The 63,393-nt window shown below is 38.7% G+C and overlaps 2 protein-coding genes and 1 long non-coding RNA gene across 5 annotated transcripts; 2 read left to right on the forward strand and 1 right to left on the reverse strand.

Annotated features, from left to right (window-relative positions):
• The first annotated feature begins 6,617 nt into the window (after positions 1–6,617).
• LOC118822906 (prostate stem cell antigen-like) lies at positions 6,618–7,974 on the forward strand. Its single transcript, XM_036592236.1, has 4 exons — positions 6,618–6,621; positions 7,110–7,247; positions 7,473–7,574; positions 7,753–7,974. Exons 1-4 carry the CDS (start codon positions 6,618–6,620, stop codon positions 7,953–7,955), a joined length of 447 nt encoding a protein of 148 aa, XP_036448129.1. The 3' UTR covers positions 7,956–7,974.
• A 10,209-nt stretch (positions 7,975–18,183) lies between these two features.
• LOC118823064 lies at positions 18,184–27,213 on the reverse strand. The gene is made up of 4 exons (XR_005008494.1): positions 27,103–27,213; positions 26,355–26,441; positions 19,248–19,328; positions 18,184–18,373 (listed from the first exon to the last, which is right to left on the reverse strand). It is a non-coding gene; the product is annotated as an uncharacterized LOC118823064 (long non-coding RNA).
• A 144-nt stretch (positions 27,214–27,357) lies between these two features.
• On the forward strand, positions 27,358–42,289 carry LOC118823056 (ly-6/neurotoxin-like protein 1). Of its 3 annotated transcripts, XM_036592436.1 has the most exons (7): positions 27,358–27,629; positions 28,771–28,919; positions 40,259–40,348; positions 40,696–40,800; positions 41,273–41,419; positions 41,661–41,771; positions 41,950–42,289. In XM_036592436.1, exons 4-7 carry the CDS (start codon positions 40,779–40,781, stop codon positions 42,150–42,152), a joined length of 483 nt encoding a protein of 160 aa, XP_036448329.1. In that variant the 5' UTR covers positions 27,358–27,629; positions 28,771–28,919; positions 40,259–40,348; positions 40,696–40,778; the 3' UTR covers positions 42,153–42,289. The 3 variants fall into 3 exon arrangements, with proteins under 3 accessions (XP_036448329.1, XP_036448327.1, XP_036448328.1); XM_036592434.1 differs by lacking the exon at positions 27,358–27,629 and having other exon boundaries at positions 28,126–28,919; XM_036592435.1 differs by lacking the exons at positions 27,358–27,629; positions 28,771–28,919 and adding an exon at positions 32,707–32,850 and having other exon boundaries at positions 39,353–40,348.
• The last annotated feature ends 21,104 nt before the right edge of the window (positions 42,290–63,393 follow it).

Consider the following 63,393-nt stretch of genomic DNA (forward strand, 5'->3'; position numbering starts at 1 on the left):
GTTATATGGCACTGTTGAAGCTGCCGTATGAGGTTTTTACTGTCCAGAAAGGAAAAGTTTCTGATGAGGTTCAGTCTGATGCTATTTCTGGAAGTAGGAAGAAAAGGGAACTGGCACAATTTCATAATCTGGAGTCCTATCATTGGAGGATAAGTCTAGGAGAGAAGGATTATTTCCATGGTATGGTGTGACATTTTCGGCAGATCACATTGATAATATTACCTATACCCTACAGGGTTTTGCAAGCAAAACTATAAGAGGGTTTGAATACTTGTCAAATACACAAAAGAGTCACAGACTGACGTTGCTGAAACATGACATGGCTCTTGATTATCTTTTGGCCAAACAAGGGGGCCTATGTGTGGCTCTGAACTGGTAATGCTTGTTATACTTTGATTCCTGAGAGTACTGATAAGATGACTAGTGTCATAGATGCATTGAAGCATATAAGGGAGGTGTTTGGCGCAGCGGAAGGAGCTGGATGGTCTGCGAATGCTTGGTTGCAGGAGAAATTAGGAACATTAAGAGCAGTGTTGGTTCAGATTATGGTAGCAGTTCTTATATCATTGAGAGTGATGTTCTGTTTCTGTACATGGTTGTTAACCTTTGCAAAGGCAATGATATTGAGAGGGGTTGGAGTTGTGATGCCTGGAGATCAAGTTCAGATGCCATTATTACATAGGACTGACACAGACGATGACGAAGAAGTGGTGATAGAAGGAGAACTGATGGAGAAATATCCATTTTGAATATCTATTCTTATTATAATCTTAACATTTATTTCTTTTACTATTTGGGTATTTAGTAATTTCTTACTATAGAGTGAGATGATAGCAGGGAGAAATGAAAAAGGGGATTTATAACTTGGAATGATGTGAAAGTATGATACTGTGAATTTCACATTTACTTATAAGGTGTTAATCCATATGTGATGTTTCAATTTGCATCTGTTGTTTTTGAAAAGATACTGGTTGGTGGTTTTCTTTCTTTCCTTCAAGAGCGATGCTGGGGGAAGACCACTGTAAGGGTGATTGGATCTTCGGGGACCCTGATGTGCATGGACACTAAGATAGGACTGAAGGACTTTGAACAAGGACACTGTCAACACATCATCGACACTACACAGAGAGTCGATGCTGCTGAGGAGCTGCAGTGTGATACATTTTTATGTCTTTATATATATTTGTATAGTATTGGATTTAGTATATTATATGGTAAGGGGTGATATTGATAGAGGACATTTATAAGGAAGTGATAATCTTAGTAAGACATACTGTGTGGATTGAGTGTATGAGTAGTACTTAAATTTATGACACTTTCTTTGGGGGGTTTAAATTGATTGAAGACTGATGTTTTCTGTTATGGGGTGAGTACATTGGGACCTCAGATGTTTTTTTCTTTTTTCAGATGCATAGGGATATGGGTGTTAGGCAGGGAAAGGTCCATTGGAAGGTCCGATGGGTCGACCAGCCTGAATGTGGACATTGTTTTGATTTTATTTTCTGAGGTTTCCATATGTATTTGCTTAAGTCATATCCATATACAATTTGTCAGAATACCTCTTTTAAAATAGTCTGGAGTACTCTATGTGGTCGCCTAAGGCAGAGGGGCCGTGAGAGAATTTTTCCTGTCTAGACTGTTTGAAGGACATTTCAGGAATGATAGTTGCCGGACAGTTTTTTTCGCTCTCACACTCCAGAAAGCTGTTGCATTGCTAAGGTTATGCTGTAGGAAGCATGTGTAGGAAGAACTGTTATTTAGTTACAACTACAAATATGTATAGGCTACTTTTTTGTTTGTCGAGACTTTGAGGAAGTCTCGAAAGGGGGGAATGAAGTATATTTAAAAAGGAACTTTTTGATAGAAGAAGGTAAAAACACTCTTAACATTGAGTATAAGCTGATGTCTGAAGTTCCAAGTATCTAGGAGTTCTCTGTGTGCTCTGTTTGTGCAGGGGATAGGAATGTTTGAACCAGGGGGCCCCTCAATTTAAAGGTCCATTGGGAGAAGGCCTCTCACTTTCTCCCTTCTTCTCTTGGTTCCACATAGATGAGATCATTTTAAAAAGAACCATATGTTCTGTCTCCTGCTGTAATGCTGTTTTACTTTGTAATAAATATTTTACTAGCAACACAGTGTCACAGGAGTTGTTCTTCACAACATCTACACATCATCGCCACTTAATAAACAACAACAGGTAGAGCTGTTGTTGCCATCAGTCATTTGTGGACTTGGGCGGCCACTGTAGTTCTGAGGAGCAGCTCCTCCCCTTCCCCTGCACACTAGTTAGCAATTAGCGCCAGTGTATATAGGCACGGCAGCACGCTCTGTGTTTGAGCTGGTCTTTTCACTTCTATTGGCTTATACTGCAGGGCTTTGTTGCTGGGGGATGTTTTGCCTCAAGGTGGTTGCTGAATGCAGGTGTCCTTTTCTCCCTTTCCCGGTTGGCCATGTCGTTGAAGAATGCATCCAGTGTCCAAAGGTACTTTTATTCATTGTTCTCATATGGATGTAGTGCATTTTTGGGTATAACTTTTAAGTAGGAGACTTAAAAAGTATGTGATTAGGTTCTGGTGCAGAGCATGGTCATCTACTACTCCAGACAAGTGATGTGGTCGTAGAGCCTGTTCATTCTTGCTGTCACTGGTAACTTCAGCTTAAAGGTATGTGCACTTCTTAGTGGTGGGATTAAGGTTTCTTCTTTTATTCCACCTTATAATGTGAGTTTTTAGTGTTTATTTTGATTTAAGTGTGTTTTAATTAGGTTCTCCGTTGGAGCGCCGCCATTTGGCCGGCCTAGGTGGCGTCCCACATGCCAAGCATAAAGAGCCTTTTATTGAAGCCGCTGCTGTTTTGTTTTGCCTAGACCAGACCATTTGGGTCACTTTTTCTATATGATTTATTTTCTTTATTTATTTAGTTACTATTTTGATGTTTGAAGTCTTGTTAATTTTCAGTTTATTTTGTTGGTTTATATTGTTAGCTTGTTCTTTATTTTTTTGTTTTGAAAATTAGTGGTTGCTGTTTCTTGCCACCACTAAGTCAATTTGTTGTCTTTATTTACTTTCTTCTGCTGGTTTGATGATTGTTTCTTTCTTTCGATTATGGTTGTATCAGGTATATTGGCTGTAGTGTAAGTGATCTTAAGTGCAGGGTTTGGGCAGTATATAATCTGCCTGCTATTAATTTTGTTTTCTTCTCTTTAGAGCATCTCAGTGCATGTGGTGTCTCTCCTGTTGACTGGTCACCCTCTTGGAGTTTTCCTCTCTCCTTCACCCCTTTTGCACCTAGCTTGCAGTGTTGAAGTCACTATTGTTGAGGTTCAGTAACCTGTGTGTGCGTGTATGTCGTGTGGAGTTTTGGTGTACAGTCTCGGGTGTGTGGAACCAGGTGCTATAAACCTGCACAGCCAGTATACCTAACTGTTCTTTTTCCTTCTCCTTTTTTTCATTTTGTTTCAGTAGTACGTGGAGGACGAGGCCCCAGCTTGAGTGTTTTGATATTCTTTTATATCTATATATAGATTTTAAAATGATGTATTAATAAAGTTGTAACGGTTTTATTGTTGACTGACATGTATTCTCTTTTTAAATACCTAGTAAACATTGTGAATTGAACTCTGTGAATTGAAATTCACGTCTCTTTTAACTTTCGAAACGTACCTGTGTGCTTGTGGGTTTCACTTGCATTAAACTTCCTGGGGTGAAATTCCCTAGGTGGCGTAGTCGAGTCCTTAAATCAATTTAATACCTAAGCAAGGGCCACATCACCAGCGGGGCTCTGTATTTACTGTGTTGATTTTGAGGTTTGCTTTGGATCATAATCCTGGTGGAAACCAAACTATGGCCCAGTTTAAGCTTCCTGGCTGAGGCCGTCAGGTTATGATGTTATTTCTGAGAAACGTAAGTAAACAAAGAATCATCAATGCCTGGGAATTCTGGTGGCTCAGTTTGTGGTATGTAGAATAGACTGTAAACAAGTTTTGTTGTAGTTAGCCTAGCTACATTACATGCTAGCTAGCATGAATAACGTTACTGACTTTGGATTCTGTTTAATGTTGGATGAACCGGTTTGTGACATGTAATGGGGAATTTCTCATAACACTGGAGCTGCCTCTGAAATATCTCTGTTTGGAGGGCCATGTAGCCCTAACGCTTCACCCCACCCCTCTCAAGAAAAATCAAGACCCCAAACGGCATGAACGGCAAAACGGAGGGGTAGGGCTAAGTGATAGGGGAAAATGGGATTGACCATAAATCTACGTTCATGCAGACTAGAATGTTCTGTGTTTGTAATGCATCCAGCACACTGGTAATGCCTCTATGAAGAGTTCTTCAGGTTGGAAATGTTTTGCTTTGGTCTTGTGTGAAAAGTGGAGAAATACAACAGAAGTACAACCAGAACAGCTGTTAATGCCACCAGATGCAAAACGACTAGGCTAGCAGTGATAGCTGGGGGTCACAGACCATTAGCATTTGCCTGTTTAGCTTAAAAAAAACGGACTGCTTTAGTCCATGTACATTTCAAGCTGCATGTCACACAGTTCCAAGTTTTATTTCATATAAAAAAATCCTGTAATGATGTGGAATGAAAGTGTCAGTATAGCCCCAATTTCACAAGACCTCAAAAGTCCAGAAATGAAGGCAGCCTTTTCCATACTGTAAGCTCAGCTCATAGAAGTAGGATAGATGTTGCAATTGATATGAATCCAGTTTTTTTTTTTATCATGACGGTGTGGTGGTTCATTTTACTGAACACAAAACAAGAACTTCCCAATACTGTCACTAAAGCATTTCAGAACAAAAGTTTGGATTTGGATGTTGACTGCAGACACATCAACATACAAAGCCTGACTAAACTAAACTGAAACACAAGACACAGGGATCAGAACAACAACTGACAGGGATAACAGCAGAGTTGAGGACACTGATGACTGGAACAGGGAAGAGGCCCGAGTGAGCGAAGCCAAGACACATTTTAACAGTTTTAAAGAGTATAGGAGATTCTGAAAAGCCCCCAAGAAGCCACACCCCCTTAAATATATCTGACCCAGCCCTGCTTTCACCACATTTCAAACTCTCACATTCACCAACAATGAGGCTGCAAGTCACCCAGCTGCTCGCCTGCGTGCTTTTCCCAAAAGGTATGGAAATAAACTCACAGTACAGTGAGAAAACTTTAGATGCATTTAATTCATTTTAATGAATTAAGTTTTTAATTAGTTTAGCCTCTACAGTGTATTATTAATGAGTCTCTTACATTGGATCTTCTGATCGGTTTGATATTTTTATAGCTGTTATTCATAGTTAAAGTGTGAGGATGTCAGTGAATGAGGCTTGAATGCCTCTTGATGGAATTTTAAGGTAATTTATGAAACACTGTCCACGTTTTGTGGTAAAACTGAGCAAAACTGTGAGCAGTTCATACTGGAGGTTCATTAACTGTGTCTCTATGCACTGAATCTGTTTCTCATGCTGGATTCTCTCTGTCCTCCAGCGCTGACACTGAAATGTTATCACTGTATGCCAGGGGTGTCTGGACAATGCACAGACACCCAGACAGACTGTCCAGATCAGTGCGCCAGCACGACCACTGCTGTGTTCGTAGGTAGGAATGACCTGAAATATAAAATTAATTGAGTGACCATCAGTCATACATAAGTGATATATATGATACACATATTTCTGGCTATGTATGTATGTATGTATAATGCACACTCCTGTACTAAATGAACAAACAAACAAACAAATGGGGCAAGCTCAAAATGTTGTTACAACAAATTAGCAAGAATTAAACAAATGAAACGCAGATATTATTTTCAGGCTCGTCTGTCATTTGTATCAGCTGCAGCTTGAACAGCAGGAATGATATAAGTGCAATGAGAGTCTGCAAAGAGTCAGACGTTAAAACAGGCCGATTATACTGACAACACACAGCGCTGACGTGCTGCTGGAAGAAGAGGAAAGCCAGCTCTATTGATGAATTCCTTCGTTTGACCATAATATGCATTCACACCAGCAGTCAACACCACACCCATCCATCCCTCACACTGACTTTTTTCACTGCTGCCATCTGGCAGAAGGTACCGGAGCATCCGTGCCATCACTGCCAGAACGCCACATCTGGGACATTGCTGTTAATACAGTGTTTACACTTTGTTCACTCTAGTACTGTGTATATCCTACCTCAGTAACTGCTGTGCTCACGTATGTTATCTGACTGCGTATACTCACATATCACAACATGTTAAATACCTCTGCACCTTATTCCACTACGTCATGCTCAGAAATGAGTGCTGTGTCGGTGCTGCACTGTCCTGTCTGTTTACTGTGTCTAATGTCTGTTTTATTTATTGTATTTATTGTATTGTTTCTAGTTTAATTTTTTTATTTTTTTTTGCATTTGTTTCTAGTTTATTTTTTTTCACACTTAAGTCTGCACATTTGCACTTTGTACTGATTATTCTGTTCCTTGTTGCACCGTGTTCCTTGAAGGAATGTAATTTCACTCCACTGTTTACATGTACATCGATGGAATGAGAATAAAAGCTTCTTGACTTGACTTGACTTGACTCTTGATGAAGTGAACAGGGTTCGGTTGGAAGCAGACCGAGACCCATGGGTTTTGTCGGACCGGTTCAGCTGTTTGATGCAGATCCCAAACACGGGTGGAGTGTTCATATATGTCAAAACGGAGAGAACTAAAAAATAAGTTTGATGGGTCCGCACCGAACGAGGTATCGCCCTGAGGAGCTTCTCCATCTGTGACTAACTCGCTGCACTGCTCCCCGCGGCTGCGTTGTCTCAATTTGATGACGTTTAATTAGCCCGCGACTGCGGTGTTTTTATTTGCACGTCTCTATCGGCCCACTGAGAACTACTACCTCCCCCTGAGTACAGGTCCACGGACTGCTAGAGGGTGCTTCAAGGCCCACTGGTGGTCCACGGCCCACAGGTTGAGAAACGCTGCCGTATAGGGTGTAAATCTGGACTCTGATCAGCCCAAAACCACCAATACAAACCATTAGTGTTTTGGATTTGGCCACTTTTTTTGCTGAGAAGTGTACTTATGACTACACATTACATTAAAGCATGTGCTGTGTTCACTAGGTGGTGGACCAGCAGAACTTACTGTGAAGAGCTGTGCAACAGCTGAGCAGTGTGTCACTGGGAGCCTAAACCTGGGACTTCTGAAAATCAACTCGAAATGCTGCAGCACTGATCTCTGCAACAGCAACAAAGCACCAGGTAAAGCCAAACACTCTGAAAACTGTACAAAGGACGCTGATTATGAAGGTTCTCTCTTATTCTGTCTCATTCAAACAGCCCATTTCAGCTAAAGCTGATGTAACAATCAGTAGTGCTGAGACTTCATTATCAGGATGTCCTGTAAGGAGTAGCTCTGGGTTTAGTGTGTTTTGTACTGCAAAACGATGACGCTAAACCTCTTCATTGAACTGTTTCTCTCTTAAGCTTTGTCTCTAAATGGGAAGAAGTGTTACGCCTGTGCTGATGACGACTGCACAAGAACCATGAACTGTGAGGGAGATGAAGATCAGTGCATCAGCGCCAGAGGTGGAAAATATGAAAAATGCACTAGTCTATACATATAAAAAGACATGTTTGGTCTAAAATAAGGGTGTTCAGTGATACAGCGCAAGAAAGTCCCTTTAGTCTGGTTTTGTGGTTTATCTATTTAAATATATTCACAGTCTAACCTCTCTCTCTCTCTCTCTCTGACCTGCATTCACAGTTAGTCTTGGTGGTGTTCAAATGGAAATGAAAGGATGTGCGAGCAGAAGTTTCTGTTCTTCAGAAACATCAAGCATGAAGGCAGCTGGAATCACTGGAAGGGTGAGCTGCTGTGAGGGGGATATGTGTAACAGTACTGAGGGGGTTAAACTGAGTCTCCTCATCATGCTGGTTCCTCTGATCTCCTCCATCCTCTTCATCTGAACTCTCTGCTGCTCAAACACCTTTTTACCATTTTTCTTTTCTATCTTTTGAAACTAACAGAGCTGTGTATTGTAATGTGTCCAAATGCAGAGTCTGAATTGTAATGATGGTTTTGTAATCAAAATAACTTGAATAAACAGAGCGCCGACTGTAAACGGTCCAGAATGTAGTGCATGAGAGTTTTTGTAATCTTCATCCACAAATATCAGTAGTACAAGAGTCACATTGTGTGGATTTTGTGTCATTTAGTGAATAATAAAATAATTAAGAATAATAACATGCTGAAAGAGACTACAAATTCTGTTGGAGACGGTCAGTGAACGTGAGCTATTTTGCAGTGGAAAATTAGGAAAACTATAAAATATGAAGTGAGCAAATTTTGACATTTTTGCATTTTGTCACTTTTTGTCTGGGAAGTAAAATGTGAGCACACAGCTTTTACATGTAGGACACTAAAACCATTTAGAACCCACATGTAAAACACAAGGCCCACAAAATTATTTGAATTTTCTATTAATATTAACGTTGCAATCCCAGCACACACTGCAATGTAATGCGCACTTCTCCTCTCTCCCCCTGCCAGATATATAAACTTTCTGGGGAAAGTTATTATGTTATATTAAACTCATTATATAATGAAGTGATTTTACTGTAGTATTAATAATTAGACTAGCTGCTGTCGGAAGAAAAACTCGTATCTCCATTTTTGATGTTTTTCAGTTTTTGACATAATTTGAAAATATCTTTCACTCTTTACATTGTATGTAGAAAACAAGAAAGAAATGACCCAAAATGACTTGGAAAAAAGTCTGGTTCCATTGACTTACATTAAAAGTAACATAGGTTTTTTCCTTCTCCTGTAAAGTTACCATTTTGGAGATACGAGGTTTTCTTCCGACAACAGCGATATGCTACTTAATAGTGTGTCTGTATTATTTCTGAAACACAAAGATCATATCAGTATCTGTCAATACCTATAAGCTCCGCAGCTTTCCATTCAGTATTCAGAGCTGGAAAACCTACTTCTTTATGTCAGGTGCAGATGTGGGAGTTAATTATATACAATTTACAATCAATGTAAATCAGTCTAAACCAAAGTAAAGAGAGCAGCGCTGTGGGACATTTGTAACAAGACAGACAGCAGAATATAAAAGAACATCAAGCGTCTGAAGTGCAGCTTTGCATGCCAGTCAGTGAACTGCATCAGCATAATCACTCAGAGGATGAAGAGTCTCTTAAGACAGAGTGAGTGAGAAGCGAAAGAGGAACCATTTCTATATAGATACTGAGCTTGGCTTTCACTTTACTTGTTACCACATAAAGTAATATTTTAGGTTGAATTGACAATGTATAAATATATATATATATATATATATATATATATATACCTTAGGATACATATTATTATAGATTGCATTGGTTGTCGCATACAGGAGTTTTTTCAACATTTTATGCAAATGATGCAGATTTCCTGTTATGTACGTTTAGCTATATACATGTCTGTGAGGAGAAGAGCATTGTTGTCGAAATCTCTTGGTCTGCTGAAGCATTAAGAGTTCCTTTCACTGGAACTAAGGGGCCGAGCCCAACTCCTGAAAAACAACCCCACACCATAATCCCCCCTCCACCAAACTTTACACTTGGCACAACGCAGTCAGACAAGTACCGTTCTCCTGGCAACCGCCAAACCCAGACTCGTCCATCGGATTGCCAGACGGAGAAGCGTGATCGGTCACTCCAGAGTCCAGTGGCGGCACTTTACACCAGTGCATTCGACACTTTGCATTGCGTTGGTGATGTAAGGCTTGGATGCAGCTGCTCAGCCATGGAAACCCATTCCATGAAGCTCTCTACTCTGTTCTTGAGCTAATCTGAAGGCCACATGAAGTTTGAAGGTCTGCAGCGACTGACTCTGCAGAAAGTTGGAGACCTCTGTGCACTATGCACCTCAGCATCCGCTGACCCCGCTCTGTCATTTTACATGGCTTACCACATTGTGGCTGAGTTGCTGTCGTTCCCAATCACTGGACTTGTTGCACAGGTGGCATCCTATCACGGTACCATGCTGGAATTCACTGAGCTCCTGAGAGCGACCCATTCTTTCACAAATGTGTGTAGAAGCAGTCTGCATGCCTAGGTGCTTGGTTTATACACCTGTGGCCATGGAAGTGATTGGAACACCTGAATTCAATGATTTGAATTACATATATATATATGTATATGTGGTGTGAGGTATGTGGTGTTGTGTGGTGTGTGGTGTGTTGTGTGGTGTGTGGTGTGTTGTGTGGTGTGCTCTGTGGGGTATGTGGGTTTTTTTATGTGCACAGGAACATTTTGTCTTACTTCTTTCACACGCTAACCACGTGACTCACAAACTAGGGCTGGATCTCACAGTCTCAGGCCAAACCTTCTGAATCTAATAATCATCTCAGGCTAATTTTAAAAATATATAAAAATAAAAAATAAAAATATAATTTTAAAAATATAATTTAAAACAAATTTTAAAAATATATTAGGGTCCAAAAGTATGAGACCACTTTGAAAATCTTTGAAGGTATTCATTAAAACCTGGAAATAAACAACAGAAATTTTAGAATTTTGAACTATTTTAAACCATGAAAACTTAGGACAAGTCAAACGAAAAAGAAGTGTTCAGAATTCTGCACTGTTTCTAACGACACTAAATTCATGACACTGACCACGTTTGTAAAAAAAAAAGTCCAGTTTTTAGTTTTATCACTTCCTTTGTAGCTCCTGTTCAGACGACTCTCAGGTGGATTTGATCTGCTTATCAGAGGCTTTTGCATGACCATGTTGCGTCCATGGCAGGTCAAGTGCACACTGTCATTAAAGCACATATCAATATATATTTCAACTACTGAGGAATTTTGAAATTCATGTTAACATTTCAAAGATGAACGATGTTAAGATGTAATGTTAACATTTCTGCTTTTCACTCAAATTGCTGAGTTGTTGGTGTGATTTGTAAAGAATGACTGTAATAAATTAGAAAAGAATGCAAAACCGAAGCATTTTCACTGTTGCTCTCATACTTTTGGACCCCACTGTGTACATATGGCTTACACAGTCAGACACTGTATGCTGTACAATGTGAGGGACATCTTGTGGTCATATGCTGGTACTTCACCGTAGTATGTTGTGGTAGAAATAACCAGTGCAGTTCATTCTGTACACATGAACTAACTGGAGCGCTGTAGTGATGATATTCAGGTTAAAACATGTCAATACATTCCTGTATTTCAGATAAATACTTGTATGGTCAGTTAATTTATTTTAAAGCTTTGGAAGTTTGGAAGCCATTTTTATTCATTTTTGTAAAATCTCATGTTTCTGAAGTTGAGTGATATGTTAATGTTCAATCTTCATACTGAGAGTCTAAAGCAGAGCTGTTTTTCAACTCCAATTCAACCATATTTATTTGGACAAAGGACCACAGTGGATCTTCTTTTCAACCAGGCATTACATAAACTCACTCTATCCTTAACTGTATTTCCTTGGCTACCATCTGGTTATTTCTCATTAGCATCACTCAAGCTTTGCTGTGTGACCGAAATAAATAAGAGACAGAAACAGAAGCTGAAAACCAAAAGTCATATAAAAACCATAATTTGCTGTTTTATTTGTGCTTTTCTATAATGCTCATGGTTCTTCAGTGGTAATAATCACTATGCTGGGAAAGAAAACTAACAGAGAACTAGAGGCCGAATTTAATTTTAAACAGCTTCCCAAATAACATTCAATATTAAAGTTAAAATACATAGAATCATAAAAATATAAAATTTCAACATCATCTAAATTTAATCTGGTGTTGGGATAAAAATGGAGATACAAGGTTTGACTGACAGTGATGAAATATATATCAGCTGAAACACTGTTCAGAGTTGTGTTCATTTTTTGTAAATTTCATGCTTTACATAGAATCTCAGGCTTAAAATGAATACTAAAAGTATATTTGTACATACAGTGGAGTCCCAGTTCATGAGGACACATTGAAAATCTTGGATTGTTTTCATTCAAACCTGGAAATGAACAACAAAGTTTTAGAAGAAAATAAAATAAAATAAAATAAAGAATAGTTTGTCAGTTTAAATGAAGAAACTGTTTCTAGGTCACTATTCAAAGTTAAGTAATCAAATTTGTGACATTGTTTTCTTATGCTGGTACTACACCTCAGTGTTTCGTGATAGAAATAAGCAGTGCAGTTCAGTCTGTTGACATTCTGTTGTTGTAGTGATGACATTCAGGTTGAAACATATCAATACATTCCTGTATTTTAGATAAACATGTATATGTGAGTATATCAGTACAGTTACTGTAAAGCTTCAGTAGTTTTAGTAGCCATTTGTATTTGTAAAATCTCATGCATTGTTTCTGAATTTGAGTGATGTGTTAATGTTTATTCTCCATACTAAGAGTCTAAAGCAGAGCTGTTTAACTGTAATTCAACCACAGTGACTAGGAGAAAAGGCCAGAGTGGAACTTATTTCAGACCAGGAATTACACTCAGTCTAACCCAGAGGTGGGAACAAGTCACCAAGCTGCAAGAAACAAGTAGGTCTCAAGTCTTGACGCTCGAGTCCCGAGTCAAGTCCCAGGTCAGTACATATAAGTCTCAAGTCGAGTCCCAACAAATATGACAAACATAATGGTACACAAGAAGAGAAGTCCAACAGAACATGAAAATCATTTTCAAAGTACTATTAAACTTAATAAAAAATTATAATTGAAGATTTTTAATGATGTTTGGCAGCATCAGGAGCAAAGGAGTCAAATGAAAACTAGCTTAGCAAACTTAAAAACAACCACTATCAACTGAATTTAGACGACAACAGAAACCAACAAGACCGAGCTGAACAAAGTTTACAGAACAGACAGCAAATGATGATGAATGTATGAAGCTGAAATTTGCTTCTTCAGATTTTCCATTCCACCTTAAGTGGGGCAGCAGTCAGGCTCTGGAATACTGCCACACCATTTAAGGTGGAATGACCAATTCCAATATGAAGCCTGGAGAATAACACGTCAACTTCAGCTCTGTGGTGAATGTTGTGTTTGTTTTTCCTGCAGAAGCTTTTGAAATCGGTCAAATAAAGAGAGCTGTGTTTCTTTTGTTTTGCTACCAATGAGGAAAATGGTCAGCTCGCCTGGTGAGTTGGAGTTTAAGCCCTGAGTCAGGGCTTTTTGATCCTTTGCTTGTTTCTAACCTATGGAGGTGATTTTAAACTCTAAACGCTTCACTTTTCTTCTGAAATTAAATAAGCCGAGCGTAAGCAGAGTAACAGACTTTTGAGGACGCTGCTGTACATCAAATTTAGGACAGGAAACAAATCCATTCACAGGAAAAGTAAATCCCATCTGCAGTCAGACTCTCTACCCTTCCTCCACTTTGGGTCTCGAGTCTTTCCGAGTCATGAGACTCAAGGTCGAGTCGCGAGACTCTTGATTTTGTCGAGTCTCAAGTCATCAAATTTGTGACTCGAGTCGGACTCAAGTCCAAGTCATATGACTCTCTATAAAACTCTTAACTGTATTTCCTCGGCTACCTTCTGGTCCTGTTTGATTAGCATCACTGATGTGACTTTGCTGTGTGACTGAAGTCAAAATCAAAACCCAAAGTCAAATAAAAACTCTATAATTTGCTGTTTTATTTATGCTTTTCTATAATGCTGACGATTCCTCAATGGCAGTCACTATGTTGGGAAAGAAAACTGAAAGAGCCTTAGAGGCCTAATTTAATTTTAAACAGCTTGCCTAATAATATTAAATATTAAACTTAAACAGATGTAGAATTATGAAAATACAATACCTCGAGAATTCCCAAAGTCGGATAAATTGGAATTCCAGGGCCTCCACTATAGTGATGGAAACACTTGGTTTTATATGTAAAGCATCCTTCCAAAAGGACGTCCACCCAACGTGTCTCCAGCAGGGGGTGCTGTTAGCACGCAAGCCACTTGAGTGTTCATCCTTTAGAGAACAAACAGCCATCAACTTCAGCGTTTTGTAACAAACTGGCTTTATTTTATCTACTCTGGAACTAGAAACAATCAGACTGAATGTGCCCAAGGTCACCTCTGGCTAAACTTCAGAAACCACTTTGTTTTGTTGATTAACTGACCAGCACAAAACAGAGTTTTACAGTAATACTGTTAAAAACATCATTGTCACCTGACACTGATAGTGTATCAACTTGACATCAAAGCTGGTAAATTTAACCTTCATGACAAATGAGGACTTTTGAAATAAGAGTTTATAAACAATTCTGTAGGATTTTCTTAGTTGTCATGAAGGGCTTATATAGGTGTCATGTAGCCTTATAAACACTTCTACAGTAAAGTGAGACCTGCAACCTGTGATTCTCATACAGGCAGTAACATGAATGTGAGCCGCTGTCTAGTGGATCTGTGTAACAGGACTGAAGGTGTTAAGATGAAATGATGGCAACATGAAATGCTTTGTTATGTTTTTTTCTTTTCTGCAGTGAAGAAAGTGCAACAAACACTGCAGCATCCTGTGATAAACTTACCCTATTACCTCACCTCCCCATGGACATCTGCCTCTGTCCCAGTAGTACTGTACACATACAGCATGCTTAAAACAGGTTTTTGGTTTGTTTGTTTATTTTGTTTATTTACTCTCAACTGTGTAGCACTGTGGAGCTGCAGTACTGCGTACTTCTGTAACAGTTCACTGCCATCTTGTGGACGTAAATGAAATTACTGTAGTGTTTGTAAGAAAGGAAACACAAAAAGATGCTGTTTTTAGGTAAACAAAAAGAAGTGAGACACTTTAATTAAACTTTTAAATTAATTAAAAGTAACTTCTACTTAATAATGTTGACCAAAAGGTGGTCATGAAGCTTGGTCCACCCCAAAAGGAATATAATGGCTATAGAAGGGCTAGACATAGTCCAAGAAGCACTGTCAAAAATATACATACATACATGTATACATGTGTGTGTGTGTGTGTGTATATATATATATATATATATATATATATATATATATATATATATATATATGTAAGTATTTATGTATATGTATGTATTTATATGTTTCTATGTATATGTATATATACGTAGAAACCATTTTTAACACCCACCCAAAGTGGTCATGAAGCTTCAACCACAGGAAGATGCAAAAAAGTATATATATATATATATATATATATATATATATATATATATGAACACTTTTAATGGTCAAAATCCAATTTCCATCACAAAATATAAAAAAGTGGTCATGAAGCTTGGTCCAATCCAACAGGAAGATGCAAAATATAAATAAATATATATATATATATATATATATATATATATATATATATATATAAGAAACACTCTTAATGGCCAAAATCCAGGGACAACATGGTGTAGGCTTTTTCGCATTTGATCAATTTCCATCACAAAATATTACATGAGACAGTCCCAAATGTCACGTTATTTTCAGGGCACCCTGGGCTACTCAGATATGTCATTATTTCACATGTAAATGCTTAGAGAATTCTGGTATCTTCATGAATTTGACCATTTTTTTTTCTGATGAAAAAATGACTTAGCACTTCCTAAATTTTTGTACATGTTCACTGATACAGACACTGAGAACCTCAGATAGCTTCTCATTAACTGTTAGTGAAACTACATTTACCAGCGGGGATAGAAAACTCATGGCTAGCTTGACCACAAACTCTGCTCTCTGCCTGCTTGTTTGACTCACAGTTTCTTTTGTCTTCATGCAGCACTGCCAGAATTGTGGGTTTCTCAATAAATAGTTTGAAAGTTATATAAATTAAACATTTTTGTCTGGGCTACTATATAAATGTACTGTGGACACAGAAAAAGGTTTGAAAATGAATTGTAATGGACTGTAAATTGATGCAAGTGTTGAATAGTTGACAACATAAAGACACACAGACACTGACAGTAAGAGAAGTGGCTCATTTGGTGGCTTACCATTCTAAATCCGAAGGAAGGCATACATGCTTGGACACATGTTGGATGAGTTTCAGCTTCTGATGGGTTTTAATTAAACTTTCAGCTGTCTGTTCTGTTTCAGTCTGCAGGGCACGATATCATATGTAACTACCACAACTAACATGAGAAGTGTGAGGTTTATTTCACCTTTTAATGCTGAAAGGTTACATGGTAAATGCAAGTACTACTAAACTGCTTCAGGAAGTACATGTCTATGTGATGCCTGTGTGTGGAATTACTAATTGTCACATGTTGGTCTAGATAACCCTACAGGGGCGAGTGAGTAGACCATCAAAACAAAAGACACTATAAACAAAGGGAAGGCAAATATTTGCCTTCAAATGTACTTAAGTATCGAAAATAAAAGTACTAAAAGATTAATTATGGCTTTAATATCCTATTAGCATTTCTGTAAGAAGACTCTTGCTTCACTAACTCATTTTAGGTGATAATACTCCAGCGTCACTCTTGCTAAACCAGTCTTTTAATAGAATGTCATTAATTAGTCTGATGTAGAGATGAAACGATATTAAAATTTCATATCACGATTATCATGACCAAAATTATCACGATTATCGGTATTATCGCGGTATTGTTCAAATGTGTGAGTAAAATAAATAAATAAATAAATAAATACTGATATACAAACTGAAACTCATTTCACCAACTTTTATATTAACACAAATAGAATTGGCAGCAATATGCACTTTTTGTTTGAATAAAAATTAAAACAAAATATAGTCAATATATTTGTAGTGTTACTTTTGTATTACTTACAATACTTGTAATACTCTGTAAACAAAAGAATAGCAAATGTATTAATATTACTGTTATTATTATTATTATTATTATTATTATTATTATTACTATAATTATTATTATTATTATTATTATTATTATTATTAATTACAATAACTAGGGATTTCCCTGCAAAGAGAATTAAATCTGGACCAACTCTGAGGTGGGTCTTAATGGAAAGAAGTGCTGCACCCGGGTTTTGACGTTAAAAGTCTTATTTTATATGATTAACGAACCATAAACATAAGTTAAACCACACAGACCACGACATCTCTTCTATTTCGAAGTCCCACAGACCTCTCCGTTAAAGTTAACCTCGCATTCTCTAAAAAGGAGCGGGTGGTGGTCGCGAAGATGACTCGTAAGGTTTGATGCGTTGCCCCCTTTCGCCGCTACTTTCTTTCGGCCTGTTCTGCAGACAGGGTGATCATCTGCAGACAGGGTGGTCATCTTCAATTAACTTTCCTTCTGCATCCTTATAAAACCCAAAACACGACCAAACGTCAGACTTGGCTGAAATATCTCCGAGTCTCTGTCACTACATTCCGCCATGTTCTCCCCTCTCTCTCTCTCCCTCTCTCCCCCTCTACACGCACCCACACACACACACACACACACACACACAGAGCTGCATCTGAGAGATGATTCTGCCTTTGTTTGACTCTGTACAGCGAGTTTTTCGCGAGTTTTAACGAGACTTTAAAGTTCAAACGGTACTACTAACCGTCACTAATTTTACCGCGGTTAACCGTTAACCGGTAACCGTTTCATCTCTAGTCTGACACTGATGTCTATTAAAATTATCATAAGCACAAAACACTGAAGGCAAACAGTTTCCATTAAGTAGAACCGAGTGGCTCTGAATAACTTTTAGCAAACCAGTTTCAGTTTAATTTAGTTCATTACAGTTTATTTATTTGTAACTTAGTTACAAGTTTAAGTTTAATAGAAACTTGCTTTAAACTCAGGATCACAAATGAGTTTTCCTTTACTGTATTCCATCTGTAGGTCTCTGTTCATAAACATAAACTAGCAAAAACAAATTTACTATAAAATGAAATAATGTTTGTATAAATTCAGAAAAAAGACACGTCAGTCACGACTGCTTATGTGTACATATTTCTATACTGTGGTCTATTTACACAAAGTTAGGTTAGTTCATCATTTATGTTGAATAGACTCTCCCAGAATTTTACACTGCTGCACTGACGTTGAACCATGTGCTGCACTGGGTCGGTATGACCAACAGGTCAAAACAAGCTTAAAACACAGTGCGCGCTGTGCCCTGATTGGTGTTCTTTATTCATGATTCTTTCATTTTGACATGTTATGTTTTTATGCACACATAAACCAAAAGGAAAGACAGATTTCTCATAATGTAGTGGAGTAAAAAGTGAGATATTAGACTTTGAAATGTAGTGGAGTGAAAGTAAAAAGTTGCCCAAAATGGAAATACTTCAGTAAAGTACTGAAACATGAAAAAAAAACTACTTAAGTACAGTAACGAATTCCATTTACTTTGTTACTGTCCACCACTGAGTGAGAGAGCTTCTCTTCATTTTCCTACTCCTTTTATAGTTTAGCCCCCAGGAAGAACGTCACCCACAGGACACAGCCTTCCCCCAGCCTGGTCAGGGAGGACAGACAGACACACACAGGACAGTACTGGGCAATACACAACACAATAGCAAACTTCTTCAGGTTGAAAAGGTATGTTGATCTATGTACAGTGCTGTGAAAAAGTATTTGCCCCATTTGTGGATAATGACTCTCACTGGTGGTTTGCTGGAGTCCCAGAGCCTCAGCAATGGCTTTGTAACCCTTTCCAGACTGATAGATTTCAATGACTTTGTTTCTCATCTGCTAGCATGTGCTGCTTTTTGAGTCCTTCTAGCCTGATTCACATTGCCAGACAGGTATTTAATTAATGTTTAGATTCAACAGATCTGGCAGTAATCGTGCCTGGGTGTGGATAGTAAAACTGAACCCAATAGTCGACTGAATTTGGTTAACTGTTTAATTTAGGTGCAAAGGGGGTGATTACTTTTTCACACAGGGCCAGGTAGGGCTGAACAGCATTTTTCCTTCAATAAATGAAATCAAATCTTATCTTTGTCTAATATTAAAAGCAGTTTTTGATGATCTGAAACATTCAAGTGTGACAAATATGCAAGAATAGAAGAGATTAGGAAGGGGGCAGATACTTTTCCACAGAACCGTACATTTTCATATCGAATTCATAAATCATTCATAAATCATTAACTCTTGTGTTATTGTGAGGGTCAAAAATGACTCACCACTATGTTAAAATGATATTTTTTCATCTTAAAACTTGGTGACTTTTTCTAGACTGATGCATTAACATTAGACAAAGTGAAGCCTTTGTTCATATTTCCATGAAAGTACATCACCAGGACACAGAGAGTGTCTTAAGAGTCATTAAGAAAAGCATTTACGCATCATTAAAAACCACACATATACACACACAATGAGCAACTGACCTGTGGGCCTATATGGTTACAGAGAGTGGAGGAGCAGTCTTCAGTGCCACGATGCCACTGAATAAATGCAGTATTTCTGCTCTGTAAAGAGGGAAAACCCAGATATTCACATGGTTTTGATGGATGTCAGCCTGTTTCTTCATGCAAAATAGACTTTGAGGTTTAAAATTCAATGAAGTTTTTAATTAAATGCGGGTCATTTTTGACCCTTAGGATGAGGCGATTATATAGAATGTTACGACTACACAAGAGTTAAGCAAACTTATTATCATCTGTGTGTTTCATAAATGAAGCTCTGAAAAGCTCCTCTGACACAACATCCTTTGTAGAAAGTGCAGGAAACAGAAACAGACCAGCAACTTTCAGTTTCCATTCATTATAAGCCATGAATGTAGGCAGGACTGAACAACTCCTCCCATCAGTGCTTCCCCCGAGTCTGAATCTCAATATTCAGAAGCTCAAAAATGAAGTGAGATCCAGTACACTGAACCTCACAACCTCAAAAAGAATGTAAGTAAAACTAATACTACAAATACAACATATCAAATGATGAAATTTGGTTGTTTTTTGAAAAATATATGCCCATTTTGAATTTGACCGCAAACAGCATATTCCACAAAAGTTGGGACGGGGGCCTGTTTACCACTGTGTTTCATCACCTCTTCTGTAAGCGTTTGGGAACTGAGGAGACCAGTTGCTGTAGTTTTAAAAATGAAATGTTTTCCCATTCTTGTTTGAAACAGGATTTCAGCTGCTCATCAGTTCAGAGTCTCCTTTGTCATAATTTTCATTTCATAATGCACCAAATGTTTTCAGTGGTGACAGGTCTGGACTGCAGGCAGGCCAGTTTAGCACCCGGACTCTTTTAATACAGAGTAATGCTGTTGTAAAACATGCAGAATGTGGTTTTACATTGTCTTGCTGAAATAATCAAGGCCTTCCTTGAAAAAGACATCTGGGTGGCAGCACATGTTACCAAAACTTGTATATATCATTCAGCATTAATGGTGCCTTCACAGATGTGCAGGTAACCCATGCCATGTGCACTAATGCACCCCTATGCCATCATGAATACTGGCTTTTGAACTGTGCACTGATAACAAGCTGAGTGGTCTTTAGCCCAGAGGACACCGTGTCCATGTTTTCCAAAAAGAATTTCAAATGTTGATTCGTCGAACCACAAGACACGCCTTAAATGAGCTTGGGCCCAGAGAAGGTGGCAGCATTTCTGGATCCTGTTTATAATTGGTTTCTTCTTTGCGTTTTAGAGTTTTAACTTGCATTTGTGGATGCAGTGACACACTGTCGTCGCAACCAAGAGCTGTCTCTTTTTGCCCAGGGTCTGGACATTTATAAGTAACTCTAATATTATCTATGCTATTGCTCTAATAACTATCTGTAATCTAATATCTTCAAAAAGAATTAAAAGAATCTAAGAATATCAACAAAAATGCAAAAAGACTTCAGCCAGAGTTCTTGTGGAATGAAAGTAAAGGCCTTCGCTTTATTTAAGCACCAAATGGCAAGATGGTTCCTGGTCAACCACAATGCAAAGAACATCTCAAAACATCCCTTTTTTATTCCCCTCTGGGGTGATGAGGTAGTCTCCCCACCCCAGTTACACAATTCTATAAAATTTTAGTCCCATCATGTCCAAACCTTACACCTTAAAACCAAACGCATATTGTTTTGTTTTTTTTTTAACCTTGTTATAATGTACTGTAGATGATGAAAAGCAAAAGTTCTTTGCTATTTTATATTGAGAATTATTCTTGAATTTGATGATGCAGTCTTTCACAAAGTGGTGAACCCCTCCTCATCTTTATTTCTGAAAGACTCAGCCTCTCTGGGATGCTCTTTTTATACCCAATCATGTTACTGACCTGTTGCCAAATAACCACCAGGTGTTTTTTTAGCATTACACAACTTTACCAGCCTTTTGTTGCAGACACGGCCCTCACTAACCAGCACGAATTCATCCACCTGTGAGCAACCGTCAGGCAGCAATCCAGCTTCTCTCATATCAGCTCTCTTGCTTTTACCCTCATATTATAACAATAGGTTAACAGAAAGAACATGATTCACGCATTCGAACACTTATGATAGTAAGCATGCAACTCAATGTGACATTGAAAAATGACGGATAAATCAATAAAAAACGTGGCCGCCTTACGCTAATCATTTATCTTTACTCAAATATAAGCGACAGAGTGAACCACCATCAGAATTCTAACATTTCAGCTCACAGACACTCCAGACTAACAATTTCTGAAAAGGTATCTGAGCTGGCACCTGTTTTTAAGATGTTTATATTAAAAAATGACTAAATTTAGGAGGCGCTGAGTGAATTTTTGATCATAAATTAGCCAAATTCATAAAGTTATCAAGGTTCTTTTAGCATTTACCAGTCAAATAATGGCACATCTGAGTAAATAACAACACATGGCCTGTGTGACTCTCATTTAAATACTTTAAACTGTAACTGTAATTGTAAAAAACTGTAAAAAAAAAAATTACAGCATATGATTATAGCCAAGGTCACTAATAGGCGGACCGTAGTCCGAGTCCAGACCCAGACTCTGTCCTATGCGGATCTAGACCTATAACCGATAAACTGTGGGGACTATTTAATTTCGACGGGGGGGTCCTAATTTAATCAGTGTAGCTTTTCTAGCCTTTTTGGTACCGCTTTAGCAGCCCGGGAGACTCACAGACCAATCGCATGCATTGTAAATATCACATATGTAGCTACTCAGCCAATCAGACCTGTGCATTACGATGAGCACTGAGGCTCGAGTGAGTGACGCACACACAGGGGAGGGACGAGGCGAGAAACAGCAGTTGGAGAAGAAAGTGAGCCAGAGGAAAGTTATTTTACATGGTGCGCTAAAAAAAGAGAAAAGTGACTGATAATAAATTAATAAATATTGTTGAAATATGACTGAACTGTACCTTGTTTGATTTGATATTCAGTTGTTGACTACATAAGATGTTGATATACCTACTGGGCTACTTCAGTAAACAGTATATGGTACTGAATCATGATGCAAGTTAGACATTATGATGTTCTGGACCTTTGCTTGAGGAAATTTTCTCTAACTGGATTAATTATACCCCTTGATTCAAGGGTTCTAAGAGTTAAAGCTGGTTCTTATTGTGATTCTGAAGCTGGTTCTGCTTTTACTGGAGATACAGAGCAGCGTTTGCTTTTGTTTTTGTTAGTGGTTTAGCAAGCAAGCAAGAAAGGCAAAGAAAGGAAACACACAGAGATTTAGCTCTGTAATGAGTGACTGACCACAGATTACAGTGTTAACGGAGCAGCAGAGACTCCGGCAGGTCTAGATCTAACAGGGAAAACTAATTACCAAAGGCTTGACTATACAAGTAAGTTTTTAGCCTAGACTTAAAGACTGAGGCTGTGTCTGAGGCCCGAACATTAACAGGAAGATTATTCCAAAGCTGGGGGGCTTTGTATGAGAAGGCTCTCCCCTCTGATAATTCTAGGTACTAATCAGTGGTGGACAGTAACTAAGTAAATGTAATTCATTACTGTACTTAGTTAGAGAAATCTGCCGTTACTTGGTTTATGTATATAAAATGTATACTTGGTTGTGTATAAAATTATAACATGTCAAAACGAAAGAAGCACGAAGCAAGAACTCCAATCAGGGCACAGCGCGCACTTGGTTTTGAGCTTGTTTTGACCTATTGGTCTTACTGACCCAGTGCAAGCACACGGTTCAACGTCAGTGCAGCAGCGTAAAATTTTGGGAGAGTCTATTCAACATAAATGATGAACTAACCTAACTTTGTGTAAACAGACCACAATATAGAAATATGTACACATATGCAGTTGCATTTTATAGTAAACTTGTTTTGGCTGGTTTATGTTTATGAACAGAGACCTGCAGATGCAGTTTAGTAAAGGAAAACTCATTTGTGATCCTGAGTTTAAAGCAATTTTTTAATTTTTATTAAACTTAAACTTGTTTTGCAAATTGCAAACAAACTGTAACTTTGCTTGTTTGCAAAAAGTTATTTCAGAATCACTCAGTTCTGCCTAATGGAAACTGCCTTCACTGTTTTGTGCTTATCATAATTTACATCAGTGTCAGACTGATTAATGACATTCTATTAAAAGACTAGTTTACCAAGAGTGACACTGGAGTATTTTCACCTAAAATGAGTTCATGAAGCAAGAGTCTTGTTACAAAAATGATAATAGGACATTAGAGTTATGATTAATCTTTTAGTACTTTTACTTTTGATACTTAAGTACATTTGAAGGCACATGCTTTTGTACCTAAGTGGAGGTCTAAAGGGAGGAACTTCTACTTTTACTGAAGTAATATTTTACATTGGGTATCTCTACTTTAACTCAAGTACAGGATTTGTGTACTTCGTCCATCACTGGTACTAGTAGTAAGCCAGCACCTTGTGATCTAAGTAGGCGTGATGGTTCATAGTGAGAGAGAAGTTCACTCAGGTACTGAGGGGCGAGTCCGTTTAGAGCTTTATAAGTCAGTAAGAGAATTTTATAATCAATGCGAAATTTAACTGGTAACCAGTGTAAGGTTGATAAAACTGGGCTGATATGGTCAAATTTTCTGGTTCTAATAAGAACTCTGGCTGCAGCATTCTGGACTAGCTGAAGCTTGTTAAGGCTTTTTGCTGGAACATCCAGCCAGCAGGGCATTACAGTAATCTAGCCTTGAAGTAATAAATGCATGAACTAACTTTTCTGCATCCTGTAGAGATAATGCATTTCTTAATTTAGCAATATTGCGGAGATGCAGGAAGGCTGTTCTAGTAATATTAGTTATATGTGCGTCGAAGGACAGATCAGGGTCTATAATGACACCAAGGTTTTTTACAGATGAACGCAATTGAGAAACTATTAAGTTTAAGTGTAAAATTAGACAGTTTGTTTCTAGCTGCTTTTGGACCAAGAAGCAGGACCTCTGTTTTATCCGAGTTAAGCAGCAGAAAATTACTTGACATCCAGTCTTATGTCTTTAATACAGTCCTCAGTCTTGCTAAGTTTAATTTTATCATCCGGTTCGCTTGATATATATAACTGAGTGTCATCGGCATAACAGTGGAAATTTTATGCCGTATTTACTGATAATGGTGTCCAGTGGTAGCGTATATATTGTAAATAATATAGGTCCTAAAACAGAGCCTTGTGGAAACACCATACTTTACTTTTGCGAGGACAGATCATTCACTGTTTACATTAACAAGCTGAGCGATCAGTGAGGTAGGACCTGAACCAGGTCCTCCTGTTACCCCTACAAGGTTTTCTAGTCTATCTAGTAAGATAGCGTGATCTATTGTGTCAGATGCCACACTAAGATCGAGGAGTACTAGTAAAGATATATTTCCTTGGTCAGAGAATAATAAAAGATCAGTTACAATTTTTATTAGTGCTGTCTCTGTACTATCATGTGGCCTAAAACCATACTGAAATTTTTCATGTATTTGATTCCTATACAAAATCGGAGCTTAATTGTTTTGCTACCACTTTTTCCAAGATCTTAGATATAAAGGGGATATTTGAGAGGTCTATAATTTGATAGTTCGCAGGGGTCGAGGTTAGCTTTCTTAATCAGCGGTCTAATAACTGCTATTTTGAGAGTTTTTGGGATGTATCCAAGGCTAAGAGAGGAGTTTATTATTGACAGAATAGGCTTGGTTATTTCTGGCAAAATTGCCTTGAGTAAACCTGTAGGAATCGGATCTAACATGCAAGTAGATGATTTCGCGGAAAAATTTTAACTAATTCATTTTCTTGAAGTTAGGTAAAGTTTTGTTATTGTACTTGTTCGTTCTCTCAGAACACAGCTTTGCACGTGTTTTTGAATGAACTGGCTGCTTCATTTGCTAAAAGCAGATGATCCTCACTGTTCTTTTGCACTTGTTTAGAACCCTCGCTATGTGCGCTTGCTGGTATGTGCCGTTAGCACATAGCGGAAATCATGACTGTGTCCTCAGGTTGTGTGCCGGGAAACATCGCTCAGAGGTGTGTGGTATGTGGTGTGTGGTTGGTGGGTTTTTTTGTGCACGAGAACATTTTGTCTTACTTCTTTTGACTTCTTTTGCATGCTAGCCATGAGACTATGGCCCGATCTCACACTCTCACACCAAACTTCTTGAATCTAAGAATTCAAAGGAATCTCAAGCTCAAAACTAATTTTAAAAATATATTAGCATATAGTGGGGTCCAAAAGTATGAGACCGCTTCGAAAATGTTCGAAAATTTGGCTGAAATCAACAGAAATTTTACAGTTTTGAAAACTGGAGTGGAGTGGAGGAAGGGTAGAGAGTCTGACTTGTGAAGCATTTAGAGTTAAAAATCACCTCATAGGTTAGAAACAAGCAAAGGATCAAAAAGCCCTGACTCAGGGCTTAAACTCCAAAATCCAGGGATAACATGGTGTAGCCTTTTTAGCATTTTGGTCAATTTCCATCACAAAATATTACATGAGACAGTCCCAAATGTCACATTATTTTCAGGGCACCCTGGGCTACTCAGATATGTCATTATTTAAGTCCATTTGAAATTATTTTGATGACATCTTATTTTGAGTGGCCCCTTTTAGATGAAATAAACACTTGACAGACTCTCAGTAACAATATCAACATCATATCAGTGATGTAGCAGCGGTGAAGCACCTGAATACATCAGTAGATTATCAAGAGACTTTTAATCACACTGTAGAAAATGGTTCCTCAGATTAGCCTAAAAATGACTTCCTGCAGGAACAAGCAACTGAACTAGTTTAATTCATTCTGCTATAGTGAAACTACATTTACCAGCGGGGATAGAAAGCTCATGGCTAGCTTGACCACAAACTCTGCTCTCTGCTCTCTCTTCTTTTGTCTTCATGCAGCACTGCCAGAATTGTGGGTTTCTCAATAAATAGTTTGAAAGTTATATAAATTATACATTTTTGTCTGGGCTACTATATAAATGTGCTGTGGACACAGAAAAAGGTTTGAAAATGAATTGTAATGGATTGTAAATTGATGCAAGTGTTGAATAGTTGACAACATAAAGACACACAGACACTGACAGTAAGAGAAGTGGCTCATTTGGTGGCTTACCATTCTAAATCCGAAGGAAGGCATACATGCTTGGACACATGTTGGATGAGTTTCAGCTTCTGATGGTGTAACCCAGGTTGTAAAAGCCTAAATAAAACACGAGTTTATTAAAAAGAATTAAACATTAAACCATGAATAACTCATTCTTCTTTCTAAAAGAAGAGAACTGAGAGTAACAACTGTAAAATATTTCATTTATAAGCACTTCTGAGCCAGAACCAAGCTCAGTCTCTATGAAATGAGCTGAGAAAGTAAAATAAAATAAATAAGGACACAAATATTAGAAAAAAATAAACTTTATTCAGTTCATAAACATCCTTTTCACTGATTTGTGGAGATATTTCACATTATTGATCCAGCCAGCCAATAAGGTGACTAGTTATATGAACGTGAGGGTAAAGTACTGCTGGACTAAGTGCCGAACTTCCTTTTGGGTCCAGCCAGCAGCCAAAGCAGCGGGTTTCCCTGCAACAGAACCGAGATAAAAGCTAAAAGTTGGATTTACTCGATAAATACAGCGCTAGGATTGAGAAAAGCCTGAGTTTAGTTAAACCGCTCAGCGGTTGGACCTAAAAAGCGCTTCAGTGGCGAACGAGGAGGTTTATTTGCTGAAATAAGCGGATTCTCGCATCGCTCTGTGTTGTGTTGCTGATGCTATAGTCGGTTATGCTAAGCTAAGTTCGTATTGACACACACGCAGCGAGCTGAACACCAGCGGTAGAAATGTGTTTGAACGTGTTCTTCTTACTGTAGCAGTGAGACGGTGAACCGAGGCTGAGCTTGAGAGATCTGTCGAGTTTCATGGGGTTTATTTGAGTTTTCTGGCGCGTGTAGTCACAGCCTGTACTGCGCGTGGCCGAGAGAGGCGACGCCACGGCGCGCGCTGCAGAAGCGAACCGTTTCAGTGCCGCGCGAGGCGGTTTTCATTTCCGCTGTGTAGAAACTGAAAATACTGTAAATAAGTGCAGTTATTTGTTATAAACATTGGAAATACTGCAGATAACAGCAGCTATATGTGAATTACTTCAGTTAAAGTTTGTTCATGTTTATATGAACACTTGAAACACTTTGAAACTCGAATCTAACAGTGATTTATGACCTTATTATAGGTCAGGGTTTTTTTGCTAGAGTTGAAGTTGGATCTGTTCTCATTCGATGTTGAGCCACCCTGGAAAACTGACCCTAAAAAGTGATTCGCAAGCACAGTGGACATCATTTAAGATGTGAAGTCTCCCTTTTCTATTGAACTTGGCACTGAAGCCTCTCTCCAGAGCGGTAGGAGGAATACTTACCCTTTCTTTTTCACAGACTGGAACACACACATACACACACACTCACACACAAACACACAGACACACACACACACACACACGTGCAACCTGTGGAACACAGAGGAACACTGATGACACACACACGGAAAAAAGTTGATACTGAAATTGTAATTGCATTATACTATTTACTGTGAAACTGATTAGATTATATAGTTGAACTGACTGAAAACTGTGACTGAAGATATTATTGAATTTAAAATGAAAAATATCTTTATTTTTGTAAACTGGTCACATCTTAAAAAGGAGAAATTTAGAATTTGGTGTTTTATTTCCTACCTGGAGGAAATAAAGAAGTCGTAGCTTTACTAGCCTAATACGGATTCAAATTGAATTGTTTAATGCACGTTTGTGTTATTTAATTTTGTTCATTTCTTTACATACCTGTTTCTTTATTAAAAGGAAGCTTCCTTCAACTTCCAATCATAGTGCAGTGATGCAGCGTCGTCTCTTGGGTAGTGGTTTTCCCCGGCACTGTAGGCGATCCTGGAATCGCTCTGATTGTCCACAGTATCTTGGTGTTTCCTCTTTTGCTCACTCATTTAAACCCAAGGTTAATGATAGAAATTGCCTGCTGTGTTAGCGCTTTTAATTTACAACGCTCTATCCAAGCTAACACCTCACTGCTAGCTAGAATTTGTTACAGTGGGTTTTAATTCAACTTTCAGCTGTCCGTTCTGTTTCAGTCTGCAGGGCACGATATCATATGTAACTACCACAACTAACATGAGAAATGCGAGGTTTATTTCACCTTTTAATGCTGAAAGGTTACATGGTAAATGCAAGTACTACTAAGCTAGGTGTAGGTGTGGTTTAGGGTGTAGTTAACCCTACATGGGGCGAGTGAGTAGACAGGAAAAAGAAGACACTACAAACAAAGTGGCACTTACTCGCTTTCAGCAGCAGTGACAAGTACAAACACACTCAATCTACTAACACATTCAAGCTCTCAAGTCGTTGTTCTGTACCAGCTTTAAAACACACACAATATTACACAAACAGCAGTACAAATACTTAGAAATACACACAGGGTTATAGAGTCAGGGTTGGTCAGAGAGCTTCTCTTCTTTTTCCTGCCCCTGTTATAGTTTAGTCCCCAGGAAGAACGTCACCCACAGCACACAGCAGCCCCCAGCCTGGAAGGAGCTGCACTTCCGGTCAGGGAGGACAGACAGACACACACAGGACAGTACTGGGCAATACACAACACAATAGCAAACTTCTTCAGGTTGGAAAGGTATGTTGATCTATGTACAGTGCTGTGAAAAAGTATTTGACCCATTTGTGGATAATGACTCTCATTGGTGGTTTGCTGGAGTCCCAGAGCCTCAGCAATGGCTTTGTAACCCTTTCCAGACTGATAGATTTCAATGACTTTGTTTCTCATCTGTATCTGAACCTCTTTGGAACGTGCCAGCATGTGCTGCTTTTTGAGTCCTTCTAGCCTGATTCACATTGCCAGACAGGTATTTAATTAATGTTTAGATTCAACAGGTCTGGCAGTAATCGTGCCTGGGTGTGGATAGTGAAACTGAATCCAATAGTCGACTGAATTTGGTTAACTGTTTAATTTAGGTGCAAAGGGGGTGATTACTTTTTCACACAGGGCCAGGTAGGGCTGAACAGCATTTTTCCTTTAATAAATGAAACCAAATCTTATTTTTGTCTAATATTAAAATTAGTTTGATGATCTGAAACATTCAAGTGTGACAAATATGCAAGAATAGAAGAGATTAGGAAGGGGGCAGATACTTTTCCACAGAACCGTACATTTTCATATCAAATTCATAAATCATTTATAAACCATTAACTCTTGTGTTATTGTGAGGGTCAAAAATGACTCACCACTATGTTAAAATGATATTTTTTCATTTTAAGACTTTTTCTAGACTGATGCATTTACATCAAATTAAAAACCACACAGATACACACACACACACACACACACACACACACACCCACACATGCCTATATAGTTACAGAGAGTGGAGGAGCAGTCTTCAGTGCCACAATGCCACTGATTAAATGCAGTATTTCTGCTCTGTAAAGAGGGAAAACCCAGATACCCAGAATGATTTTTGATGGATGTCAGCTTGTTTCTTTATGCAAAATAGACTTGGGTTTTAAAATTCAATGAAGCTGCTTTATTTTAGGTTTTTAGTTAAATACGGGTCATTTTTGACCCTTAGGACGAGGGGATTATACAGAATGTTACGACTACACGAGTTAAGCAAACTCATCTGTGCGTTTCATAAATGAAGCTCCTCCCATCAGTGCTTCCTCCAGACTGAATCTCAATATTCAGAAGCTCAAAAATGAAGTGGAATAAGTAGATCCAGTACACTGAACCTCACAACCTCAAAAAGAATGTAAATGAAACTAATACTACAAATACAACATATCAAATGATGAAATTTGATTGTTTCTTGAAAAAAATAAATGCCCGTTTTGAACTTGATGCCAACAACACGTTCCAAAAAAGTTGGGACGGGGGCCTGTTTACCACTGTGTTTCACCACCTCTTCTTTTAACAGCAGTCTGTAAGCGTTTGGGTTTTGAGGAGACCAATTGCTGTAGTTTTGAAAGTGAAATGTTTTCTCATTTTTGTTTGATACAGGATTTCAGCTGCTCATCAGTTCAGAGTCTCTTTTGTTGTAGTTTTCATTTCATAATGCACCAAATGTTATCAGTGGTGACAGGTCTGGACTGCAGGCAGGCCAGTTTAGCACCTGGATTCTTTTACTAGAGAGCCATGCTGTTGTAATACATGCAGAATGTGGTTTGACATTGTCTTGCTGAAATAATCAAGGCCTTCCCTGAAAAAGACGTTGTCTGGATGGCAGCATATGTTACCAAAACATGTATATATCATTCAGCATTAATGGTGCCTTCACAGATGTGCCAGTCACCCATGCTGTGTGCGTTAGAACTGTGCACTGATAATAAGCTGAGTGGTCTTTAGCCCGGAGGACACAGTGTCCATGATTTGCAAAAAGAATTTCAAATGTTGATTTGTTTAACCACAGGACACTTTTCCATTTCGCCTCCGTCCATTTTAAATGAGCTCAGGCCCAGAGAAGTGGCAGCATTACTGGATCCTGTTTATATTTGGTTTCTTCTTTGTGTTTTAGAGTTTTACCTTGCATTTGTTTTCGCAACCAAGAGCTATCTCTTTTTGCCCAGGCTCTGGACATTTATAAGTAACTCCAGTATTATCTATTAATTACTATTGCTCTAATAGCTGTCTGTAATCTAATATCTTCAAAAAGAATTAAAAGAATCTAAGAATATCACCAAAAATGAAAAAGGCTAAAAAGGAATGCACAAAGACTTCAGCCAAAGTTCTTGTGGAATGAAAGTAAAGGCCTTCGCTTTATTTAAGCATCAAAGGGCAAGATCACCACAACCACAATGCAAAGAACATCTCAAAACATCCCTTTTTTATTACCCTCTGGGGTGATGAGGTAATCTCCCCACCCCAGTTACACAATTCCATACCATTTTAGACCCATCATGTCCAAACTTACACCTTTAAAACTAAATGCATATGATGTCTTTTTATAAAACCCACTCTGGTCTGACTCTTAGCAGATTGTTCTCTCCTCACAGGGCCCTCTTGCATAGCTCTTCATAGGGCATCTCACACAACCCTCCATGTACATACAAGAGTGGACTCAGCTATAACTTAAACTGTCATCTGGTCCAGCTCCCTTCTGTGGGCCTAGAAACTCTTTCCCCGTTAGAGAGTCCAACGCATACAGTCCATAGTCTGCTTCCCTATATTACCTTATTAGGAGGCTCTCTAGTCAGCCAATGTTTAGTTTATTGATTACTAATCAGGAATATTTTATTACATTTTTCCCATCACTGTGTTCACAGACAGTGGTTCTCAGAAGTGTTTCTGAGCCCATGCAGTGATTTCCACTACAGAATCATGTCTGTTTTTAATGCAGTGCTGCCTGAGGGCCCAAAGATCACAGCCAGCAAATACTGTTTTTTGGCCTTGTCTCTTGCATACAGAGATTTCTCCAGATTCTCTGAATCTTTTAATGATATTATGTACCGTAGATGATGAAAAGCAAAAGTTCTTTGCTATTTTGTGTTGAGAAACATTATTACTGAATTGTTGCACTACTTGATCATGCAGTCTTTCACAGAGTGGTGAACCCCTCCTCATCTTTACTTCTAAAAGACTGAGCTTCTCTGAGATGCTTTTTCAAACCCAATCACGTTATTGACCTGTTGCCAATCAACCACCTGGTGTTTTTTAGCATTACCCAACTTTACCAACCTTTTGTTTCCCAATCCCAACTTCTTGTAACGTGTTGTTGGCATCAAATTCAAAATGGGCAACTATTTTTGAAAAGACAATAACATTTCTCACTTTCAACATTTGATTTGTTGTCTTTGTACTATTTTCAATGAAATATAGGGTTTAAATGATTTGCACAAAAAGAGGACAATTATTCACAAATCACAGCACTCAGCAGACCCGGCCCTCACTAACCAGCACAAATTCATCCACCTGTGAGCAACCGTCAGGCAGCAATCCAGCTTCTCTCATATCAGCTCTCTTGCTTTTACCCTCATATTATAACAATAGGTTAACAGAAAGAACATGATTCACGCATCCGAACACTTATGATAGTAAGCATGCAACTCAATGTGACATTGACAAATGACGGATAAATCAATAAAAAACGTGGCTGCCTTACGCTAATCATTTATCTTTACTCAAACATAAGCGACAGAGTGAACCGCCATCAGAATTCTAACATTTCAGCTCACAGACACTCCAGAATAAAAAGGCATCTGAGCTGGCACCTGTTTTTAAGATGTTTATAATACTAATTACTAAGTCATGGCCATGCATTAGAGCCCCATTCCCATGCCTTACTAAGTCATGGCCACGCATTACAGTCTCTTTCCCATGCCTTACTAAGTTGTAGCCATGCCTTAGAGTCTCATTCCCATGCCTTATGAAGTTGTGGCCCCGCATTAGAGTCTCGTTCCCATGCCTTACTAAGTCATGGCCACGCAGTATTTTTATTTTTCCAGGATGTCACCAGCGGGTGTTTTCTGTGTTGATTTTGAGGTTTGCTTTGGATCATAATCCTGATGGAAACCAAACTATGGCCCAGTTTAAGCTTCCTGGCTGAGGCCGTCAGGTTATAAGAATAATAATAATACATTATACTTATATAGCGCTTTCCAAGAACTCAAAGACGCTTATGTGTTTTCGAAATACAGAACAGTAAAGACAAACATGAGAACATGAAGCACAGTCATAACATCACAAGCAAAACATAGCAGGACTTGGCAAATGGCTGGTTTAGGATTGAGAACAGTTATAAGCAATAGAAAAGAGATAAGTTTTAAGTTTAGATTTAAAAGTGGAGACAGTGTTGGCCTGTTGAATATGTGAGGGAAGAGAGTTGCAGAGTCGGGGAGCCGGTCTAGAGAAAGCACGATCACCGTACCCATGTAGTTTGGAAGGAGGGACAGTGAGTAAACCAGCAGAGGAAGACCTGAGAGTGCGAGTTGGTTTGTAGGGAATAAGTAGATCAGAGAGGTAAGAAGGAGCAAGGTCATGTAGAGCTTTGTATGTGAGGAGAAGAATTTTGAATTGTATGCAGTATTTTACAGGAAGCCAGTGGAGATGTTGCAAGATGGGTGTAATATGCTGCATGGGTGCGGGTGAGAAGGCGAGCAGCAGAGTTCTGTACTATCTGGAGTTTGCATAAATGGGAGGAGTTAATACCAGTAAGTAGAGAGTTACAATAGTCCAGGCGACTAGAAATGAATGCATGAATAAGGGTTTCTGCAGCAGACTGAGAGAGTGATGATCGGATTTTTGCAATGTTACGGAGATGGAAAAAAGAGGTTTTAACTACAGAGTTGATGTGTGCACTGAATGAGAGAGTTGAGTCAAAGAGAACGCCCAGATTTTGAAACTACGTATTATGTGGCCAACAGGAAGCATGTATACAATAAACAAAAGAGGTCCAAGGACTAAGCCTTGAGGGACCCCTTGAGTAACCACAGACGTGTGAGAAGTATGGCCACCGAGGGTGACAAACTGTTTTCTGTCAGTCAGATATGACTTAAACCACTCCAGGACAGTGCCCCTAATGCCCAGATCATGCAGCCTTGATAGGAGGATTGAGTGGCTCACCGTATCAAAGGCTGCACTCAAGTCAAGTAGTAGAAGGATGCTAAGGGCACCAATATCGGCAGACACCAGGAGATCATTAGTGACCTTTATTAAGGCAGTTTCTGTGCTTTGAGAGGGACGAAATCCGGACTGGAATGGTTCAAAGAGGCAGTTAGCTGATGAGTAATACTGAAGTTGGCTAGCCACAGTTCGTTCAAGTACATTGGACAGGAAAGGGAGGTTAGAAATGGGGCGGTAATTACTGAGTTCTAGTGGATTAAGGCCAGGTTTTTTTAATTATGGGTGTGAAAGCAGCAATCTTGTAAGCAGAGGGTACCTGTCCATAGAGAAGCGAGTTATTGACAAGAATTGTGAGATGAGGGACCAGGGCAGAAAGACAAGCTTTAGTTAAGGTTGTCGGAAGGGGATTAAGAGAGCAAGTCGTAGTTTTAGAAGTAGTTATAGTGTTTATAATGGAAGAAGAATCAACAGTGTTAAAGGTAGAGAGATTAGAGGAGGGGGGGCTGGGGCTTATAGAATGGACAGTCAGGGAGGAAAGGGAAGAGGTATTATTAGTAGGGGATAGCAGAAAGCTGTTGATTCGTGCAATTTTTGATTCAAAGAAATGTAAAAATGAGTCACAGAGTGCAGGGGAGGCAGCCACAGAGATTTCAGGGGGTTTAAATAATTTAGTGACTGTTGAGAAAAGATAATGGTAGTTTGTGTGTGAATTATTAATGAGACCAGAGAGATGGGCTGACTTAGCTGAATGCAGGGCATCTCTATAAGCTAATAGGTGTTGTTTGTAAGCCTCCGCATGAACAGAGAGCTTTGTTTTCCTCAAAAGCCTTTCCAACCGGCGACCACTTTGCTTCATGGAACGGAGTTCATTGGTATACCAGGGAGAGGAGGTGACAAAGTTAACAGTTGCAGATTTCCAAGGTGCTCATGCATTAAGTGAGTCAGAAAGTGCAGCATTAAGCATAGTAGCATGGTCATCAGGAGAAGAAGGAGCAAAATCAGTAGGAAACACAGTAGAAACAGACTGGCTAAGAGTAAGGGGGTCGACAGACTGAATCTTACGGAATGAAATGGATCTTTGAGAAGAGCGGTGAGGCAGAGTCGTAGGAGCCGTAAACAAAATAAGCTTGTGATCAGACAATGGAAACAGTGATGGACGGAGGTTAAGAATAGATACAGAAGAAGAGTAGACTAGATCAAGGGTGTGACCTTTGTTATGGGTAGGAAAATCTACATGTTGTACGAGTTGGAAACAGTCGAGGAGCGAGGTGAAATCATTAGCAGTTTTGCAGTCTTGAGAGTCTCCATGAATATTAAAGTCACCGACTAGCAACAAGCGGGGAGAAATTGAGCAAACAAGTAGCTCAGATAGTTCGGAAAAGAAAGGAGGAATAGGCTTTGGAGGGCGATAGAGTAGTACTGCAAATATGGAATTGGGTAATTTCAAAGCAAAATATTCAAAAGAGGTTACAGCTGTAAGGCTAAGTTCAGCAATAATGATTTTACTGTTAAAAATTACAGCCAGACCTCCTTCTCGCCCAGAGGAACGGGGTTTACAAATGTATTTGAAATTAATGGGAGTCGCCTGGTTTAAAGCGAACAAGTCACCAGCTTGTTGCCAGGTTTCGGTTAGAAAGAGCATGTCAATCATATTATCGAGTACTCCTGCAGCACAGGCGATTTACTAGAAAGACAGCGGACATTCAAGAGTGCAAAAGAGGTGCCAGGAGTAGTAGGAGGCAGAGAGCGTAGGTTACATAAATTGGCAGTACGACATGCAGCATGAACGACTGTACAAGATGCAGTCCAGAATGAACATATATTAGTGCCTTCCGAGTAGTGGAAGGATCTGTTACGATACAGTCTCAAGCCGCGGTGGACATAACGACGTCGGGACAATATACCTGCTTTACAGACAGATACAGTAGCCGCTTTAGAGAGGCAATTGGAATTATTGAATCTATGTAGCTCAGAAGGAGTATAGCACATAAATCTTGAACTAACCAGAAACAAACACAGAGAATATAAAGGACTAATGGCTAACAGCAGTGCCATGGAGGTTAACAGCTGCATTATTAAATAGGAGAGGTTTATACACAAAATTAACCAGCGAAATTAAAAGTGATCACTTAGCAAGTCATCAGCGGTGAACGCAGCTTACTGTCAGTCGAGGAGCAGCATAGCGCAGCGGCGGTGAAGGCCACAGCAGTCAGCTCAGGAGCAGAGTAGCGCAGCGGCGGTGAAGGCCACAGCAGTCAGCTCAGGAGCAGAGTAGCACAGCGGCGGTGGAGGCCACAGCAGTCAGCTCAGGAGCACAGTAGGGCAGCGGCGGTGAAGGCCACAGCAGTCAGCTCAGGAGCAGAGTAGCGCGGCGGAGGCCAAAGGAGTCAGCCGAAGAGCAGAGTAGTGCAGCGGTGGTGAAGGCCGCAGCAGTCAGCCGAGGAGCAGAGTAGCACAGCGGCAGTGAATGTCGCACAGACAATCGGGAGTGGAAAACAGCTAGCAACAGTAAAAATAGCACTTGCAGCGATTCAAAAACAGCTAACCAAAACATAAACACTAAACGCAGAGACATGGGGAGAAGCGGCAATCGAACAGACAGACGCCAGCGATACTCTCACCCGGAACTGACGTCAGACACGTACGGAGATACAGAGATTTCTCCAGATTCTCGGAATCTTTTAACGATATTATGTACCGTAGATGATGAAAAGCAAAAGTACTTTGCTATTTTGTGTTGAGAAACGTTATTCTTGAATTGTTGCACAGTCTTTCATAGAGTGGTGAACCCCTCCTCATCTTTACCTCTGAAAGACTCAGCCTCTCTGGGATGCTCTTTTATACCCAATCATGTTACTGACCTGTAGCCAATCAACCACCTGGTGTTTTTTTAGCATTACACAACTTTACCAGCCTTTTGTTGACCTGTCCCAACTTTTTTGGAGCGTGTTGTTGGCATCAAATTTAAAATGGGCATATATTTTTCAAAAAACAATAAAATTTCTCACTTTCAACATTTGATTTGTTGTCTTTGTACTATTTTCAATTAAATGTGGGGTTTAAATGATTTGCACAAAAAGAGGAAAATGATTCACAAATCACAGCACTCAGCAGACCCGGCCCTCACTTACCAGCACAAATTCATCCACCTGTGAGCAACCGTCAGGCAGCAATCCAGCTTCTCTCATATCAGCTCTCTTGCTTTTACCCTCATATTATAACAATAGGTGAACAGAAAGAACTTGATTCACGCATCCGAACACTTATGATAGTAAGCATGCAACTCAATGTGACATTGAAAAATGACTCAATGAAAAACGTGGCTGCCTTACGCTAATCATTTATCTTTACTCAAACATAAGCGACAGAGTGAACCACCATCAGAATTCTAACATTTCAGCTCACAGACACTCCAGAATAACAATTTCTGGCACTTGTTTTTAAGATGTTTATAATAAAAAATTAATTAAATTTAGGAGGCGCTGAGTGAATTTTTTCTCATAAATTAGCCAAATTCATAAAGTTATCAAAATTCTTTTAGTATTTACCTGTCAAATAATGGCACATCTGAGTAAATAACAACATATGGCATGTGTGACTCTCATTTAAATACTTTAAAACTGTAACTGTAATTGTCCAAATTGCCAAAAACAATTAAAGCATATGATTATAGCTGAGGTCACTAATAGGCTCACCGTGGTCTGAGTCCAGACCCAGACTCTGTCCTACGCGGACCTGGACCTATAACCTCTGGAAACTCACAGACCAATCGCATGCATTGTAAATAGGTCTGTGTATTACAATGAGCAATACGACTCGAATGACCAACGCACACTGAGGGAAGGGACAAGGAGATCCTCACTGTTCTTTTGCACTTGTTTAGACATGAGCCCTCGCTATGTGTGCTTGTTGGTATGTGCCGTTAGCACATAGCGAAAATCGTGACTGTGTCCCAAAGCTGTGTACCAGGATGGGGCAGAGTTTGAGAACTGTTGTATAGAGGGATGCTTCTTAGAGTTCTTACTTTCGTTTCTTCAGAACTCATGATAACTTTCTTTTCTCTGCAATTCTGCCGTTCATACGCATGTGGTCTGTTTTAGTGCACTTCCTCACACACCCAGAGTAGAACATGTACAGGAGTGCAGGTTCATTCTGCAGTCCTCTTTTGTTCCAACCGTTGTTTTGTAAAGCTGTATATTTGGGCTCTAAATCAGTGTAGAGGAAACATTAGAGATTAGACCAGAGCAACACTTATATAGAAAGACTTTGCATTTCTTATTGAAAACTGATATTTTAGAGGGAAAAATCTTGTGTTGGAGGTAGGGGTTGGATTGAGGGTATGGTGACTAATTAGAGAACATATTGCAAGTCTAATCTGTACAGGGATTATTTCAGTTTATTTACCTTATTTACCTACACTCCATGACTGTCACTCAAAATAAGCCAGATTTATTAAAAAGTCCTGCAAACACCTTCTCAGTGCCCATATTAACCTTGAGCAGAATCAACCGACCGGACAATCTGAGTGTATTTTTTAATGGTTACACTGCTCACCTGTTGAAGTGTTAGTTTACTGTGGCTTTATAAAGGGAATTTGGTTTCAGTATCCAGTTTATATAAGAGTACAATGTCGGCACCCCCAGTAAACAGAATGAGCTGTATAAACATGTCCTTCTGATCTTTCATTCAGAATATTAACAACAATCTAAACTTTATTTGAAATGCAATGATTGAAGAAAAAAAAACTAAATCTTATTAAGAAATAAATATGTTTGTTAAATCTGTGTGCCACAATTGTTGAGTCTTCTCCTATAATGCTTAGTGAGACTGGAGAACACATGGCAAGTGATCTAAGACCATTCCAACTGAATCTCTCCAGGTCCTTCAGTTTCAGAGGTCCACACTGTGGGGTCCTCTTCAGCACATCCCACAGGTTTACTATGGGGTTTAGGTCAGCAGACTGGGGTTGCCAAGGCAGAACCATAATTCTGTGGTCGGTGAACCATTTTTATACTGAGCCCCACTGGTGACATCCTGTACAAATAAAAATACTGCATGGCCACAACTTAGTAAGGCATCGGAATGACATAATTAAGTCATGGCCATGGCTTAGTTAAGCGTGGAAACCAGATCATGCCTTACTAAGTCATGGCCACGCATTAGAGTCTCGTTCCCATGCCTTACTAAGTCATGGCCACGCAGTATTTTTATTTTTCCAGGATGTCACCAGCGGGGCTCTGTATTTAATGTTTTGGGTTTGCTTTGGATCATAATCCTGATGGAAACCAAACTATGGCCCAGTTTAAGCTCTGCTGAGGCCGTCAGTTGCACTAGAGTCTCGTCCCATGCCTACTAAGTCATGCACGCAGTATTTTTATTTTTCCAGGATGTCACCAGCGGGGCTCTGTATTTAATGTTTTGGGTTTGCTTTGGATCATAATCCTGATGGAAACCAAACTATGGCCCAGTTTAAGCTTCCTGGCTGAGGCCGTCAGGTTATGATGTTATTTCTGAGAAACATAAGTAAACAAAGAATCATCAATGCCTGGGAATTCTGGTGGATCAGTTTGTGGTATGTAGAATAGACTGTAAACAAGTTTTGTTGTAGTTAGCCTAGCTACATTACATGCTAGCTAGCATGAATAACGTTACTGACTTTGGATTCTGTTTAATGTTGAATGAACCTGTTTGTGACATGTAATGGGGAATTTCTCATAACACTGGAGCTGCCTCTGAAATATCTCTGTTTGGAGGGCCATGTAGCCCTAATGCTTCACCCCACCCCTCTCAAGAAAAATCAAGACCCCAAACCTAGGCATGAACAGCAAAATGGAGGGGTAGGGCTAAGTGATTGACCATAAATCTACGTTCATGCAGACTAAAATGTTCTGTGTTTGTAATGCATCCAGCACACTGGTAATGCCTCTATGAAGAGGTCGTCAGGTTGGAAATGTATGTTGACCTTTTGCACAATTTCACATCAGATTCCTGTTTTATAAATGATGAATTAATGTGAATTTTCAAACACGATAACCGGATGTAAGAATGTTTTATACATTATAAATGAGGCTGTTGGGTTTATGGAAGGCTGCTTTGGTCTTGTGTGAAAAGTGGAAAAATACAACAGAAGTACAACCAGAACAGCTGTTATTGCCACCAGATGCTGTTTTCAAGCTAAAACATAGATACAAAGTAGGAAAACAACTAGGCTAGCAATGATAGCTGGGGGTCACAGACCATTAGCATTTGCCTGTTTTAGTCCATGTACATTTCGAGCTGCATGTCACCCAGTGTTAAGTTTCATTTCATATAAAATAATCCTGTAATGATGTGAAATGAAAGTGAGTCAGTACAGCCTCCAAGAAGCCACACCCCCTTAAATAAATGTATATCTGACCCAGCCCTGCTTTCATCACATTTCAAACTCTCACATCCACCAACAATGAGGCTGCAAGTCACACTGCTGTTCGTCTGTGTGCTTTTCCCAAAAGGTATGGAACTAAACTCACAGTACAGTGAGAAAACTTTTAGATGCATTTAATTCATTTGAATATATTAAGTTTTTAATCAGTTTAGCCTCTACAATGGATTATTAATGAGTATCTTAAATTGGATCTTCTGATCAGTTTGATATTTTTATAGCAGTTATTCATAGTTAAAGTGTGAGGATGTCAGTGAATGAGGCTTGAATGCCTCTTGAAATTTAAGGTAATTTATGAAACATCTATGTTTTGTGGTAAAATTAAGCAAAACAGTGAGTAGTTCATACTGGAGGTTCATCAACTTTGTCTCTATGCACTGAATCTGTTTCTCATGCTGGATTCTCTCTGTCCTCCAGCGCTGACACTGAAGTGTTATGAGTGTATATAAGGGGTGTCTGGACAATGCACCCAGACAGATTGTCCAGATCAGTGTACAAGCATGACCACTACTGTGTACGCAGGTAAGAATGACCTGAAATATAAAATTAATTGAGTGACGATCAGTCATGCATATGTGATATGTATTATAGATTGATATTTCTGGCTATGTATGTATGTATAATGCACACTCCTGTACTAAACAAACAAACAAATAAATGACACAACATTAAGCAACAACATTAATCATTAGCAAGAATCAAACAAATAGATAAAGTTAATATGGGGGAGCTTTTCCCTTTTTTGTAAAATCCTTTTAATGACGGAGTCAATATTGTTCCACTCAGCACTGACGGCTTTAAACAGTTGAAAAACATTGCTGAGCTGGTTTGTGTTTAATATAAGACCAAATATTCTCTACAGGGTTTAAATCTGGACTCTGATCAGCCCAAAACCATCAGTAAAACCATGAGTATTTTGGATTTGGCCAATTTCTTTGCACAGGTGTGTACTTATAACTACACATTACATTAAAGCATGTGCTGTGTTCACTAGGTGGTGTACAAACAGCAGAAGTTAATATGAAGGGCTGTGCAGCAGCTGGACAGTGTGTCTCTGGAAGCCTAAACCTGGGACTTGTGAAAACGTCTCTCAACTCAAAATGCTGCAGCACTGATCTCTGTAACAGCAACAAAGCTCCAGGTAAAGCCAAACACTCTGAAAACTGTACAAAGGACGCTGATTATGAAGGTCCTCATTTATTCTGTCTCAGTCAAACAGCCCATTTCAGCTAAAGCTGATGTAACAATCAGTAGTGCTGAGACTTCATTATCAGGATGTCCTGTAAGGAGTAGCTCTGGGTTTAGTGTGTTGTGTGTTGTAATGCAGTGAACTGCAGTAACGATGACGCTAAACCTCTGTACTGAACTGTTTCTCTCTAAAGCTTTGCCAAAAGGCTCTCCAAATGGGAGGAAGTGTTACGCCTGTGCTGATGACGACTGCTTCAGAACCGTGGACTGTGAGGGAGATGAAGATCAGTGCATCAGCGGCAGAGGTGAAAAATCTGAAAAATGCACATCTGTAGCTCTAAAATGTGATCTTACATGTTTGGTGTAAAATAAGAATGCTCAGTGATGCACTGCAAGAAAGTGCCTTTAATCTGATTTTGTGGTTTATCTGTTTAAATATATTCATCTGTCTAACGTCGCTCTCCCTCTGACCTGTATTCACAGTTAGTGTTGGTGGTGCTCAAATGAAAATGAAAGGATGTGCGAGCAGAAGTTTCTGTACTGCGGACGCATCGAGCATGAAGGCAACTGGAGTCACTGGAAGTGTGACCTGCTGTGAGGGGAACCTCTGTAACGGTGCTGAGGGGGTTAAGCTGAGTCTTCTCATCATGCTGGTTCCTCTGATCTCCTCCATCCTCTTCATCTGAACACCTTTTTACCATTTTTCTTTTCTGCCTTTAAGACTAGCAGAGCTGTGTATTGTAAGGTGTCCAAATACAGAGTCTGAATTGTAATGAAGGTTTTGTTACCAAAATAACCTGAATAAACAGAGTGCCGACTGTAAGTGGTCCAGTGTATTTATACATTTAGGAGCAGAAAAGGAAACAGAGGCAGGGAACAAAGCTACAGTTTATGTGTTTGTTTGTTTGTGTTAGTATGTAGTGCATGAGAGTTTTATAATCTTCACTGCTGTGGTGACCAGCGGTTGATCAGGCTTGAAAGCCTCAAATATCAGCTTTGTGACGCATTAGAATGTTACCAAACCAAATAACATGAATGAAGAAGTTCAGCTTTCAGCAATGAGCATTTCACATTGTGCAGACTGTCATTTTTTAGATGGATGTGAATGGTTACGTTTGGTAAACATGATGTAAGAGACTACAAATTCTGTTGAAGACAGTGAACATGAGCTATTTTGCAGTGGGAAATGGAAACTAAAATTTGAAGTGAGTAAATTTGAACATTTTTGCATTTAGTCACTTTTTGTCTGGGAAGTAAAATGTGAGCACAAAGCTTTTACATGTAGGACCCTGAAACCATTTAGAACCTACTTCTTTAGTCCTATATTTAGTAATGAGTTTTCTTTCTGTCAGGTGCAGATGTGGAAGTTTGTGAACATAGACAGTCATGATCAACTGATATGCTGGTGCTTATATTTTAAATATATAAATGATGATGTGCCATAAACAGTGCATTTTCAGTGAATAAGCTTTTGCCAAATAGGTACAGATGCAAACGTAAGAAATAACATGCTGTAGGAATATTTTATACTTTATAATACTTTATCTTTAATTTAACAAGTCACTAAGAACATACTGTAGAGTGGGGGTGCACAGAAGAAGGTTATACAGGGAAACACAAATGAGCAATAAAGTGACAATGAAAAAATGCAAGAAAACCAGAAAAAAAAAGTCACGGCAACACAACAGCAACAGATACATCATAGGCCTAAAATGATCAATTAACAGAAGCAGGTTTGTGTGACGAAAAAAATATGTTATATAACTTATTAAAATTTGAGATAAATGAGAAAAGAGGTGAATGTTTTCTTGTAGTGTGTTCCAATCGTGTGCTGCTCAGACTGAAATGAGGAGAGAAGAGTCTGTTGTAGGGACTTTTAATTGACTGTGAAGGGAATACTTGGTGTTATACTTATCAGACACTGGCTGTATCAAGGTTTGTAAACAGGGTGGCATCCAGCCAATGAGAGTATCAATCAATGTAAATCAGTCTAAACCAAAGTAAAGAGAGCAGCGCTGTGGGATATTTGTAAGAAAACAGACAGCAGAATATAAAAGAACATCAAGCGTCTGAAGTGCAGCTTTGCATGCCAGTCAGTGAGCTGCATCAGCATAAACACTCAGAGGATGAAGAGTCTATTGAGACAGAGTGAGTGAAAAGTGGAAGAGGTACAATTTCTATATAGATACTGAGCCTGACCTTCACTTTACTTGTTACCACATAAAGTAATATTTTAGGTTGAATATATATATATATAGAAAACAGAACACATTGCACTTATAGTCGCATAGAGGAGTTTTTTCAACACTATATCCAAATGATGCAGATTTCCTGTTTATGTACGTTTAGCTTTATGTCTGTCTGCGAGGAGAAAAGCAAATGTATGACAGCAATGAGGGACACGCAGACTAAAGTTGAAAAAAATAGCTACCCCCAGTATGGATACATGGTTTGGGGAGACTGGTTATGGTTGTAACACAGGGAGAGTTGTAACGCCACCAATTCAACCAATCAGGGTTGATTGGTTAGACAGGAGTCATATGATCATTTCAGTCTTTATCCACTCTCCTTCCCAATCCCACATGGCTGGTGTCAAGTCTGGACACGGGCACATGCAGATTCTACAGAGAAATATAGATTTTTTGACCAAGAGTATATTATGGTTTGTACACTGTTAGTATATTATTGCAGATAAAAAAATAAATAAATAAATAAATAAAAATAGTCTGGCTGACTATTTGACCCAGGCAGCAAAGCTGACTCCATGTAGGAAAGCGTACAACAGGTCAGCCACTGGAGACCAGAGTAGAATTGAATATTAGCTTAGGTGCCAAACAAAACAAAAAAAGAATGCTCGTATCGACGTACTCAGGTTTTCCATTCCACACTGAGATGAGTAACATTGTTCTGGATTGTTCTTTTATAGCATGGTGTGGCAACTGTTTTTGCTTCTTTTGTCTAATTCTTACAACATTTATCAGCTGACACATTGCTCAGAAGTGTGTGGTATGTGGTTCGTGGTGTGTTCTGTGGGGTATGTAGGTTTTTTATGTGCACAGGAACATTTTGTCTTACTTCTTTCGCACGCTAACCACAAGACTCCCAAACTAGGGCCGGATGTCAAAGTCTCAGGCCAAACCTTCTGAATTTCATGCTTTACAAAGAATCTCTGGCTCAAGACTAACTTTAAAAATATATCAGTACATACAGTGGGGTCCAAAGGTATGAGACCACTTTGAAAATCTTCAATTGTTTTCATTAAAACCTGGAAATAAACAACAGAAATTTTAGAATTTTGAAAAAAATTAAAAGCATTTAAAAATTAAAACCAAACGAAAAGTAAATGTTAAAAATTCTGCACTGTTTCTAACGACACTAAATTCATTACACTGACCACGTTTGTAAAAAAAAAAGTCCAGTTTTTAGTTTTATCGCTTCCTTTGTAGCTCCTGTTCAGACAACTCTCATGTGGATTTGATCTGCGCACATTTTATGTGCTTTGTGCAGAGTTATGGTACATTTCATAATTTATCTTTTTTCAGCATCTTACACTGAAATAAATAAAAAATTGTGCACAAAAATGTGCAGGATATGCCATATTTGTGTAACAACAAATAATTAGTCAAAAATGAGCAAGAATTAACCAAACAGATAAAGTAAGTTAATATGGGGGAGCTTTTCTCTTTGATTTCATTAAATGTTGACGTTCATAAGTCATTTTACTTAAGGAGTCAATGTTGTCAGCATTGACGGCTTCAAACAGTTGAGAATCATTGCTGAGCTGGTTTGTGTTTAATGTGAGACCAAATATTCTCTACAGGGTTTAAATCTGGACTCTGATCAGCCCAAAACCACCAGTAAAAACCAGCTGTATTTTGCACAGGTGTTTGAAACTGCACATTTCATAGTGTTCACTAGGTGGTCTTTGGAAGTTTGGAAGCCATTTTTATTCATTTTTGTAAAATCTTGTGTTTCTGAACTTGAGTGATATGTTAATGTTCAATCTTCATACTGAGAGTTAAAGCAGAGCTGTTTAACTCATATTCAACCATATTTATTTGGACAAAGGACCACAGTGGAACTTCTTTTCCACCACGCGTAACATAAACTCACTCTAGCCTTAACTGTATTTCCTCGACTACCATCTGATCATTTCTCATTAGCATCACTCAAGCTTTGCTTTGTGACCGAAATGAAGAACAGAGACAGAAACTGAAGCTGAAAACCAAAAGTCATATAAAAACCATATAATTTGCTGTTTTATTTATGCTTTTCTATAATGCTGATGATTCTTCAGTGGTAATAATCACTATGCTGGGAAAGAAACAGAGAACTAGAGGCCGAATTTAATTTTAAACAGCTTCCCAAATAACAATGAATATTAAAGTTAAAATACATAGAATCATAAAAATATAAAATCTCAACATTATCTAAATCTAAATTTCAGAGTCTCTGCTATAATGATGGAAAACATTGCAGGATATATATAGAAAAAGAAAAGACAATAGCAAACAAAGTAAGATACATATTTTTTTTTTCCATTCTTTTTTTCCAACACCAGCCGTTCTCTCTTTCGAGGCTTTCGGTTACAGGTGGCTGTGGCATCGCCGGGGTTTAGAGCTCACACTCTTGCGGTAAAGGCTAAGAAAGTTGCACCACTTTTGTTAACTGAACAAAGAGTTTGAAAAATGTTGGATTTACATGTAACATTTAAAACACATGAAATTCTGTCCTTAGAATTATTTAAATATTCATGATTTGCATGTTAATGTAGATGTAGTTTTAATGTATTGTGGCTTACCTTACTGAACATCACTGAACATTACTGAACATCAAATAGTAAGTTAATGAAACAGAGGCTCCTGAGTTCACTCCACCATCAGGAGATCAAACCCCAGCGATGCTCTAAACCTCTATATCTGCACAAGAGGAGGAAAGTCCTTTTATGTGCTCTGTGCAGAGTTACGGCACATTTTATAATTTATCTTTTTTTCAGCATCTTACACTCAAATAAATAAAAATTTTGTGCACAAAAATGTGCAGAATATGCCATATTTAAGTGTACAACAAATCATTAGTCAAAAATGATTTAATATGGGGGAGCTTTTCTCTTTGATTTCATTAAGTGTTGAAGTTCATAAGTCATTTTACTGAAGGAGTCAATGATGTCAGCATTGACGGCTTCAAACAGTTGAGAATCATTGCCGAGCTGGTTTGTGTTTAATGTGAGACCAAATATTCTCTACAGGGTTTAAATCTGGACTCTGGTCAGCCCAAAACCACCAGTAAAAACCAGCTGTATTTTGCACAGGTGTTTACTTATAACTGCACATTACATTAAGCATGTGCTGTGTTCACTAGGTGGTCTACAAATAGGAGAAGTTAACGTGAAGAGCTGTGCACTACCTGAAAAGTGTGTCAGTGGCTGTGTTTACATGCAAAGATTTTTGCCCATCCGATTGAATACATTCCGATTACAGATTCAGACTGAGGTGTTTTTGCTCACTCTACTCAACAATCTGATAGAAAATCCTCGTTTACATGCTATCTACAAGTAGTCCGATCCAAAATGATGCGCATGCGTGGAGAACATACAGCAAACATTACCATGACAGCGAACATCACGTGAGTCCAGTCAGAGTGAGAAGAGTTTTCAGCTGGCACGCTTGTGTTTTTAATTGCTTTAAAAATACGTCAGACTCAGAAAAATGTACTTCACATGTACTGATTAAAGAAGGGCAAGATGAAGACGTCGTGTTCTGAGACACTTAGACTTTCCGATTGGGAATGTAATCAGATACAGGCGTTTAAACGGTTATTATTCTTCTATTTAACGGAATATTTACAGGATTACCCACCTCGTTCAATCAGATAGAAATTGTATTCCGAATGGCCTCAGTCGGACTAGACTATTCCGAATGAAGTGTATATATGGACGTATTCTATTCCGATTGAGCTATTAGTCGGATTATTAACAGATTGTTATGCTGCATGTAAACGTGGCTACTGGAAGCCTGATCAGAGAGCACAGCGCACAGCGGCTACTGGAGATACAGGAGTGTGTTCAGTGTTGTAGCCGTGTGGAGTGGACGCTGACCGGACTTTCAGGATTGACCAACTTGCAGTGTTCCTTGGTTGAGCCGCTACGGAATCTGCACTGCTGCGTTCAGTGGCTGGGCCGCTACGGAATCTGCACTGCTGCGTTCAGTGGCTGGGCCGCTACGGAATCTGTGCTACTGCGTTCAGTGGCTGGGCCGCTACGGTATCTGTTTCAGTAAATTCTTCAGTAAATACTTCAACGTGAAGCCTCACTCTTAACACTGGAGGAGGCTTTAGTACAGTATGCATCACTTTACTTAGAGCGGACAAATATGACTTATGAGCTCTTATAATTCGTTATGATCAGTACTTATAATGTATTATGTAAACAATTCATAATGCATAATAAGCATGGCTATAACGTGTAATGCATATTTATAAATATTTATAGCCATGTTTATAATGCCTTATGAATGCATTTTAACATGTTATGAATGTGTTTATAGATGCTTATAAAGGTGACATTCATAGAAAGTGTTACCAATATTTCTAAAAATGCACTATACGTTATAGCCATGTTTATTATGCATTATGAATTGTTAAAATAATACATTATAAGTACTGATCATAACAAGTTATAAGAGCTCATAAGTCGTATTTGTCCACTGTAAGTAAAGTGAAGCGTACTGTACTAAAGCCTCCTCCAGTGTTAAGAGTGAGGCTTCAAGTTGAAATATTTACTGAAGAATTTACTGAAACACTAAAACATTCACAATAAAGCACATTTCAGGCTTCAAATGTCAGAGTTTAAACTAGTGCTGCCATCAGGGTTTTACCCAATGTGGGAAAGGTAATGTTCACCACCGTTAGCTTGGTATTTGTCTTTACACTCTCCAAGCTGGGACTGACTTCTTTGGCACTGAAATTATAACATGATATTAACACTGTTTATAATGCATCATATTAACAATTCATAATGTATAATAAGCATGGCTATAAAGTGTAATTCAGTGTAATTCTTTTTTATAAATATTTATAACCACATTTATAATGCCCTATGAATATATTATAACATGTTATAAATGTGTTTATAGATGCTTACAAATGCGACATTCATAGAAAGTGTTACCGAAATTGCTAATGAATTTTGTGAGTATTTTGTAAATGTTGGATTTAATTTAGTAAAAGAGATTGCGGAGCCAAGAAATAAGGATGGGGTAGATGAAGATATTGTTCATAAAAACCCTTACTCCATCTTTATTTGGAGAACGGATGAAAAGGAAATACTGGATATTGTAAAATAAAAAGTCCACTGATTGGCCTGAAACTGACATGTCTTTAGTTAAAACTACTATAGAATGCATCGTGAAACCTTTTACACATATCTACAATCAGTCTTTCAAGGTATATTTACATGCGGCAGCACTGATCTCTGTAACAGTGATTATGAAGGTCGTCATTTATTCTGTCTCATTCAAACAGCCCATTTCAGCTAAAGCTGGTGTAACATTCAGTAGTGCTGAGACTTCATTATCAGGATGTCCTGTAAGGAGTAGCTCTGGGTTTAGTCTGTTGTGTGTTGTAATGCAGTGAACTGCAGTAACGATGACGCTAAACCTCTTCATTGAACTTTTTTAGGGACTTTGCCTGTGTCATAAAGGGAAACTGACAGCGATGATACACATCCTCATTCAGAGGTGTGTGGTTTGTGTGGTATTATGTGCAGAGCATGTTTTGTCTTCTAACATGCACTGGCCATGAGACTGACAACCTAAGTCTCCCACCAAACCTTTAAAATCTCAAAATTTCTCAGAATCTCAGTCTTAAAATACCATAAAAAGTATAATTATACATTCAGTGGGGTCCAAAAGTGTGATACCACATTGAAGATCTTGGACTGTTTTCATTTATCCCTTGAAATAAACAGATTTTTTTTTTAGATTTCTAAAAGAATTAAAACAAAAGAAATCTTACAACAAAGAAGAAAGAATTAAAATAAAGAAAACTTCTTAAGTGAAGAAGAAACATTCAAGAGTCTGCACTGTTTCAAGATCGGCATTCAAAGTTAAGCAAATTTGTGACATCGACTGTTTTTGTACAAAAAGACCTGATTTTTTTTGTCTTATTCATTCTAATGTTCAGACGACGCTCAGGTGGATTTCATCTGCTCATCAGAGGCTTTTGCAGAAATTTATGGAGCTCACGCCAGCTTGAGTGCATGCAGTCATTAAAGCAAACATCAATATACATATTGACCACTGAAGATTTTTGAAATTAATGTTAACATTTCAAAGATTATAATGATGATGTGACTTCTAATGCATATCTTCAAAACAGAAGCATTTTCACTACTGGACTTTTGGACCACTGTACACATGGCTTACACAGTTGGCCAGTATATGCTGTGCAGTATGAGGGACATCTTGAGGTCATATGCTGGTACTACACCATAGTGTGTTGTGGTAGAAATAAACAGTGCAGTTCATTCTGTGCACATTAACTAACTGGGGTGCTGTAGTGATGACATTCAGGTTGAAACATGTCAGTACATTCATGCATTTTAGATAAACATATATATATATATATATATATATGTGTGTGTGCATGTTAGTACAGTTACTGTAAAGCTTCAGTATTTTTAGTAGCCATTTGTATTTGTAAAATTTCATGCAATGAGTTTCTGAAATTGAGTGATGTGTTAATGTTTATTCCACATACTAAGAGTCAGAAGCTGAGCTGTTTAACTGTAATTCAACCAAAGTCACTTGGAGAAAGGGCCACAGTGGAACTTATTTCAGACCAGGAATTACATCAACTCAGTCTAACGTAAGTTCCAAGAAACAAGTAGGTCTCAAGTCTTGACACTTGAGTCCCAAGCAACCCAACAACATATTCAATATGCAGAATACTGGCATCAGGATAGCCTTGAAAGCTGCTTGTACAGTTATTGAGAGGGATAAAGTACAAATCGGGTTTTATTTAAATGATTTAGATTTTTTATTACATTTAATTGTAAACTGTTGTAATGGGCTGTGGAGAGATTAGGGCAAGGTCCTTAACTTAGCTGAGGTTTAGAGTTTAACCTGAGTTTAAACCTGAGTCACATGCATTTTCAAATATCACTGTTGTGTCCTTGAAAGCTGTAGTTTAAAGTGCACCTGCAGTTTAAACTAAACCCAAAGTTGCACATCTGCCACTAGATGATGCTGTATATCAGGTTAAACTGAGGTTTATCTTAAACCTACCAGCCTAGACATCATTTTACTGAGGTGTAAGCTCAGGTATTTTAATATTCCACACCTAAAGGCTTACATACCCTCCGTCATAATGTTTTGTGGACCTCTTGGCATGTTTTAATTAAATGCTATGTTGCATTAATTAAACACATTGAGGGACCACACTCAACTAGAGGAAGTGTTAATCGCTGCAGTCTTGATTAGCCTTTATCAGAATGTATTGTTCAGAGGAGAAGGCTATCCATATTATTGACCCCAAAGGAAAACTTCATCTCAGCAAACATTAATTCTTTCTTTACCCATTCCCTCTCTCAAGAAAGAAAAACAGGGCACTAGCCAGGCTGAACAGTTCAAAAAGATTTCCAATGCTAAGCAGAATGCATGGCCTGCAGGGTCTTCAGTATGGGGTCCATGTATAATACTAACGTTTGTCTGCTGTGCAGCTCAGTGTGAGTGTGGGACACAGGGCTCGTCTCAGTTGATTGCTTAATTGCGGAGCACAGCATGAGCGACAGGGGCAAGCAAAGCAGCTTTTTAAGACACAGAAAGCCTGTTTAAAGCAGAAGCTCGCTTTCTGGATTCTATTAAATCATAGCTCTGTAGGTGAATTGAGCCTGTTGGAGAGACGTAAGCAGGTTCCAGTGCACGGTGTAGCCTCGGTCAGGGTCATTCAGTTTCATGTCAGCTAATCATTTAAAAAATGCCATGGACATCCTTGAGTTAGTGGCTGCATGGTTTTAGTTGATGTGTTTTATTAGTAGTGTAGAAATAAAACATACAGCAATGTACACAGTAAGGCCCAGTGACGTGTTTTCATTGCTGTGTTAGGTTAGGCCTAAACTAAAAAAAGGCTCACATTGTGTGCTGTACGTATTAATGAACTGATAAATTGTTGTATTAAAAATTATTTTTTTGTATTGAAAGAACATTTAATGAAATTCCAAAATATGCTGACTGACACATTTGAAAGATTTATGTAGCAAAATATGTCTGTGTTTTGTTTTGGTTGGGCTGATCATGACATCATTTGACAGTACATCAGGTTTAGCAGAAGTTTAGTGGAGGATCAGGTAGACTCATGTTTGTTTCGACAGAGCAGTCAGTTTTAACATGCAGAGCAACAGCCCAGTTGTCCAATCATATCTACAAATGTCCAGTGAACATACAGGTTTTCATTCCAAACAAACTGGAGCAAACTCGATTCTACCAGTTAAATCAGTTTGTCTCAGTCTTCAAACAGTTGGTCAGGTGCGCTCTGGCTTTGTTGCAATGGAAACCTGCAGCCACACTTGCCCACTCGTAAAAAGTGGAACCCTTTTGGGTGATACATAGATCCATTTTAAAAGGGTTCTTACAGAACCATATACAATTTGGTTGTCCACTGGGGAACCATTTGACCATGCAAAGAACCATTTAGGCATTCAAACATTTTTTGAGTGTCCATGGTTCTATATAGAACCATTCCCTTTACTAAAGATCCCTTGAAGAACCATTTTTAAGAGTGTAGTTAAAAGAGCCTTTAGATGTTTTAATGGTCAGGTAAGAAATCATAGTAGCAAAAGTTATGCTGAAAGGGTGGCAACACTGACAACTGACCAACTCATTTGCACCCACTTCAGCTCAGGAGAGGATTGTTAACAAACTGATTATTTAAATCAGGTGTGTTTACAGCAAGGAAATAACTAAAATGTTAAGGGAAGGGGGGGTTACTCCCGCACCAGTTTTGGGAAGCCCTACTCTAATGTATGCAGCACACCAGCAATGGCCTATAAATAAAAATTCTTCAAATTACAACCCCATTCCCAAAAAAGTTGGGACGCTGTGCAAATGGTACATCAAAACAAAATGCAAAATGCAATGTGCAAATCATTTAAAATAGTACACATGTTGAAACTGAGAAATAGTATTGTTTTTGGAAAAATATATGCCATATATTTTGAATTTGATGCCAACAACACATTCCAAAACAGCTGGGATCGGGGCAACAAAAGGCTGGTAAAGTTGTGGAATGCTAAAAAAATCACCTGGTGGTTGATTGACAACAGGTCAGTAACATGATTGAGTAAAACATCCTAGAGAAGCTGAGACTTTCAGAAGTGAAGATGGGGAGGGCTTCCCCACTCTATGATAACTTTTGCTTTTCATCATCTACAGTACGTGATAACATTAAAAGATTCAGAGAATCTGGAGAAATTTCTGTATGTAAGGGACGAGGCCAAAAACTAATATTTGCTAGCCATGATCTTTGGGCCTTCAGGCAGCACTGCATTAAAAACACACATGATTCTGTAGAGGAAATCACTGCATGGGCTCAAGAACACTTCTGAAACTCTGTGAACACAGTTCATTGCTGCATCCACAAATGTTAAAACTCTAAAACACAAAGAAGAAACTTGACATAAACAGGATCCAGAAATGCTGTAATGCTGAATGATATATACACGTTTTGGCAACATATGCTGCTATCCAGACGATGTCTTTTTCAGGGAAGGCCTTGATTATTTAAGTAAGTGTGAAACCACATTCTGCATATATCGCAGCAGCATTGCTCTGTATTAAAAGAGTCCGGGTGCTAAACTGGTCTGCCTGCAGTCCAGACCTGTCACCACTGAAAACATCTGGTGCATTATGAAATGATAAATACAACAAATGAGCCCCGAACAGTTGAGCAGCTGAAACACTATGTCATGCAAGAATTGGAAAATATTTCACTTTAGTAAACAAAACCTGGGGTAAAACACTGGACACACATAGGGGAAAGAACGATTCCAAGGGTGGCCGGGGTGCAGGAACAGCAGGCATCTGGGTCGCAGGAACAGGAGGCGTCCGGGTCGCAGGAACTCTGAATGCCGGCATTGAAACATGACAGCAGAGGTTTGGAGAACAGACAAGTTCATAATGAAACAAAACCGAACACCAAGATCAAAGAAAACAAGAAACAGGGTAACATCCACATTGCAAGACAAAGACATTAAACAAACACAGGGATATAAACACAATGAGAGGAAACAAGGAACACCTGGAACTAATGAGGGGGCGGAGCTATAGGCAGGTGGAGCAGATAGCTATCGGCCAGGACCAGGGAGGAGACACAGCACAAAGCAACAACAAAAGCACATGGCACAAGAAAACAAAAAGCACATGGCTACAACACAGGGGAAGAAACCGACACACTCTGGAACAAGGAAGAAACTGTGACAAAGGCCAAACAAACCATTCCATTTGGCCGACTGGCCAACAAAAAACAGGGTTGAGAATGTGTGAGGGCCAGTTTTTCATGCACTTCAGGATTGAGTTGGTCTTGTTTTTTCAATTAAAGATTTTTATGTAGTAGATTTGCCTATTTAATTGAAATTCCAGGTGTTCATGCATTTTTGTCTTGCAGTCTCTCTCTCTAGGAATGTTCTCTAGGAATGTTCTGGTAAAGTAACAGTCTATAGCTGTAATAGCTGTTGGGAATAGCTCTGGAGTTTGAGAAGGGACCGAATGACTGTACAAACTGCAGTGGGATATTGCAGCCTATCATTTTCTTGTTTTATTTATTCTCTTCATTACTAATGACAATCTGAGCTGAATTCTGAATTCTTAACTGATTACTTTCAAGTTGAAAAGCAAAAGGAGTGACTCCTGCTAATCTAGCTGTGATTGTGGGACAGGACATTATGTGTGTGTACTATGGCTGCGTTAAACTTGTCATTATTCTTTCAGTGCTTTAAGCTTAGATGAAAAACAAAAGGCTGCAGTTGTTTATGACTGTTCCATAGGTGTAGCTGCATTCGTTACTGAGCATGCCCCATTGACCGCAGTATTATTGACATTGTAAATAATTTGTACTTAATAATGTTAACCAAACGGTGGTCATGAAGCTTGGTCCACCCTAACAAGAAGATGCTTTTTGCCTAAAAAAGGCCCAGGCGTAGTCCAAGAAACACTGTCAATGACGTATGAAAGTCTGTTTGACATTTTCTTTTCTTTTCAGAGATAAATTTGAACACCTACAATCCTAAGATAATGTGGTGTAATAGTTTGGGCATTTTTTTCCACTTACAATTACAAAATATTTACATGAGACAGTTACTCATGCCACGTTATTTTCAGGAGACCCTGGACTACTGAGGTTTGTTATTGTTTAACATGTAAAAGCTTCGAGAATTTTGATATTTTTATGAATTTGGCAGTTTTTCAGATGAAAACTTTACTTAGTGCCTCTTCGGGGTTGCACGACTTTTACTCGACAGTTATGTGATGGATGTCAACGAATTGCTGATGATGTCGTGAATAAAACCAGAGGAGAAGGAAATGCTTTGCAACAAGTGACTTTAAAAATCTAAGCCAAACTCCACAAACTGTATTGTAGTCTTTGGGCTGATAACAATGTACAGTATCTGATCTTTGATAACGATGATCAGTGTCTGATCTTTGAAGCACTGTAGATTGGCGGTGAAAAGGCTAAACTCCACAGGTCAGAGATGTGCTCTTTTCAAGAAGACCTGGACTGCTTTGCTGCTTTGCTAGCCTTCAAGAAACTGGAAATTCAGACCCCAAAATCACCAGGCTCCTCACCTGTTGTGCTTTTAGTTGAAATTTACATGCATGATAAATCTAAATCTGTCAAAATCACTGTAAAAGAAATTCTTTAAAAATATATATTGAAAAATCTACATAAGTGTAAATTTAGGGGTTAGAGTTTGGGACAGCTGCCAACAGAAAGCTAATTTGGTAATAGCATCTGGTTTTCTGAAAGATTTCACGGTCTCTTTCACTTTTTACATTACAATACGTTTCAAACAATATAAACGTGACCTTAACAGTAAAACAGTACCAGTACAATTCAGTGCTTAGTTGCAATGCAACCTAAGACAGTGAGGATGGATGGAATCTACCCTGTAAACTTAAACCACTGTATATCTGAGATACAGTTAACTTCTCATTTTTCAGTGTAATTTTACAGTTCTACAGTAAGTGAGGTTAACCCAGGCCAATCATTTTAAATGGTTTCAGCTGAGCTGGCAGTACTGCACTTTTTAAGTTCTGCTTACTCTTGAATCATATAGTTTAACACAAAACAACCTTGTTATTTTAACCCCTCATTTAGTTACCCCAAATGATGTTGTTGTACTCAATTAAATTGTGCAAACTCATTGCCTTAACCTGAACACAAAACAGCATCCAATCTTAATATGCTGAGAATTTGCTTTGTCACAAAAATAACATCACTATGCTAAATTAGAAAAATAAGAGATGACAGAAACCAACACAACTGCTAAGAATGCTTAGCTTAGCTTGGGAAAAAGACTCTTGGGAGTCTGTGGGACTTACCCAAATTCGCTGATCCTAACTAGATTTACTTTAGGAACTAAGGATTAAACAAGACATAGTAAGTGTTACTAGTTTTGTATTAATAAGTTTAAGAAGATAAGTTCCCTTGAACTGCAGTAATAAGTTTACCATTTTATTTTACAGTATGCTAAGTACCTACTATTTAATAGATAATTACATAGTATTTACAAGTCATTTTCTGGATACTGTGCAAGTATATAGTACCTGCCAGATATGTACAGCAGTACTTACTCAGAATTTAATGGTAAATGTGTAGTGTTTACAAGTAACAAATACTTGGTGCATACTCTGCAAGTTTCATACCACAACTAACATGAAAAACGTGAGGTATAATTCAGTTATTATAGTTATATACTAAGGTTGGGAATGTGCCTGGTCCTGCGGGTCCACTGTCTTGCACTTTTTAGCATTTTTTCCCTGATCCCAATACACCTGATCTATCTAATCAGTTGTACTATCTCAGTAAAAGTTAGAAGAAGTCTGAGCGTATAACATTGACAATAGGGGCAAAGAGCTATTTTCATCAGTGTAGTGGGACTGCAGACATACAGCTTAATGCAAAGTCTCCCTAGTCCAGCAAAACTAAGATGTCCAACATACAACGAACTGGTGATGTTGATGAAGTAAACTTTAACCCAAAGCCGAGTGCAACTGTGCAGCTGCTGATTCACACTCTTGGCAACCCTCTGAGACTGTAACGGAATATGTTGCAGAGCTGAGGTGTTTAGCACAAGATTGCAATCAAGGGAGCACACTGGATTAAATGCTGAGTGACCGACTTGTAGGCCTTTCAGATTGTGTTGGCTACAGAAATGGCAAGTAAAAATGTACAGGATCTGTAGAAAAAACAGCAGCCGCTACGTGCAGCAAATATAAAGGGTCAGCCCAGCACAACAACAGAACAAACAGACATCATGTTGAAGTCATGAACTAGATAAAAATTTTATTTGTTAGGGTTGCAGAAGTCAAAGTTATACACTCACAGTAGAGGAAATCACTGCTACTTCTAGTCGTGACAGGCAGTGGGAGGAGCAGCTTTTTGGGAGGAGTATGGCTAAAAGAAATCAAACGAATTGGGGTGCAATAACAGAAGTGATATTGGAAAAGGTACTGAACAAACATTCAGAAGTTTTCAAAAGTGAATTGGATATGTTTAAGGGCTCAAAAGCTTCAATTCAGGTGTCAGCAGATGCCAGTCCCAGATTCTACTGGCCCGCTCTATTCTATTTGCAATGCGGCAAAAAGCTGAAGATGAGTTGAACTGATTTTTAAAGGATGGTATCATATCTCCTTTCAAATGTTTAACAACAGGGTTATCACGTATACGTATGGAACTACAGCTATGAGCCTAAGCGGATACCTGCCGTGATTGAAAGCTGCACCAGACCAGGGTCGTACGCTGTAAAGGCCGGAAATGGACAACTCATAAGCAGACATGTGGATCGGATCCAAGCACAACATGCTGGGACTTTCCAAACTCCTGTAACAGAAGAGACAACAGAAACAAGCCTGGCAAAAATTCTGGACACTTACTTGTGGAAAACTGATGAGTCTGGGGAAACTCCCACTGGGCAAGAAAGGAAGGAATTTACCCCATCAGAGCACCCAAGGTGCATAAAGGATTCCCCTTTGTGACGTTCGACCATCTTATCTGAAAGACTTTGTTAGATAGAAATGAGATCTCAACTACAGAGCAAGAGTGTGCTCTGATCTCACTGCGAGGATGGTAGTCCACCCACCTTCCTAGCTTGCTGAAATCTGAAAAGGACACGCCATGCATAATGGAGGTGGTTTTGTTACCAATAGAACAAGTTAGGTAGATGAATGTGTAACTGGTCAGTCCTTTTGAGTATTAAAAGCTTATCGGTGTGGAAGATGCAGTATCTTAGTAAAGGTTAAAAGCAGTTCTCCTCTCATGCCACTAGATGGTGTAATATATTGCAAGTTATGTTTGAGCACTTGCTTGGTGGCCTGTAGAAAAATAGTTGAAGATGGTAAGTCTGCAATTCTGGCCACTGTAAAGAATAACAACAGTTAATAAACAGTCAGTACATTGATCCATGTTTCAATTCATTGTATCATTATATCAAGTTGTAACCTCAGCTTTATTAACAAGCCATTATGTAGTTAAAGTGGGTGTATTAAAGCAGAAAAAGCCCTAAAAAGTGCAGGCAGTTGTGAGAATCACTGTTCTAATCCATGCACCACATAAACAATGGCCCTATGAAAACCTCTTGAGGTTGGAAAGGTGCATTGGTATGTCTATGTGTACATTCACAAATTGTTCTTTAATCATCAAGCAAATGTCAGCCACCTGTGTGTTTTATGAATGAGGCTCATCATTTCGTATCAATGATGTAATGAGCTCAAAAATTATGTAGAATAAGTAGACTTTGTTCATACTGAAACTCAAAAAGAGAATAACTGTCATATGAGAAGCATAAACCATTAAAAACCTGCTTCTATTTTCTTCTGCAATACCTCCCCTCTTTGCGTTTCTATTTTTTGTTTGCACTTCTGCTTGGTCTTCATTTTGACAAGAGGGCGGGGAAAAGAGGAGAGAGGCATAGCCAAGGCACGTCATGTATGTGTCACGTCATCAGTTGGAGCCACCACCACACAGCCCATCAAATCAGTTTGTTGACGTCGCTAATGATCTTTTATGGCCATATAATCTAATTCGTTAGACTTGTTTTCAGTTACTAAGCTGAGCAGGAGCAAGAGTTGGCAGTCTGTGATGACTGAACAGGCTAGGTTATTCACCACATATACACATAAGAACATTTTGATAGCCTAAATCACCCTGTCAGAAAATACTACTAGCATTAAAACGATAGGAAGAGTATTTTGATAGCCTAAATCACCTTATCAGAAAATGCTACCCGCATTAAAACTGCAGGTGGGATATACCTAATCAGAGGGTATGGAAGCAATGTTAAGCAGAGGCTTTATAATGTACTTGGTCAGGCTGAATTAATATTAAAAACAATAATAATATAGTAGTAGGGCCGGTTGATGGACAAATTGTTGTACATTGTTACTCCAACAATGGTCACTGAATTTTGCTCTCTCAGATTTGATTCTTTCTCCGCTAAATCAGTGGGACACTGTTCGAACCTGCACTGTGGTGTTTGATGCTCTTAGCCTGAACATAATCTTGGCCATGTACACAATTAAAAATAAAATAATAATAATAATGAATAAGGTCTTCCATGCAGACGGTCTTGAGTACCGAGTAGTAGTAGACTGAGCTAAGGCCTCCCATGTCCGTTGTTTTTCCAAGGCCCCAGCAGGTTTATGTAAATCACTTGCTTTTTTTCTTTTTCCTGTCAGGTGTGCTGATTTCATAGACACTGGACCCATCTTCATTGTGACTTTATATGAGCCTTTATACTGAGCTTGGCAGTAGGATAAGTACTTTCTGACCTGGTGCAAGACTTCTTTTCCTTTATACCTTGTTGTACCACATCTTTTGCTGTTGTTGTGCATTGTTTATGTTCTCTCTGACTAAAGTTGTCAGCCTGTCCAGCTTGTCCCTCATCTTTAGAACATAGTGATGGGAAAGATTTCATAAAATATTCCTGATTAGTAATCAATAAACTACACATTGGCTGACAAGAGAGCCCTCCTTATAAGGTAATATAGGGAAGCAGACTATGGATTGTATGCAGTAGACTCTCTAATGGGGAAAGAGTTTCTAGGCCCACAGAAGGGAGCTGGACCAGATGACAGTTTAAGTTACAGCTGAGTCCACTCATTTATGTATATGGGGGGTTGTGTGAGATGCCCTATGGAGATTTGTGCAAGAGGGCCCTATAAGGAGTTCCGGTAAGAGTCAGACCAGAGTGGGTTTTAAAGAAAAGACATCATGTGTTTGGTTTTAAAGGTGTAAGGTTTGGATATGATGGGACTAAAATGGTATGGAATTGTGTAACTGGGGTGGGGAGATTACCTCATCACTCCAGAGAGGAATAAAAAAGGGATGTTTTGAGATGTTCTTTGCATTGTGGTTGACCAGGAACCACTTTGCCATTTGAGGATCGATAAAGCGAAGGCCTTTTCCTTCATTCCACAAGAACTCAGCGGCTGAAGTCTTTTTGCATTCCTTTACAACCTTTTTCATTTTTGTTGATATTCTTTGATTCTTTTCATTCTTTTTAAAGATATTAGATTACAGACAGCTATTAGGGTAAATAGTATAGATAATATTAGAGTTACTTATAAATGTCCAGACCCTGGACAAAAGATAGCTCTTGGTTGCGACAGTAGGTTAGCACAGACTTCTTTCAGGACATGTTATGGTCCACAAGGCTTGCCCTTAATAGAGGAGTTGAAATGGAGAGACTCCTGTTGACACTTTGAGAACTTCTGCACATGCGAAGAGTAGGTACAGGAGCCATTGGTCCCAGTCAGCACCAGTTTCTGAGATGTATTTCCTGAACATGGCTTTCAAGGTCTTGTTAAAACGTTCCACCATGCCATCAGTTTGGTGGTGGCATGGAGTGGTCCTTATGTCCCATACCTTTAAGAGGTTGAAGACTTCCTTCATCTGTTTAGGAGTAAAATTAGTTCCCTGGTCTGTTAGCACCTCTCTAGGAATTCCTACCCTGGAAAATAACAAGATGTGGGCACTGATGATTTACCGGGTTTAGTAGGTAGCATAACCACAAACTACTAGCATGTACCTGTTCCCAGTGCTGCTGCATGCTAATAGACCCACTATGTCCATAGCTATCCTTGAAAATGGAACATCTACTATGGGTGGGCTAATTAATGGTGCTCTGTCCTCTTTTTTAGCTGAAGCTGTTAGTTGGCATTCAGGGCAAGATTTGCAGTATTCATTACGTCTAGAAATGCCTTTGCCAATAGAACCTACTAGCTGTTCTTGCTGTGGCCCTTTGCTGACCTGTGTGACCTGCCCATTGGTTTGAGTGCCCTATTTTAAGAATTTTGCCCCTTAAGCGTAGTGGAACAACTCCTCCCTGATGTAAAATTATTATTTCTCAGTAGTCATGCTCGCTCCCTCCTTGCTGCTTACTTTAATGAACAACTATTTTAATGGAAGTAGACTTTTAGCTGTGAAACTCTGCAATAATAAGTTTTCCAATATAACTGCAATAAATTTCATAATGGAACACTTCTTACAAATCAGGCACAAATTAACCACGCTTTTTATCATTTTGTTCAGACAGACATATATCAGACCTTCAGAATGAGCCGACAGATTATTTATTCTTTCTAAATCCCCCAGATTTTCCACGACTTTCAGCTGACCAGGCACCTTATTTAGTTCAAGATATCACTCTTTTGAAGTTACAAGCTACAAGAGGCAGTCTGTTATATAAAATAAAGAAATTTAGAAGCTCAAGTTGTCTGCAAATTGAGTCTTAATTCACCTGTTACAGTAAAGGAGTCCAGACATCATATTTCCTTATATTCAAACACTATTCTGCTATTTTTAGACAATCTAGCAGATTCTATTTCTCCCCTGCTTAGGTTATGTAATGATTTTGGTACATTTTCAGGTTTAAAATAAATTGGGATAAATCTGCATTTCTCCAATTAAATTTTGTTAGATCCAGACTGGATTTCAGTACCTGGTGGTTAGTCAATTTCAATAGTTGGTAGTGGAGGTACCCTCCTTTGAATAATATAGTCAACAAAAACTTTAGTGGTATACTTAAATTTAAATTGATACATTTAATTGGATATTACAGGCCAGGACTGCAGCAGTAAAAATGAATATTTTACCATGAATTAATTTTTTTAGTCACCTGATTCCTTTACTCCCCTCCCATGGAATGCTGGGCTACACTTTCTCAAGTAATGTCCTCATATATTTGTAATGGCAAATGACCTCAAATAAAAATATTCACCTCGCAGAGATGCAAGTCTGATGGTGGGCTTGCATTTCCATATTTTAAAGCCTATCTATACTTCAGTAAAGTACAGATACACAAAAAACTACTTAAGTACAGTAACGAATTACATTTACTTAGTTACTGTCCATCACTGCTACTAATGATAATAATCATAATAATAATAATAATAAGATGCTACACAGTGTATGATAATGTTGTCCTTTCAGTATTTATAGATTTATCAATATATAACAGAATACAGCATTTATAGTGTAGTGAAGTTTTACTGTTTACCTGTAAGAGAATAGCAGCTTCATTGTTGGTGGATTAGAAAGGATGTGGTTTTGTGGGGACACACTCACACACAGTGGTTTTCTGCTGAAAACGTTCCATCGCTGTATACATACACATGCAAAAAGTGGCCCTCAGACTGTGCTGGGTTAAGTTTTCTACACTGTAATATACTCAGTATATCCCACATATTGCTGAACAATTTTTAGGTAAGGGAACGTTTTTGAAGGCATTTCGGTTGGTTTTAATTATTTCTTTTTCATTAAAGTTGCTGAACAAATGTGTGAAACTAAATAAGTGAGACTAAATAAGCTGTAAAATACAGTTACATGTTTGTTTTGTTAACAATATCTTGTAAGATAAAACATATATTTCTCTCCTATTGGCTCGTGGCTCCGTCTATTTGCATATTGAGTGCTTGTTTCCATTTGTTGTACTCACTGCCAGTACGCTTTCATTCCACCCAGGCTGCCTTTCCTCAGGCGTATGATTTTTATATATGCTGCCTGACTTGGCTAAGGGTGAAGATTATCGTTCTCTTTGCTGATGAGTGGGCGTTTCTCTTGGTCAGTGACCATGTTCACAGTAAAGGTTAACTCTTCGATGTTTGGCAAAGTGGTCAATGTCACTTCATTAGAAAAAAAAATCTCAATTGCCTAATGAAACATATGGTTAAATTGCAATTTCAAAACGTTAAATGAAGATAATTCAAATTTATGAGTTGCTTAAACATGTGTTTCTGTTAGCCTAACACAAAAATGATACATATTCTAACTCAGGTTTCAATTAAACATTACTCAATTTTTTAAGGCAACCAGTTGACATACTATTTAGCAGCTAGGCTACCACTACTACCTCACACGGTGGTAGGTAGTCAGGTAGTCTTGTGCTTGTTTTGACAGAGCAGTAAGGATTCATGTAAAGCTCAGCTGCATTTTAAACCCCTAAAGTGACCAGTAAGAGTTCAGCATAGCATGAGTCACACATAAACCTGTTTTCTACTGTCCAGGTGTCCATGAGTGGATCCCTCTCTTGTGTATCATTCTTGATAGTATTCATCATATTCTGGCTCTGTCCCCTCATTATCCCCAACACATGTGTCTTGTCATGTTAGTTTGTGTGTTGTATGTTTGCTTTGTTTTTATTTCTGTCGAGCCAGT

This window comes from Colossoma macropomum, unplaced genomic scaffold (genome assembly GCF_904425465.1).
Source record: "Colossoma macropomum unplaced genomic scaffold, Colossoma_macropomum, whole genome shotgun sequence".
Classification (NCBI taxonomy): domain Eukaryota; kingdom Metazoa; phylum Chordata; class Actinopteri; order Characiformes; family Serrasalmidae; genus Colossoma; species Colossoma macropomum.

Bases quoted from the DNA above. Each gene is read 5' to 3' on its own strand.
- LOC118822906 (XM_036592236.1), top strand. The intron at 7,248-7,472 runs GTAAAGCCAAAC...TTCTCTCTTAAG, and splicing joins CAACAGCAACAAAGCACCAG to CTTTGTCTCTAAATGGGAAG. The intron at 7,575-7,752 runs GTGGAAAATATG...CTGCATTCACAG, and splicing joins TCAGTGCATCAGCGCCAGAG to TTAGTCTTGGTGGTGTTCAA.
- LOC118823056 (XM_036592436.1), top strand. From the start codon at position 40,779: ATGACCACTACTGTGTACGCAG. The intron at 41,420-41,660 runs GTAAAGCCAAAC...TTCTCTCTAAAG, and splicing joins TAACAGCAACAAAGCTCCAG to CTTTGCCAAAAGGCTCTCCA. The intron at 41,772-41,949 runs GTGAAAAATCTG...CTGTATTCACAG, and splicing joins TCAGTGCATCAGCGGCAGAG to TTAGTGTTGGTGGTGCTCAA.